Here is a 72,089-nt window from a genome sequence, read left to right as displayed (position 1 = left end):
AGTATTTTTACTACTACTGGTATGTTGAATAAAAGTAGCAAAAGCTGGCATCCTTGTCTTATTCTTGACCTTGGACAAAATGCTTTTAGTGTTTCACTACTGAATATGTTAGTATTGGAGTTTTATTATATGACCTCCTTGTATTGATATAATTTCCTACTTTTCCTAGTTTGTTGAGTGCTTTTATTATGTAAGGATGTTAAATTTTGTTAATACTTCAGAATTTATTTATGGTTATGTAATTATTACATTTTCTTCTGTTGCTGTGGTCTATAACATTTCTGGATTTTTACATTTAAACCATCTCTGTATGCTAGGGATAAACCCCAAGTGGTTAGGTTGGGTGATCTTTCAATGAACTGTTAGATTTGGTTTCTAGTATTTTTTGAGTATTTTTGTATCTGTATTTAAAATTATAGTCCTGGACATCTGTGGACGCTGTAGCCAGGTCCCCGGTTGTGGGGAACACGCTGATCCAGCCCGTTCCAGGCAGGCACATCTGTGGATGCTGTAGCCGGCGATCCAGCCGATCCAGCCCTTTCCAGGGAGTGACCCACTGGACCCCCTCCCCCCCAATCTGGCCTCTTGGCTGTACTGCCACGTGGTTCCACACTACAAAGACACAGAAGACACCGGACCACCAAACAATTGTCCTGGATAAGTTTGAGCGATCATCACCTCCCATCGAAACTGGGACTGTCTTCAGGGGAAGGGCAGCTGGAACCTGCAGTACAACCCTGCAGAGTTCAACCCTACAGGAGGACAGGGAGCTCAACTCAGGACTTGTAGCCAGAACTCTGCCTAAATGTCACTGGTCTGTGACTGGCTTGCCAAGACTCATTGACTTATATCTGCACACCGCTACCCACATTGTCTATTGTGAGAGCTGAGACATACCCTGAAGGAGGCCCTTCATTTTCATTTTTATTTTTTTATTTCCAAAATTAGTATTATTGGTTTGTTTTATGTTTTCGGTTTTTTTGTTTGTTGTTTTGTTTGTTTTTCTTTTTCTCTTCAATTATTTTTCCTAGTCTTTTGCAAATTTTTGTTTTTCTCTCCTTTCTTCTTCTTTCTTTTCTCTTTCCTTTCTCTCTCTCTTACACTCACTCTCTTGCTGTCTCACATTGTCCATCTACCTTCTTGTTCCTGTTCTGGCCCTCGTTTGGAGTTCTTCTTCATTTTTCTATTACTCTCTTTTCCTTCTTGCCTGTGTCCTCTGGCCTCACTGCTAACCTTCCCCTGCCTTTCTACCTATCTATCCCTCCCTCCCCAACTCCTTCTAACTCCCCATTCCAAAGGGTAAAGTTGTTATATTGAAGAGTTTATTCACTATAAATATATGTTGGGTTGGTTCTTGATCTTGATTTAATTCACACAGTCAAAAGTGATAGATTAATAGCTACCACAAAATGTCATTTTCTAAGATGTACTTGATGCAATGGTGTTGCTGATTGTATAACTTGGGCTAAGGTGTTGTTATTGATCTAGTCAGTGATCCTTCCTGGTATGATGAAAATGAGATAGCCTTAGAGTCATTAGAGACTCAAAACTTAAAGACCAGCTATATGTGGAAGGCACCTCTCAGAAGTAGTCATTCCATAAGGGTTCTAATTACAAGCAACAAAGAGACTTACAATAAGCAATTTTGAAGTATCAACCTAGGAGTTAAACTAAGGAGAGTAACATAAACAAAAATGAGAAGACATTTAAGCAAGGCACAAACTCAGACATCCACCCCACCAAGGGTAAACCCTGGGGGAAACGAGGTGGAAAACGCCGATAACCAACCACCTGGACACCCTGAACTGATAGCACAGGAAGTAACAAAACAGATGAATGAGGGTCTAGAAGTTTTCAAAGCAGAAATAATCTCCCAGATATCTACAGAGAGGGTGAGCAGAGAGAAAGACATGATTAGAGGCTCCAGAACAGAAAGAGAGAAAAAAATAGATGAGCTCAGAAACATGCTGGAAGCCAGGAATGCCCAGCATGAGAAAGAAATGGAAACCATGATCACCCAACACAAGAAAGAAATGGAATCCATGAAACAGATTCAAACAGATATTCAGGAGATTAAAAACTCCATTGAAAGTATCCACAGCAGATTAAGGGAACCTGAAGATAGAATATCAGATATAGAAGACAGGATCATAGTTACAGACCATGAAAACAGAGATTTCTTGAAAATAGTAAGGGACCACGAGAAAGCAACCCAGCAGTTGTTAGATGATGCAAAGAAGAAAAACATAAGATTGATAGGAGTCCATGAAAAAACAGGAGAAAGCACAATTGACATAAAAAAACTGTTCACAGAAATAATAGTGGAAAACTTCCTAGACAGAGGTAGAGAATTGGACATACAGGTAAGTGAGGCATGTAGAACTCCAACTAGCCATGATCAAAAAAAATCTACATTCAGACATATAATAGTCAAGATCCCAGAAACTCAACAGAAGAACAAAATCCTACAGCCATTTAGAGAAAAGAAACAAATCACCTACAAAGGAAAGCCGATCAGAATCATGGCAGACTTCTCAACACAAATCCTCAAGTCAAGGAAAGCCTAGAGTGAAGTATTTCAAGCCCTAGAAGAAAATAACTTCCAACCTAGACTGTTCTATCCTGCAAAATTATCTTTCAAAATTGATGGGGAAATTAGATAATTTCATGACAAAGAACACCTGAGAAATTTCATGAACACCAAACCAGCAATCCAAACAATTTTATGCAATATCCTAGAAAAAGACAATAAAGATCACAACTCCATGAGGGCCAACAGAGAGAAGACACCATGCAAGGTAAGGCACTAAAGGGAAAGGGGGAAAAATAAGAAAAGAGCCAACAACAATAATACATCATGGCAAGAATGAATCAATATCTCTCAATTATAACTATCAATGTTAATGGCCTCAATTCACCAATCGAAAGAAACAGACTGACAGAATGGATTAAGAAGCAAAACCCAGCAATGTACTATATACAAGAAACACACCTAACTCAAAAGGAAATTCATAGACTGAAAGTAAAAGGATGGAAAACAGTTCTCTACACCACAGGAACCCAGAAGAAAGCAGGGGTAGCAATCTTATTTGCAGACAAAGTAGATTTCAAACCAAAACTAATTAAGAGAGACAAAGATGGTCACTACATCCTTGTGAAGGGAAAAATCCAAGAGGAAGAGATGACAATCCTAAATATTTATGTACCAAATACGAATGCCCCCACCTGTACAAAACAAATATTAATGGACAAGAAAAACCAAATAAGCACTAACACAATTGTAGTGGGGGACCACAACACCGCTCTATCACAAATAGACAGATCATCCAGGAAAAAAATTAACAATGAAATTCTAGAACTGAACAAAGCTGTTGAACAAGTGGACTTAAAATATGTTTACAGAGTGTTCCACCCCACAAAATCAGAATACACATTCTTTTCAGCTGCACATGGCTCATTCTCCAAAATAGACCACATGCTAGCTCATAGGACATGTCTAAATAAGTCTAAAAGAATTGGAGTTACCCCCTGTATATTATCAGACCATAGTGAAATAAAATTAGAGAACAACATAAGAAACCTCAAAACCCCCTCAAATGCATGGAAACTGAATAACACCCTCCTGAACAACCAATGGGTCACAGCAGAAATTAAAGAAGAAATTAAAGACTTTTTACAGGTAAATGAAAATGCCAGTACAATATACAGGAATCTATGGGACAAAATGAAAGCAGTTCTATGTGGGAAATTCATAGCAGTGAATGCCCATATTAGGAAAACAGAGAAAACTCAGATAAATAACCTAATGCACAACATCAAGCTGCTAGAAAAAGAAGAGCATAACAAATCCAAAGCCCGCACAAGAGAGGAAATTATAAAGATCAGAGCAGAAATCAATGCAATGGAGACTAAGAGAACCATACAATAAAAAAAAAAATCAATGAATCAAAGAGTTGGTTTTTTTAAAGAATAAATAAAATCAATAAACCTTTAGCCAACCTTATCAGAAAAAAGGAAAGAAAAGCCTCAAATATATGCAATTAAGAATAAAAAAGGTGAAGTCACAACAGATCCAACAGAAATCCAGAGGATCATCAATACCTACTTTGTGAACCTGTACTCCAATAAAATGGAAAACACAGAAGAAATGGACAGATTCCTAGATACATATGAATTGCCAAAGTTAAATGAAGAAGATATGGAAATTCTGAACACCCCAATTACAATGAGTGAAATTGAAAATGTAATAAAAAATTTACCAACAAAGAAAAGCCCAGGTCCTGATGGCTTCACTGCTGAATTTTACAAGACATTTAAAGAAGAGCTATCACCATTACTCTTTAAAATCATCAGTGAAATTGAAAGGGAAGCAATGCTTCCAAATTCATGCCTGGAAGCAAGTGTGACTTTGATTCCAAAACCAGGGAAAGCCCCAACCCCAAAAGAGAACTACAGGCCAATCTCCCTAATGAACATAGTTGCAAAAATCCTCAACAAGATACTGGCAAACAGAATACATGGAGTCATCAAGAAGATCAAACACCCTGACCAAGTGAGATTTATCCCAGGGATGCAAGGATGGTTCAACATATGTAAATCAATAAAGGTAATACATTATATTAACAGAGTCAAGGACAAAAACCATGTGATTATCTCAATAGATGCAGAAAAGGCATTAGACAAAATCCAACACCCATTCATGATAAAAACCCTACAGAAAATTGGAATAGAAAGGCTTTATCTCAACATGATTAAGCCTATCTATGAAAAACCAACAGCCAACATCATACTAAATGGTCAAAAACTGAAACCTTTCACACTAAAATCAGGAACAAGACAAGGATGCCCACTATCACCACTCCTGTTCAATACAGTTCTGGAAACATTAGCTACAGCAATTAGAAAAGAGAAAGAAATAAAAGGAATAAAGATAGGAAAGGAAGAAGTTAAACTGTCATTATTTGCTGCTGATATGATACTTTACATAGAAGACCCAAAAAACTCTACCAAAAGACTTTTACACTTAATTGACAGATTCAGTAGAGTGGCTGGATACAAGGTCAACACTCAAAAAACAATAACCTTCTTATACACAAGTAGCAGACTCATTGAGAGTGAAATTAGGGAAACAATTCCTTTTACAATAGCATCCAAAAAAATGAAAGATCTAGGAATCAATCTAACAAAGGAAGCAAAAGACCTCTACAGTGAAAACTACAGCACTCTGAAAAAAGAGATTGAAGAGGATACAAGCAAATGGAAAGACATCCCTTGTTCCTGGGTAGAAAGAACCAATATAGTGAAAATGCCCATACTTCCAAAATTACTATATAGATTCAATGCATTGCTGATTGAAATTCCAACAATATGCTTCATAGAACTAGAGAAAAAAATCAAAAAATTCATTTGGAACCCTAAGAGACCTAGAATAGGAAAAGTAATTCTAAACAACAGAGACATGGCTGGGGGTATCACAATATCCAACATGAAACTATACTACAAAGCTACTGTGATAAAAACAGCATGGTACTGGCAAAAGAACAGACCTGTGTATCAGTGGATAGATTAGAAGATGCAGAAACAACTCCAGACATACTTAGCCACCTCATCTTTGACAAAGGAGCCAACCACCCTCATTGGAGGAAAGATAGGCTATTTAATAAATGGTGTTGGAAAAAAGGGATTTCAACCTGTCAGATATTAAAACTTGACCTATACCTATCATCATGCACTAAACTAAGATCGAAGTTTATTAAAAATCTAAATATTAAAACAGAAATACTAAACTTGCTGGAAGATAAGTTAGGTAGAACTCTTGAAGACCTTGGCATAGAAAAAAACTTTTTGAACAAAACCTCAGTAGCACGGGAACTAGCACAAAGAATCAGCAACTGGAATCTCATCTTATTAAAAAGCTTCTGGAGTACAAAGGAAACCACCAACAGAGCTAACAGACAACCTACAATGTGGGAGAAAAGTTTTAGCATCTGTACCTCAGACAAAGGACTACCATCTAGAATATATAAATAAATGAAAAACATCAGAACCCCCAAATTCAAAGACACAGTTCGAAAATGGGCATCTGAAATGAACAGACATTTCTCAGAACAAGAAGTAAAAGTAGGAAATAAATATACGAAAAAATGTTCATCATCACTGGTCATTCGAGAGATGCAAACGAAAAGAACACTAAGATTTCACCTCACCCCAGAAAGAATGGCTGCTATCAAGAAATCAACCAATTACAAATGCTGGCAGGGGTGTGGAGAGAAAGGAACCCTTCTCCATTGTTGGTGGGAGTGCAAACTGGTGCAACCACTGTGGAAGTCAGTATGGAGATACCTCAAAGAACTAGGACTAGAGATCCCATTTGACCCAGGTATTCCCCTGCTGGGTATCTTCCCAAAATAATTAAAAACATCATACCACAGCGATATATGGGCACCCATGTTCATAGCGGCACAGTTTGTAATAACTAGAGCTTGGAAGCAGCCTAAGTGCCCATCAACTGGAAACTGGGCAAAGAAGATGTGGTGTTTTCATAAAATGGAGTACTTCTCAGCTATAAAGAACGAGAAACTAGAGTCATTTATAGCTAAATGGATGCATATTGAGGCCATACTCTTAAGTGAAATAAATAGGACACACATGTGTAAATACCGAAAAGTTTCTCTAGTGTGAGAAACTGATGGTGTAAATAGGGCTAAAATGATTAAAATGAATAATTGATAATTTGAAATAGGAAAAAAGGTCCAAAGACATAGGGGTAAAGGGAGCCTAAGGGGAAAGCAAAGAAGGGAAAGGAAAAACTATGAGAAAAAAAAAAATGGAAATGATGTTTATGTAAATAGGGAAGGGTGGAGGGGTGAAGGACGCACAGGTAATGGGGAAAAATAAGAACCAAGATACATCATGTACGGGTACAAACACCCAATGATAAATGTAAACGAATTGTATACTTAAAATGTACCAATAAAAGAACTTAAGAGAAAAAAAATTATAGTCCTGTAATGTTCAATTTTTGTTTTGTGTTTTTACAGTTTTAATATTTGGGTAATGCAGCATTGCTCTTATAAATTTGTTTTGAAATGTTTCTTTCTCTTTAATTTATTTAAAGTGTTTGAGAAGGATTGGTGTTAATTCTTTAAATGCATAATATAGTTCATGAGGAGATTTACCTCATTTTTTGAGGTGGGAGTGTGTTTAAGTACTGCTTCATTGTCTTTACTAGTTACAAGTATGCTCAAATTTTCTATTTTTTCATGATTAAGTCTTAGTATATTTTTTATTTCTAGAAGCTTCAATTTCTTTTAGGTTATCCAATTTGTTAGCATGACACTAATGTCTTATAGATTTTAGTTTCTGTGGTATCAGTCATAATGTCTGTAGTTTTATTTTTTACTTATTTAATTCCATCTTTTTTTCTTAATTCACTTGGCTGATAGTTTGTCAATTTTGTTGATTTTTTTTAAAAAAACAACTCTTTAGTATTATTAATTATTAAAGTTTGTTTTTATATTTATGTTTGCCTAATCTTTTTGGTTAATATTGGGATTAGCTTGTTATTTTAAAAGTTTTTTGAAGTAGAAAATTAAGTGGTTTATTTGACATTTTTCTTATGTGTTTAGGCATAAAAGAAGACATTTATTACTAACTAAATTTCCTTTTAGTACTGATTTTCCTGCATCCTTTAATTTTTTTAATTAAGTTTATTGGTACATTTTAGGTATATATTATGATCACATTCATCATTGGAAATTTGTATCTGTACATGATATATCTTGTTTCTTCATTTTTCCCATTCACATCTTTTAATTTTTTGTATATTATATTCCTGTTTTCACTTGTCACAATATATTTTCTAATTTCCACTTTGATATGTCTTTTGACCCAATAACTTGTTCAGTATATTATTTAATTTCCCCAAATTTTCCTTCTATTTTTAATCTCTCATTTCACCTCATTTTTGTTGAAAGTTATTTTTATTTGATTTTAGTCTTCTGAAAAATTTCAAGACTTTTTTTTTTCAGTTCTTTTATTAGTACATTTTAGGTATACAATACATTCACATTTATCATTGGGTGTTGGTACCTGTACATGAGATATCTTGGTTCTTATTTTTTCCCCATTACTTGTGTGGCCTTCACCCACTCCGCCCTTCCCTATTTACATAGATTTCATTTCCATTTTTTTTCTTTTCTCATAGTTTTTCCTTTCCCTCTTTTCCTTTCCCCTTCTCCTCTCTTGGACAAATATGTAACGTCTTAGAAAATGTTCTGTGGGTGCTTGAGAACAGTGTGTATTCTGTTACTGTTGAGTGAATTGCTCTCTCTATATGTTATGTCCACTTGATCTATAATACCATATAAATCCCCTGTTTCCTTATTGATCTTTGTCTGGATATATAATCTATTATCAAAAATGTGTAGTGAAATACCCTAATGTTAATGTTTCTGTTCATTTCTCCCTTCAGTCTGTTAATATTTGTTTTTTGTACATTATTTTTCTAACTTTTACTGTTTGACTTCTAAGTATATACATACATGTGTGCATACATGCATACATACACACATATATGTGTATGCATGTATATAATAATAGATAATCACATGTATATATGCATGAGCATTATATTTTCTGATGCATTGAATCTTTCATCATTATGTCTTTCTTTGTCTCATTTGATTGATTTTGACTTAAAAATCAATTTTGTCTCATTCAAGTGTGGCCATATGTGTTCTCTTTTGGCTATCATTTATATGAGATATCTTTTTCTATCTCTTTTAGACTACATATATTCTTAAATCTAAAGTTAGTCTCTTGTACACAGCACATAGTTGAATTTTAAAATGTTTTTACCCAGTCACCCTATGTCTTTGATTCTAAAGTTAAACTAATTTATATTTAAAGTAATTATTGATTGGGAACTACTTACTATTACTATTTTTAATTTTTTGTCTCTGTTGTAGCATTTTTTACTCTCTTTTCCTCTCTTTCTATTTTCTCTTGGTTTTGTTGATTTTTAGGATGATGGATATGATTTGATTACTTTCACATTTTCTTTAGTGTATCTTCTACAGTTATTTTCTTTGTGATTACCATGTGACATATAAAACATCTTATAGTCATAACAATATATTTTAAGCTGAGAACAGCTTTATCTCAATTGCATACAAAAACTACAATTTTACTTTTCTCCTCTACATGCTAGGTTATTGTTGTCACAAACTATACCTTTTTACATTGTGCTTCCATAATATTTTGTAAAAATTATAATTATTTCTTAAAAATTGTCTTTCAACTTGTATGCCAGTATTGAAAGTGATTTATATACCACCATTGCAGTATTATTGTATTAGATATTTGTCTATATTTACCTTTACCAGTATTATGATTAAGAATTAAAATGTCTCTCAAAAGGGTTATGTGTTCAGAGGAGGGCCTGTTGGAAGGTAACTGGATCATGAGGGTGCTATACTCATCAGTGGACTAATCCACTGATAGCTGAATGTGCTGTTAGCAGGTGGAGCCCAATTAGAGGAGGTGGCTTTATTAGGAGGTTGCCCTTGGAGCCTGTCTCTGCTGTGGCTACTAACTCCTCTTTCTGCTTCCTGGATGCCACAGCTTGAGCAGCATTCTCCTGCTATGTCCTGCCATTTTGCTGTTTTTCTGCCAATTATGGACTGAATCCTCTGAACCCATGAGCCCAAATAAACCTGTCCACCATCACTTGTGGGTGTCAGGTATTTTGTCCCAGCAAAGAGAAAGCTGGTCATTGTAACCACTGAGCTTTATACTTTCATATGAGTTTTGTGTCACTTCTTAGTTTCCTTTTGTTTTAACTTGAAAGATTCTGATCAGCTTGTCTCCTAAGGTCTAGGGTAAAATTTAGCTCAGTCTTTATTTTCAGAGAAAATCTTTATTTCTTCTACAGTTTTGAAGGATAGATTTGCAGGATGTAGCATGATCAATTGGCAGCTTTTTCTTTCAGCTCTTTGAACACATCATTCACTTCCTTTCGACCCACAAGATAGTCATGTAAAGTCTCCTTGTATGTGATGAGTTATTTTACTCTTACGGTTTGCAAAATTAGCCCTTTGCCTTTGAAAACTTAATTATAATTTGTCTCTGTGAGGAACTTTTTGAGAGTTATTCTCATTTGGTGCTCATTAAACTATATGAATCTAGATGTCCATTTCCTACTCCAAATCTGAGAAGTTTTCAGCTATTGTTTTTTGAATAAAGTTTTTCCTTCCTTCTCTCCCTCCTCTTCTCTGGTAATCTCACAATGAATATACTGGTCCACTTAATAATCTCTACTGGCCCTCTCCCAGTATTTATTGTCTGACTTCTTGTGTAAACAGATCTTTACCAATGAGCCAAGGTATATATTCTAGGGACTTCCGATAGTTTTAGGGAGGATGTGATTCTCTCAGCCCGTGTTTGTAATTTCTCAATTAGACTTGCTATTTTCTTTTTCATGCGTTGATAATCTCTTGCTCCCTCTGGCGTCTGTCTGTGGCACTGAAAGTTCTTTGGTTCTAAAACAGCAAGGAGTTCCACTTTCCCTGTCTGAGCAGCCATCAGATATCGAGAGGTTGTCAGCTCCGGGTCAGATAGCTATCAGTTCTTTTAGTAACACTTCACAATGCCGTGCTCTCACTTCACTTTTCCCTGTCCCTTGGGAGAGTCTTTGTACTGTGCACCTTCTGATCTTGCTGAGCCATAACAGCCACTGCACAGCTGCCCTGCTCTCCTTTTTTCAGCATCCCCCAGAACAATCCAAACTGGTTCTGTCAGTGCTTTGTGTGATTTGAAGTATAATCATGTGCTCATGGAACACTCTGAAGATCTGGAGTGCTGGATGATCTACTCCTTTCTCTGCCTCTGGAGATACAGGCCTCAGGTCTAGCACTTTCTCTCAGGAAGACTGAGTCATGATGGTGGCAGCAGCCCACTCACAACTTTTCTTTGTTCTTAGAAGTCCACAGGCTGGTGTCAGTTAAATGGAATTGCCCTTCTTACCCTTTTCATTGGGTAATTCTTGGGTTTATGCTCTTCTTGGATACTGCAAATTCTCTGAATTCTATTAAAGGTGATTTTGTCCATAAATTATTCTTGAATTAGAGTTTCTGTGGAGAAACAGGACTAAGATTTCTTAGTCTATTATCTTACTGATGTCATTCTTCAGGAATGATGTTTTGTTATGTGACCACTGTACAATTATCAATTCAATAACTTGAACACTGACATAGTACTGTCTTCTAATATACAATCAAAATTCAAGTTTGACTTTAGACTAACACTTTATTCTGTCAGAATATTTCAGCCTTTCTTATGTTTTATGACATTTTGGAGAATATATTGCCCTACTATTTATTTTACTATAATTCTAGTTTTCTCATACCAGGGCTTAGTCACCTTTGACACAATTTCTAGTTCTACATCTCCTCAGAGTTCTTCAGTAGGATTGATTGAGCTGTCTGCCTTATAAACTGCCTCCTGGTCACTGCTTTTCCATGGGATTACTTCATACAGCACTCTTTATTATCTCCACTAAAGGCCACAGCACTGGTTTGGGCAGATAGGCCATAGTGACCTCCCCATAGAATGCCTTTCTGGAAATTATTCCTGCTTGCTTGAAGCCTAAAAATTATAACTCTTCAAGTTAATAACTGATTAGATAACACTCTATAACCATTAATGTGTTGGGCTGGGAATCTCAGTCTCTCTCTCTCCCTCTCTGCCTATGCAGTCATGCATTTCCTGACCTTTGCATTAGTACATGAGTACTCGTGAGTATGCCATATATCCTGCCAAACCTGTAAGTACTAAAATGTTTATACCTGTGTCTTTCCTAGTCATTAATGGGGTGTTCTCCATTTTTAAAGACCTTAACCTGGACCATGTAAATACACTTCCCATCCTCAAACTTCCTTCATCACTCCAATCCTAGGCAATCACTGATCTACATTCTGCTTCTATAGATTTATTTATAGTGAATAAATAGAATCATGCAATATAAGGTCATTTATGACTGGCTCCTTTCATTTAGCATATTGTTTTCAAGGTTTGTCAATGTTGTAGCATATATTAGTTCTACATTTTTCTTATTGCTCATTAACATTCTTTTGTATGGATACTATTTATGCATTCATCAACTGATGGCATTAAGGTTATTTCCATTTTCTGGACACTGTGAATAATGCTGCTATAAATATCTATGTGCAAGTTATTATGTGGGGATGCTTACATTTCTCTTAGATATATATCTAGGACAGGAAATGTTGGATTATATTGTAGATCTCTTTAACTATTTGAGGATTTTACAGAATGTTTTTAAAGATGCCATTCCATTTTATTATCCCACCAATAGTTTCTCCATAACTTCATCAATACTTGTTATTGTCTGCCATTTTGATTACAGCCATGCTAGTGAAGTGAAATGGTCTCTCCATAGAGTTTTGTTTTTTCTTTTCTTTTCTTTTCCTCCCTTCCTTCCTTCTTCATTTCTGGTACTAAGGATTGAACCCAGGGGTTTTTGCATGCTAATCAAGCTCTTTGCCACTGAGCTATACTCCCAGGTCTTAATTTGCCTTTCCTTGACAGATGATAATGTGGAGCATATTTTCATGGGGTTTTTAGCCATACATATACCTCTTTGGAGAATATCTACTCAATCCTTTCCCAATTTTAAAATTGAATTATTTGTCCTTTATTATTGTATTCTAATAGTTCTTTATAGAATCTAGACACCAATCTTTTATCATATATAAAACTTATATATATTTTGGCCTTTTCTATGGTTTGTCTTTTCACTTCATTAATTGTGTTGATATAATAAAAATTATTTAAAAAATATTCTAATTTCAACTTATTTTTTCTTTTGTTACTTGTGTTTTGGGTGTCATATCTAAGAGAGTGTTCATTCATACAAAATCATTAAAAAAATGCTCTGTGCCAACACAGTTTTCAAAAAGAAATAGAATTTCTTTCTAGAATTTTACATAAGACAGAATTTTATTCATACTTCAATATTCTTATAACTGGATCCTAGTGAAAGTACATATATGAATATTTTCACACATATAATTATTTTAAAAATAACTTTCTTTGATCCATTTTGAGTTAATGTTTGTATTTGGTATGAGGTAAAGGACAAAGTGAGGAAATCCTGTTGTCCCAACCACCATAAGAAAGTAGCTATTAAAGATATGTCTTTTGTATGAAGCATTATATTAGGCATTATAAGATAAGAAGGCCACTGTCTTCTTTTTTTTTTTGCTTAAATTCTTTTATTGGTACGTTTTAGGCATACAGTACATTTACATTTATCATTGGGTGTTTGTACCTGTACATGATATATCTTGGTTCTTATTTTTTCCCCACTACCTGTGCATCTTTCACCCCTCCATCCTTCCCTATTTACATAGACTTAGTTTCCATTATTTTTTTTCTCATAATTTTTCCTTTCCATTCTTTCCTTTCCTCATCTCCTCCCACCACCCCTACCCCTTTGGACCTTTTACTATTTCAAAGTATCAATTATTAGTTATTAATCCATATTTACACTCTCAGTTTCTCACAGTAGAGAAACCATTCAGTATTTACACATTTGTCTTATTTCGCTTAAGAGTATGGCCTCAATATGCATGCATTTAGCTATAAATGACTCTAGTTTCTCATTCTTTATGGCTGAGTAGTACTCCATTTTATTAAAAACCCACATCTTCTTTATCCAGTTTCCAGTTGATGGGCAATTGGGCTGTTTCCAAGCTTTAGCTATTACAAACTGTGCCGCAATAAACATGGGTGCACATATATCTCTGTGGTATGATTCTTTTAATTCTTCTGGGAAAATACCCAACAGGGAAATAGCTGGGTCAAATGGGACCTCCAGCCCTAGTTCTTTGAGGTATCTCCACACTGATTTCCATAGTGGCTGCACCAGTCTGCAATCCCACCAACAATGGAGAAGGGTTCCTTTCTCCCCACAACCCACCAGCATTTGTTATTGGTTGATTTCTTGATAGCAGCCATTCTTTCTGGGGTGAGGTGGAATATCAGTGTGGTTTTCATCTGCATCTCTCGAATGACCAGTGATGTTGAACATTTTTTCATATGTATATTTGCTGCTTTTACTTCTTTGTCTAAGAAATGTCTGTTCATTTCAGATGCTCATTTGTGAATTGGGTCTTTCAATTTGGGGGGTCTGATTTTTTTCAGTTCTTTATATATACTAGATAGTAGCCCTTTGAGTTACAGCTGCTAAAAATTTTTTCCCACATTGTAGGTTGTCTGTTAGCTCTGTTGGTGGTTTCTCTTGCAGTGCAGAAGGTTTTTAATATGACAAAATCCCAGTTGTTGATTCTTTGTGCTAGTTCCTGTGCTACTGAGGTTTTGTTCATAAAGTCTTTTCCTATGCCAATATCTTCAAGAGTTCTACCTAACTTCAACAAGTTTAGTGTTTCTGTCTTAATATTTAGATCTTTAATCCACTTAGATCTTAGTTTAGTGCATGGTGATAGATATGGGTCTAGTTTTAATATCTGACAGGTTGAAATCCCTTTTTTCCAACACCATTTATTAAATAGGCTATCTTTCCTCCAATGAGGGTGGTTGGCTCTTTGTCAAAGATGAGGTGGCTGAGTATGTCTGGAGTTGTTTCTGCATCTTCTAATCTATTCCACTGATACTCAGGTCTGTTTCTTTGCCAGTACCATGCAGTTTTTATCACAGAAGCTTTGTTGTATAGCTTCAAGTTGGGTATTGTGATACCCCCAGCCATGTCCCTGTTGTTTAGAATTACTTTTCCTATTCTAGGTCTCTTCTGGTTTGAAATGAATTTTTGCATTGTTTTCTCTAGCTCTGTGAAGTATATTGTTGGAATTTCAATCGGCATTGCATTCAATCTATATAGTAGTTTTGGAAGTGTGGCCATTTTCACTATATTGATTCTTCCTACCCAGGAATAAGGGATGTCTTTCCATTTTCTTATATCCTCCTCAATCTCCTTTTTCAGGGTGCTGTAGTTTTCAGTGTAGAGGTCTTTTGCTTCCTTTGTTAGATTGATTCCTAGATATTTCATTTTTTGGGATGCTATTGTAAAAGGAATTATTTCCCAAATTTCTCTCTCAATGAGTCTGCTATTTGTGTATAAGAAGGCTACTGTTTTTTGAGTGTTGACCTTGTATCCAGCCACTCTACTGAATCTGTCAATTAAGTGTAGAAGTCTTTTGGTAGAGTTTTTTGGGTCTTCTATGTAAAGTATCATATCATCAGCAAATAATGACAGTTTAACTTCTTCCTTTCCTATCTTTATTCCTTTTATTTCTTTCTCTTTTCTAATTGCTGTAGCTAATGTTTCCAGAACTATATTGAACAGGAGTGGTGATAGTGGGCATCCTTGTCTTTTTCCTGATTTTAGTGTGAAAGGTTTCAGTTTTTGACCATTTAGTATGATGTTGGCTGTTGGTTTTTCATAGATAGGCTTAATCAGGTTGAGATAAAGATCTTCTATTCCAATTTTCTGTAGGGTTTTTATCATGAACGGGTGTTGGATTTTGTCAAATGCCTTTTCTATATCTTTTGAAATGATCATATGTTTTTTGTCCTTGACTCTGTTAATATAGTGTATTACATTTATTGATTTAAGTATGTTGAACCATCCTTGCATCCTTGGGATAAATCCGACTTGGTCAGGGTGTATGATATTCTTGATGACCCTCTGTATTCTGTTTGCCAGTATCTTTTTGAGGATTCTTTCATCTATGTTCATTAGGGAGATTGGCCTGTAGTTCTCTTTTGGGGTTGGGGCTTTCCCTGGTTTTGGAATCCAAAGTCACACTTGCTTCCAGGCATGAATTTGGAAGCCTTGCTTCCCTTTCAATTTCCTTGATGAGTTTAAAGAGTAATGGCATAAGTTCTTCTTTAACTGTCTTGTAGAATTCAGCAGTGAAGCCATCAGGACCTGGGCTTTGCTTTGTTGGTAATTTTTTTATTACATTTTCAATTTCACTCATTGTAATTGGGGCATTTAGAATTTCTATATCTTCTTCATTTAACTTTGGCAATTCATATGTATCTAGGAATCTGTCCATTTTTTCCATGTTTACCATTTTATTAGAGTACAGGTTCTCGAAGTAGGTATTGATGATCCTCTGGATTTCTGCTGGTTCTGTTGTGACTTCCCCTTTTTCATTCTTAATTGTGTGGATTTGAGCCTTTTCTTTCCTTTTTTTGATAAGTTTGGCTAAAGGTTTATTGATTTTATCTATTTTTTCAAAAAACCAACTCTTTGATTCATTAATTTTTTGTATTGTTCTCTTAGTCTCCATTGCATTGATTTCTGCTCTGATGTTTATAATTTCTTCTCTTGTGCGGGCTTTGGGTTTGTTATTCTTTTCTTTTTCTAGGAGTTTGAGGTTCTGCATTAGGTTATTTATCTGAGTTTTCTCTGTTTTCCTAATAGGGGCATTCACTGCTATGAATTTCCCACATAGAACTGCTTTCATTGTGTCCCATAGATTCCTAAATGTTGTACTGGCATCATCATTTACTTGTAGAAACTGTCTAATTTCTTCTTTAATTTCCTCCGTGAGCCATTGCTTGTTCAGGAGGGTGTTATTTAATTTCCAGGTGTTTGTGGGAGTTTTGCAGTTTCTCATGTTATTGATCTCCAATTTTATTGCACTATGGTCTGATAATATGCAGGGGATAATTTCAGTTCTTTTACATTGACTTAGACATGTCCTGTGAGCTAGCATGTGGTCTATTTTGGGGAATTACCCATGTGCAGCTGAAAAGAACATGTATTCTGATTTTGTGGGGTGGAATACTCTGTAAATATCTATTAAATCCATTTGTTCAATAGCTTGGTTCAGTTCTAGAATTTCATGGTTAATTTTTTGTCTAGATGATCTGTCTATTTGTGATAGTGGGGTATTGAGGTCCCCCACTACAACTGTATTAGTGCTTATTTGGTTTTTCATGTCCATTAATATTTGTTTTGTATAGTTGGGGGCATTCGTATTTGGTGCATATATATTTAGGATTGTCATCTCTTCCTCTTGGATTATTCCCTTCACAAGGATGTAATGACCATCTTTGTCTCCCTTAATTAGTTTTGGTTTGAAATCTACTTTGTCTGCAAATAAGATTGCTACCCCTGCTTTTTTCTGGGTTCCTGTCGAGTGGAGAGTCATTTTCCATCCTTTTACTTTCAGTCTATGAATTTCCTTTTGAGTTAGGTGTGTTTCTTGTATACAACACATTATTGGATTTTGCTTCTTAATCCATTCTCTCAGTCTACTTCTTTTGATTGGTGAATTGAGGCCATTAACATTGATAGTTATAATTGAGAGATACTGACTCATCCTTGTCATGATGTTTTACTGTTGTTGGCTCTTATTTCTTTTTCCCCCTTTCCTTTTAGTTTCTTACCTTGTCTGGTGGCTTCCCTCTGTTGAGCCTCATGGAGTTGTGACCTTCATTGCCTTTTTCTAGGATATTGCTTAGAATTGTTTGGATTGCTGGTTTGGTGTTCATGAAATTTCTCAGGTGTTCTTTGTCATGGAAGTATCTAATTTCCTCATCAATTTTGAAAGATAATTTTGCAGGATAGAACAGTCTAGGTTAAGTTATTTTCTTTTAGGGCTTGAAATACTTCATGCCAGGCTCTCCTTGATTTGAGGGTTTGTGTTGAGAAGTCTGCCATGATTCTGATGGGCTTTCTTTATAGGTGATTTGTTTCTTTTCTCTAACTGCCTGTAGGATTCTGTTCTTCTTTTGGGTTTCTGGGATCTTGACTATTATATGTCTAGGTGATTTTTTTTTTTATCATGGCTGGGTGGAGTTCTATATGCCTCGCTTTTCTGTATGCCCAATTCTCCGTCTCTGTCTGGAAGTTTTCTACTATTACTTTTGTGAACATTTTTTTTATGTCAATTTTATTTTCTCCTGTTTTTTCATGGACTCCTATCAGTCTTATGTTTTTCTTCTTTGCATCATCTAGCAGCTGTTGAATTGATTTCTCATGGTCCCTTACTATTTTTAAGAAATCTCTGTTTTTGTGGTCCTTAACTGCAATCCTGTCTTCTATATCTGATATTCTATCTTCAGGTTCTCTTAATCTGCTCTGCATGCTTTCAATGGAGTTTTTAATCTCCTGAATATCTGTTTGAATCTGTTTCATGGATTCCATTTCTTTCTTATGTTGGGCAATCATGGTTTCCATTTCTTTCTTATGCTGGGCATTCCTGGCTTCCAGCATGTTTCTGAGCTCATCTATTTTTTTTTATCAGTTTCTGTTCTAGAGCCTCTAATCATGTCTTTCACTCTGCTCCCCATCTCTGTAGTTATCTGGGAGATTATTTCTGCTTTGAATTTTTCTAGAGCCTCATTCATCTGTTTTGTAACTTCCTGTGCTATCAGTTCACGGTGTCCAGGTGGTTGATTATCAGACTTTTGCACCTCATTTCCCCCAGAAATTGCCTTTTGTGGGGTGATAGTCTGGGTTTGGGACTTGCTTAAATGCCTTCTCATTTTTGTTTTTGGTACTGTCCTTGGTTTAGTTCCTGGGTTGATATTATGAAGTTGTTTATTTTAAGTATCTTTGTTGGTCTATTTAAAATCCTTATGGATTGATTGCTTCTCAGAGGTGTCTTCCAGATATAGCTGATCTTTAGGTTTTGAGTCTCTAATGACTCTGAGGCTATCTCATTTTCATTATACCAGGAAGGACAACTGTTTAGATCAATCACAACACCTTAGCCTAAGTCATACAATCAGCAACACCATAGCACCAAGTACCTCTTAAAGAATGACAATTTGTGGTAGTTATTAATCTATCACCTTTAAAAAATAAAGGGCCTCCTTCAAGGTGTGTCTCTGCTGTCACAATAGACAATGTGGGCAGCAGTGTGCAGTTATAAGTCAATGAGTCTCAGTAAGCTAGTCCCAGACCCATGAGATTCAGGAAGATTTGTGGTTGGAAGTCCCAAGTTGAGCTCCCTGTCCTCCTGCAGGGTTGCACTCTGCAAGTTTCTACTGCAGGTTTCAGCTGCTTTTCCCCTGAAGAAAGTCCAGTTTCCAATGGGAGCTGATGGTCCTTCCAACTTACCAATCACGGTGGTCTGGTGTGCCTTTATTGCAGAGATTCTCTTCACTTTTCTAGTGGGCTTGTTTTCATCAGGGAGCCTGAGACAGGCCCTCTCTCTGTTGTTCACTTCTAGAGGTCAGGACAATGGCTTTTGTCCCCCTGTGCCTCTCCAGTGTGTAACCAAGTACTTACACAGCCAAAATGCCAGAGGCCAGGGCCCGGGGGTTATTGTTGGAGGTGCCCGTGTGGCTAAACTGTCAGCTAGTGGGCCTACCCAGGTGTGGGGGGGTCCTCCTCACTCTGTCCTGGTGGCTAGTGGTAAGCTGGTGGAGCAAGCTGGAGCAAGCAGGTCCCGGTCATCCTGCAACCGCTTGGCCCCACTCCCACTGTCTTCTTTCTGATTATTGTTTTTGAATTCTTATTTACTGGAACATTTATCTTTAATGTTTATTTATTTGTTCATGGCCACTGTTATTGTGTAGAACAGGTTTATGACCATGCACAGAATATTTTAAATATGCCACTTACGTATTCATCCATGGTTGACTTATTTTCAATGATGCACTTTATTTTGAAAAGGCTTGTTTAAGTGTGTATGAATTCAGAAAAAAATAGATTGGGTACCTAGTATTTTCCAGACATTCAATTAGATGCCAGAGATACAAACAAACATAAAACTTACTCTTTCTGTCACTGAGCTCTCACTCTGGTAGGAAAAAGTAAGACTTTATAAAGAAATTTCAACCCACTACCTAAATCATTATCACAGTTCACAGGAGATCATCCTAGCCCTGCTATCCCAAGAGATGTATTGAAATCATTACTTGGCTTTGGATTTTTTTTCTCTTAACAGACCTTTTATTTTAATAAAGAATATTACTATTTTTTTGTTTTGTTTTCTGCAAGATCCTATGCCATATCCTGCTTGCCACCACTTACTTTTCTATGTAATTGCACACAAATGTAAGTAAATATGTTTTGGGCTTTTGATAAAAAACAATTTTATATTTGTCCATAGTTCCTGGTCATGGAGAGCTACTCTCTTTCCTTGCTACTTTTGTTAATTAGGAAAAACTTATTCTCCTGCTCAATTCAGGATCCTTTACTGTCTTCTGTGACCTCTAAAGGTTTACTCACAAAGGTTTTGTGAAATGAACTTTCCTTGTTAACTTAAAATTAGTCTGGAAAATGTTTTAACCTTACATATAAAACTCCTTACATAATAGTCTTCTTTTCCATCTTAGTAAATGTAATCACTAAGAGTAGACAAAGTAAGGCATAGTGATAAATACCCAAATCAAGAGCTATAATTAAGAAGTTACATTATACAAAATGAGAAAATATCAACTTAAAAAAATAATGTGCTCCTATAATTTAATGGAATACAAAAATAAGCAGAATAAATATCTTTAATGTTTAAAGTATAGCATATATTGTGGGTTTTACACATTTTGATAAATGAGTAAAAATCATGAGTTTAAAAATCTCCTTATTGCCAGGCATGGTGACACACACTTGTAATACCAGCACCTGGGAGGCTGAGGCAAGAAGATCACCATGAGTTCAAGGCCAGGTTGGGCTCTGTAGTGAGTTCAACACCAGCCTGAACTACACTTTGAGACCCTGTCTGAAAAACAAATCTCTTTATTGTAACATAAATATATTTTGAGCAGAAAAGATCCTCTGTGAACTGCCCACCCCTCGGGGAAGGAGCAGTTGTAATGGAAGGGATGTTCCCCTTGGTCAGGGTCTGTCCTGCACAGGAGACATGCAGGGTATGGGGGGCGTCCACTGTGCAGTCTTCCCTGGGCTTCTGGTTCCCTCAGTGAGGGAGTGATCCCCTGTACTGCTCTCTCCCTCCCTTGGTGTGAACTTTTAACCTCATTCCTTTTTATTCTGCCAGAGTGAGGATGACGACTTAGATATGCACTCTGACTTCGATGATGCCAGTATCAATAGACATGGTGGAAACTCATAGATGTCTTTCCTAACTTCTTAAATTTTAGTCATTTCTTGGCTATGTGAACTTGGGGTTTGATTATATTCTGATTTATTGGCCTAACCTGTTGTTTTGACCCCTTATGGAGCAAATTTCTTTGGGTGTTTTAAACAATAAAAATTTACTTTTTCATAATTCAGTAGTCTGTTCTATTTGTTCTGGGGCTTTCAGATGGCTGCCTTCTTGCTGTTTGCTCACCTTGAACTGTTATTCCTTTGTCTATTTTGTGTCTCTTAACCTCCTCTTCTTATAAGGACACTAGTCACATTTGATTAGGGCTGTCCTTAGTGACCCCATCTTAATCTCATTTGTCCTGTCTCCAAATAGTGATATTTTGATGTCTTGAGTGATAGAAAGCCAACATCCAGATTTTGAGGGGACATAATTATGCCTTAAACTTAATCTGTATTTATTAGATATTAATCTATAAGAAGAAAGATATTCTTTTCCCCATTTGTATCTATACATTTCTATTTTCTATATAGACACATGTATATCATCTCAGAATAGACTTGTAGATTCTTTATAATTCTGTGGTGGTTTATAATCCATTCATTGCAATATTAATTTTCAGTCTCAAAATTGTTACATATTTGGTGCATGAGAATACTTTCAAGCTGATTCTTGTGTCACTTTAACATGACCACTTAATTTATTACACCTTTCCTTATTTTCTGGAACAAAAATACAGTCTAGCTCATTTCATACTTCTGTCTGTCCTAGCCTTAGAATCAGCTACTTCTACTTCCTCAAGGAATCCTAGTTCATTTAGTAAGTAGTAGCACTTTATAAAGAAAACCCTGGCATACTCATGTATTCTTAAGAGCTATATGTAAGTATTGTCAAAACATACAAAATAAGAGTGATGCAAATATAATTAAATATTAATTGGAGAGATATGTTATAAGGTTAAATTTCTGAAACATGGGATTCATTTGAAAAAGTGATCAAATTTGTTTCTTGTGATGAAAATATACTAAGAAACAGATTCAGATGGAATTGCTCCATGTTCTTGGGGAACATAGTGGTTTCAAATGCAACCTGAAGATTTACAGAGGAACCCAAAATATTAACTCCATTTTTCTAATATATAAAACTGAATAGTACATTCTAATTGATTCCTCTTTCAGGTTTCTGAATTGTCATATAGATTTCTAATCTACTTTCTTGGAAAATCAAGTTATAAATGACCTTTAAAGTAATATGCAACAATCGGGACTAAAATGAGAGAATAAATTCAAATACTGCTAGACGAATAGGGAATATTGCTGACATAAGTTGTTAATAATGAAAAAAACTGACCAGCAAAGAAACCACTGATGTAGGATATGTCTGAAAGCATATTGATTCTTGAGTACATTAATCCCTTATAGAGAAGAATTAATGTCAAAGAGTGAGTCATGGGCCGAAATATAAGATACTTTCAAATGCATTTTCAGTGCTTACAGTGCGCTTATCTGTGTCAACCCCTGGTTGTTAAACAATTCAGATCCTTTCTATAACCTGATCCTGTGATGCATCAAGAAAAAAGTACTTTTTTAAAACAACTTCATTCCACTTCACCATTTCAAAGCAGAAAAGTACCATGTAGTACTCTGGGAAGAAGTAATTTATCATTTCGTATAAGGCCTACCTTTAAAAGAGAAAGTTGTATGTATGCTAAGATGATAAAAGCTCTCATTTATTGTACCAGGCACCATCCACTTACATTGTTGGGTTGGATTTGCACAGCCATCATATTAGACAGCTATTATTATTTCTGATTTGTAGCTGTAGAAAATTAATTCTAGAGGTGCTAAATAATTTTATGATTGCCACATTTCTTTTAAATTATAGAAAATGGGATTCAAGCTAAGTGGTGCTTTACTGCATTTCACTATTCCACACCACTATCCCTCATCATAGCTAGGATTTCTTTCTGAGGCTATAAAGAGTGATCAAAACAAAACATACTTACTGTTCTCAAATTTTTATTTGGTTGCTCACCATCTTGACCTGATTTTAAAGTATTAGCTATAAAGTATTATCAATGACTTCTGCATCCAGGAAAATGGAACAAATGCACATTTAGATATTTTTCCCACAAAGATCAGCTAAACACCCTCAACACTGTATAAAACATAAACAAGAAGATTCTGAAAACAGAAAAGAAATGTACAATCTGACTAGAGTCTTGAACTTGAGCAACAACATCGTAGTAGAATTCCATGGGTGTTCTTTTCCCCTCATATATTCTAGTTTGAGTGTCAAAGAAGTTATCCACAGGACTGGTGGAATAGGGAACTCAAGAAAGATCCACTGCAGGCTGGGATAGGGCACCTATCAAGATGGGTAATAGTAAATGCTCTAGTCCAGCTAACCACTATAGAAAATACTTCAGTTTTGCCACTACCCACAGTAGTAAAGGGCAAGTGGTGAACCTAGATTTATACCTTTTCCTGGCTGTGATGAAATGCCCCAAACTTTCCACAGGGTATAGGCAGAGAAATCCAAGTGGAGAGCTGGACTTTGACCCCATTAAGGATATAATGAGGCCAAATATGGCATTTTGTCAGTGGAGACCAAGTGAGTAATCTGGACTTTAACTTCAACCTGTGGTAACGAGGCATCCTCCATATTTCTTGCTGGGGTGATATCAGAGAAAGCTTAACAGAGAATCAGAATTTTCAATAATGGTACCAACCTACCACAATGTTAGTGGAGGCCATACAAGAAGCAGTGATGAGACAATCCTTCCCCTCCAACACAGGCAAGTATTAATAGAAGAACAATGGGGAATCTGAACTCCAAAACCCATTCGACAATAAGGAGGACCCTTTTGCTGAGTGTCAAGTATGGCCAGTTAAGGGATCATGGCTTCCATCCAGCCAGGCAGTAATGAAGCAATATACCTTCTTCCACAGAAGCATTGTCTGAAGAAGCATGGTGTGTATAAAATTCCAATGAGATCTAGAGTTTCATACCCCAAAATTTATAGGGTTCAGTGGAAAATCCTCAACTTGAATGAGAAATGAGAATCACTAGATGCCTAAACTGAAGTGACACAGATTATTCTAATTATCTGCAGAAATACAAAGCAATGATTATAATGAGTCAGTAAGCAATTACAAACAAGTTTGAAACAAAAGAAAAATAGAAACTCTTGGCAAAGTAGTACAAGATATAAAAAAAAGAAACAGTGGCAATTTTAGAACTCAAAAACATAATAACTAAAATAAAATCATTTATAAGATCAATTCAACACTAGAAAAGAGAGAACAGAGAAGACAGCCAGTAAGCTCAAAGATAGGACAGTTAGTATGAGTGATAGGAAAATAGATTGAAGAAAATTGAAGAGAGCGTAAGTAAGCTGTGGGGGTATCAGAAGAAATCTAGAGGACAATCTTACTCTCTTCACCAGAGCTGTGCCCTTTTTAGCTCCTTAGTCTGAGACCCCTTCCCTATTTTCCTTTCTAACTCTGTCTAACAAATGTCTGTCAAAAGAAGAGATCTAATTTCCTTGTCACTGGAGTCATAGATGGATAAGAAAGATGAAGGATTAAAATGTACACCAATGAATGAATACTTCCCAAATTTAGCAAATGACACAAACGTACAAATTCAAGAAGCTGTTTGAACCCCAAGCAAAATAAAAACAAACAAATGTATACCAGAATCACTTACTTCATAGTCAAACATCTGAAAACTAAAGAAAAAAAAAAAAGGCTTGGAAAGCAGAAAAAGAAAGATGAAATTTTACCTAAGGAGGAAAATGGATTTCTCTTTAGAAATCAGGAGGGTCAAGAAGAAAGTGGCACAATATTTTTTAGTACTGAAATAAAAAGACCAAGAAGAAAAAGTTGAAAAAGCAAAAATATGGGTGAATATAATATACTTTCATTTACTTCTTGAATTTCTACTTTATCTTTGATGGTTGATGGAAATTCTGTAATGTTATCTCATAAGGCTTTCTACAAATAGGAAATATTTAAAATATTTATATAGCAAAAACATAAAGGTATTGGAAATTAAAGAAAATTAAACATTTTGTATTTCATTTGAAATCACGAATTACTAATACTGTTACAGTATTAGGCCATGATAAGAATGATATATAAATACCTAGAGCAACTACTAAATGTATATAGGAAGAAATTACTTTAAAATTGCATAGAGAAATGAGAATATAATACTAAAAGGTATTTCAGTAGCTTACATAAAAAAAAGAAAAGAAAACAAAGAAAAAAACAGGGAAGAAACAGAAAAGGAAACAAAGGGGCAGACATAAGCCCTAGGAAATCAACAATTACATTAATAGTGACTGATCTACACACACCAATGAGAGGCCAGAGATTGGCAAGGAGTGGATTAAAAACCAAACAAACAAAATATGATTCAGTTATATGCTGTCAAGAAGCTTGCTTCAAGTATATGTTGAAAATCCCTATGAATTCCTTTTTCTGAAAATACACAAATTACTCTTGTATAATCTATAGTAAAAAAAGGAAAATCAAAGAAGTATGGTAAACAATCTTACTGTTGCAAAGTATAATAAAGTAGCCTGTATGAATAAATGACGAATTAATCAATATATTAAAATAGTGATGCTAATTGACTAAAAAGAAAACAAAAAGGAAAAGGCCATGAAAATTACCTTAATTCTGGTAAGGAAAAAAATTAAGAAGTGCAATGAAGGGGGTGGAGTTTCTTTCTCATGAAATATTTATATCTCCTGTAGAAAAGAAACCCAGCAGAAAGAACAATTAAAGCTATGCTAACCTTTGAACAAAGGGACACTAAGAATTTTTACAAAGAAATTGTTATCTCTTCAAACAATCCTTCATTCAACCCTGAAAGAAACAAGTTTTCATTTTATGAACTCATTTAGTTTCTCAAACTAAAGACTTTAAGCCAAGAAAATAGTGTGAGCATTCAAAACCCACTATATTTGGTAGAATCAATGAGTAGGGATGGCTGCAGTAAGGAAAATGACTTTTAAATATGTTCAGGCTACTCAAGAACAAATTGCTACAAATATTTGCAAATTCAGAGTATTTGAAATAGCTCCTCAGAGAAATCTTGCTATTGGGAAATTCCATTCACATTAGCCAGAAAGATAGGTGTAATCTCAATCTAACAATTTCTCAGCATTTAGATGTTCTGATACTGATAAAAAGGTAATTTTATCAACTTATAAGCCTTATATATAATATTATATATAACTTATATAATAGTATTTACTATTTTAATGATGTTTAAAATACATGAAATCTTTCTATTTCACTGTCAAATGGGGAAAGCAGTGAGATTCTATGAAAAATAAGGTAGATATTCAATGACCTTGATCCATTAGAAGCAGAGGTTTAAAGAATTTAATATAAAATGCCTTGGATCTCAACCTTCATGGAATTAAAAACAAAAGTATATCAAATGATTACAGTACTTTTTACCTAAGATCTTTAAAAAAACTTGAAGCACTTTGCCAAAAAAGTACAATTTAATAATACAAATTCACATTCAATCTATGTTATTCAAGTAAGGTTATTACTTCTTTAAATAGAAATAACAAAGAAATAAGTACCTTTTAACAATGTGTTGCCTGCTGCTCTTTTTCCATGTTGTAAAATATAAATTTAAGTTAAAAAAGAAATGAGTACTTTTAGTATGTGTTGTGGAAGTATTTTATTTCCCATTGCTGTGGGATTTCTCCTTGTTTTTAAGAAATTTTTCATCTTGTACAAACTGTATCTTCTTAATGTCATATTTTCTTTTCACTATATATTTCTTTATTAGTTTATAGCTTTAATATTGTCTTACCTTAGATTTTTATTTTAGCTTTTCTTTTTTCTTATTTTTTTCCTGTAAGTGTTCTAATATAGTTTTTAATATTAGATCTTCATTTATCTATAAGTATAAAATAATGGATCTCACTACATTCAAGGCTAAATAAACAACTGAGGGAAAAAAGACCGGCCTATGACCAGTCTGAGATGCTAAAAAATAGTACAATATCTCATTTAATTATTTTTGATGGCTCAAGCTTACTAAAGTTTTAGGGTTGAGTTTGTGAAAGTGCCAATCACATATTGACTTGTGTATTTGTTCTGCTGAAACTTAGCAGAGACCGTCTAATAGCCTGAATTTGGGGTTTCAATAAATGTATTTCCACTTTCATGTTTTTAGAGGTGACGGACTTCTAAAATGTCACTGCAGCTTTGTGCTATTGTTGCCAGAACAAGTGTTTCTCAGAACAGAATAAGTTTTGGAACTTTTAAAAAATTTGCCAACTCTCACACATCTGATTGAAAATGTGCGTGTGCGTGTGTGCGTGTGTGTGTGTGTGTGTATTTTTTGGATGTAAGGTCCATTATGGAATTGGCTGATAATAGCTTTAAATTTATTTTAATAATAAATATTCTTTTCTCCCCCTCTTTCCCTCGCTTTCTCCTCTTTCTCCTTATTCTTTCTCTTGTCTCTCCTCTCTCTATCTCTTTCTCTCTCCCTCCTCCCTTGCAATTTAACTGTTGAAGAAGTCAGGTTGTTTGTCATACAAAATCTGTCTGTATGACTTTATCCAACTATGTTGTTTAACATGTCCTGCTTTCTGGTATCTTTCCTGTAAATTGGTAGACAGTGCTGAAAAAATTCAGGTTCGAGTTTTTAGCATGGCCAAAAACACTTCATTTGTAATATTGTGGATTTTATTCAGATGCCAACAATATATATTTGTTTCAAATTTTGTATTGCTCATAGCTGTTGGGGATTATGAATGTACACTTTTTATTAAGAACTACATGTAATGGAGCTATTTTAATTCTACAATTCCTTTTTAAGTGGAATATTTCTGTAAAAAGGAACTTCTGTTTACAACCATTTGGTTACCGATGAGTATAGTTTTTATGGAAAAGGAAGGTTAGAATGCTTACCTATCTCTCGTATATACTAAAAAATTAGCTTAACTGATTGAAACACCAGATGCTTCTTTTTAAACTGAGAAGGAAATAATGAATGTGATTTTCCTTTTTCTCCTAATAGAAATTTAAAAATATTAATATTTGAACCAATGTTTTAACAGCAGACCTTCAAAGTGAAATCAAGTGAACTTTTGCAATTTCTAAATGAGAAAACTCACTTTCATTCTTAGTTGTACTATTATTTTTGATGATTCTGTTCTATGAACGCAAACCAGCTGTCCCTCTGGGACCAGGCAGCACCATGTGTCTTCCACTCCGAGGGCAACAAGAGAGCCAGTATTTCTTTTTCTAAGACCGTTCATGTTCTAGTTTTAACAATTTATTTACAAATAATTTGTTTAGGTCAAAAATAGTTTATTAATAATCTCAAGACTTTTGGTTTATATAGCAATGTTGTTTAAGTAAGTAATAGTGCTTTACTCAGGACCTGTTATAAATCTAACGATGTTGGTGCTATATGAATATAATGGGTCTTTTTAATCACTGTAATTTTGCAACATGTCGGTCCAGGTAGTGTTAACAAAATTAGATCAACCTCAAGTCTTTTTATGTAGATGTTTTAGAGAAGCAATAATTAAATATTAAGAAATAAAAATCAACTGCTAAAGGAGTTTTGCAGTGATCACATAATGAAGATTTTTCATTTTTCTATCTCCATAGAGTATGTAATCTCAAGTATAGTTGTGTTTTCTATTTTATGAACTATGGACATTAAATTTCAATACAAGTCTAATTGTATTCAGAACCTCAGTAGTTTGAAAATGTTGTATAGTTATTTGTCATTTTTATTTACATAAATTGGAGCTAATGGACATGTCAAATAGGCATATAGTATACAAAGTCTTATAAAGGTTCTTTAACTTTTATAATAAATTATTATGCTAACAGCTATAACATCATAAAAACTTTTAATATTTAGAGCTATAGGGTTCTATTTGGATATAAAAATAGTTATTTATATTCGTATGGGTGTGTGACTGTATAGAGATACATAAAAATCACTGTAAAAATCAGAAAGCTTAATACCCACTATACCCTTTAACAGCAGGTCAGAAGAACTTTTAGCTCAGTCTCTGAGGATTTCTTTCTATTACAAATATGAAAGTGGCATGTTAAAAAAGGTCTAAAATTTAATAATAATAAAAAAGCTACCCAAGACTGCATTCTGCTTGATGGCTCCAGAGAGTAGAAAGAGATTATGTTAAAGCATAAATGGAGCTTTAACATTTTTAAATCCAGAAGGTCTAATCTAATCTAATCCTTTTCAATCCAATTTTTTAAAATGCAGCCTAGACATCAGATTAAAGCAAGTGCTTTGCTTTCTAGGCCATTTTAAACAGACTCAGCATCTGTGCTTCTGACCCTTTATGCAGCAGTTTAAAAAAACAGCGATTTAGGAGAAGCAAAAATAGAATCAATCACATATAAGAGTGTGTGTATATATGTACATATATATATATACATGTGTATATATGGTTTTGTTGTCTGATTAAAGAATTATTAGTATTTAATTTTAAATACACATAAGTGGCCAATGAGATTAGAAGACAGTTTATAAAGATAATATTATTTTGCAGTGTGGGTTAGTAGCTTCTGCTTCACTCCTATTACTGGTGCCAGTTGTTGCCTCAATACCTCTCAGGTCTCCTTTCCACCAGAGCACCGGAAGCCTGCACATAGTTTAGAGCTGGCTCTACCTCCAGCTATTTCCAGTTTTCTTGAATTATCCTTTATGTGAAAGCTACTGCTGGGTTAATTACCCTTAATTCTCTTTCTTGCAATCCCCCAGCCAACACAGGCCCAGAGACCTCCAAGGCTCACGCATCAGGCCTCTTTCTACCCTGCAGCCTGGTCTTTAAAAACCCAGCATATTGCTCTCTCCATGCATCTTTCTATGTTCATTACTGAAAAATAATAAAATCCTTGGCACGTAGCAATTCTTAGATTTGTCCTAAAAATCTTTACCCTCAATTTGGAATTCAGATACATCTACATGAATAAATAAAATTCTACCACTCTCTATCATCTTTTCTTGTGTTGTGATTTATTGGTAAACTAAATTTAGCTCCGTTGCTTTTGGTGGCTTAGCATCAAGATAATTTACTTAAAGTTTGTATTTTATAATTGTTACCTCATCTTGCAGCTGATTATGAAACTGCAATTTCTAAAAGAAGTATTTAATCAAACTTGGATTTTTACAAGGAATTATGGCAATATTCTTGCTAAAGATTATAAAAACATTCTGAAAATTATTGCGCAACCTGTTAGACCTATTCACTGTTTGCTGAATTAGTACCAATCCCCTATTTTAAAGTTTCAGCCTAGACCTATGAAATGTGCTTTGCAATTAGGGGCTTCCACAGTGTTTTGTTCTGTCTGCTAAGGTTGACTTCACAGAGTATTGTGTTCAGCTAAACATAAGTTGGTCTTCTCTAAAACACTGCTGTGTGGAGTGTGGGAGTGTGATCTATATTCTGACAGCATGTCCTCACCCAAGATTGTAGCAGCAAAGCAGTCTCACATTTCCCTTTGGATCTTCTAAGTAAGGAACCAACATTCTCACAAGACCCGAGGCAAGTCATGTGGAAGTTCAAGTTTAAGAAGCAGTGTTCTAAGACAGCAAAAAAATACACTTATACATTTGTATCACACATGATCTCAGTATCCAAGCCACACAGCTTCTGTAGTCACAACCTAGTTCCAATTTCTGGGCAAATATTTGTTGATCTCATATATATATATATATATATATATATATATATATAGCTTAATTATATAAATATATGCATATACTGATACATACATATATAAAATGGAATAGAACTATATATAATTTATATTTTAATATATGCATATATCATATCAATACATGATTATAATTATATGTACAGAATATGTATATAGTTTAAATGTAAATTTAAACATAATGTATAGGAAATAATTCAGAAAAATGTTCAGTATAATCAAAGACATCAATCTATATAAAATATAATAAAAAAAAGAACTCTTCACATTTTCAACTGATTTCCTACTTTACTTGTTTCTCTGTATCTATGGAGCCTGGGGTCTACCTCTGAGTCTGTCTGTACATCATAAGGGAAGTGAGTGATCAGTGTGACAAAACATTTAGGTTAATAAAGGAATTGCAAACAGGGGGTTTATTTGTCAGAATAACATCTTGATTCTTCTCAGACAGGTGATTATCTCTTGAACAGATGTAATCTTAAACTTTCAATATGTTTGCTACACTGTTTGGAATTTAGATTCCAAAATTTGTCATTTCTGTAGGAAAGACATTTTGACATTTCCTTTTTTAAAAATTTATTCTCAATACACTCTCAGAACTTCCTCTTACATCAATATAAGTAAATAAACTACACTTCTACCTCCACCTAAATAAGCTACAAACTTTATGTCCAAATCACAATCCTCCAAATCACTTTTCTGTTGTTCCCATTTCCAAAAAGGCACCATCATGTTCCAGCCCCCAGGCCCCATCCACATACTTGAAAGTCAATTTCTCTTCTTTACTCTTGCTTTTCCCTGACCCAAACATAAAATGTTATCTATGTCTGTTATTCCTTGACTGTTTGCTGCTGACCAAGCTATTGTACAAGAGTACCTCTCCTCTTACCACTCTATTGCTTAGCATTTTACCTGGCTTTTCATAGATAGTGAACTAAAATTTAATTGCCTAATCATAGATTACAGGACTCTCTTTGAACTGCCCTGGCTCTCCATCCTCATCCTATCTGTCCTTTTCTATTCAAGAGTTTCCTCATTCTAATTTACCATACATTCCCCAAACACACTGTGCTATTTTTCTCCTTTGGGTCTTGGTCACATTGACCCCTATAGAAATACAATAGCAGAGAAGCGTTGGGAAGAAACCTTCCACCAGACCTGGGCTCCTCTCCTGGCACTACTACTGACTAGTTGCATGGCTCAGGTCCCTTTATTAATTTTCATTTATAAAGTGACAATAATTAATGTTTCTAAGATAGTTGTGTAAAAATGTATGAGAAATGTATATGAATTGTTTTGCCCAGTATACATTCAATGTAACTTTGTATTATTGTTATTACTACAGTCTAAAATTAAGATTTAGTGTTATATTTTGGGGGAAGTTTTCTTTCCTTTCAATCTAAATTATAATTCTCATAGTTTTGAGACAGAAATTTATTATAATGTCATTTGAATTGCAATAAATTTTAATTGCCAATTCTCTTCTCTGTCTCCCTTTACACTAACTATTTGAGAAGACTGTGCTACTCATTTTTCAAAGCCAAAGCTCCGTATGGCACTCAATAAATGTTATTTATTCAGTATTGTCAATTATGTGCTCGTTTTGGCAGCACATATAGCATTGTTAATTATGTGTGTGAGCTATATATTCCAATCCCAAAATATCGTAAGTCTTCAAACATGTTATACCTGATTGGGTTGAGAACTGAATGAATTCTAAACATAAAATTAATAATTTAAATTTAGGTTAAATTAACATTCACCTGAAATAATTATTATTTAAATTTTATGATGTTGGATACTACATTGACTCATAGGGCATTGTTTACTTGAAAGTTTTACATTTTTCTATCTTTCATAAATTGACATTAATTTAAAAATGTTTGGCACAGTAAAATGCATAGTAAGTGACCAGCTAATTATGTGTGGCATACTATTGTTTAAGGTATATGAAACCAACAGTTATACATGTTGACTTTGTCTTACAATGTTGCCAAATTAATAGCTTGAAGAATTTTAACCATGGTTTGTAATTCAGTGCTGATACAGGACAGAGACTAAATTGTTGGAAGCTTGTTAGTTACCAAGTAGATTTTACATCTCTGAAATAGGTAATGAAGACCATGATTCATCTTTTAATTTACTGAATCGCTTTTTTGTGCTATTGTAGTCAAATATAAGAATCAATCGTGTATATGAAAATACTTCAAAATTATTAAAAATGTTTAATTTCTTCCAAAATATTTTCATTTATTTCCTAAAATAAAAATAAAAATCATGGGGAAAATTTGCTATTATCTAAATGAATTGGAAGGGAGAGATATAAGAACTTTTTCTTTTAATCACAGTACCTAATGGGAAAACATTATGTAAAATTTATTATTTAAAAAGGAAGAGAGAGAGAGAGAGAGATCCTAGAAAAGCAGAAAATTATATTTTCTGGCTCAATCTCATATGTCAAAATAAGCAAGCAAAACAAAGGAATCCTTTCTTAAAACACCTGTTAGATTACATGAAAATCTTAGGAGTATGTAAAGTTTACATTGATTAAGTGTTCAATGAAAAAGTTGATAAGATATTTGAGAAATGATATGAAAAATGTCAGTCATTGAAGACTAGGAATAACATGTGCTCATTAATTTTAATACATTTCCCTAAAATATAGGTGCCCAGAATAAGAAAATCAAAGTAATGTGAAAAACACAAATATTGTGACCCTTGGAGAACATCTTTGCATACTTCTACCCAAAGCACCTACTTCCCCACTGGCAGTTTAACAGCACTCCAAACTGCCATCTATTAATTAACTCAGCTATCAAGTTTTCCCTCTGACTCCATTTGCCACCTGTACTGCCTGCTGCCAGGCAAATGACAGTAAAATGTAAACCTAAACTCTTGAAGGAGATTTTAAAATGTTGCTTGTCCAGTGAGAATGTAATCCTGGATAGGAGCAGTCTGAGATAACTGCTAAGCTGACTTTGGGATATCCAAACACAGATGCTGAAAACTTTGGGTTCCCTTCACTCTAGAGTTTACGGTTTTTGCCATATCAAAACAAATAAGGACTTGTCTAACATGCAGTGCCAAAGAGCATTTTTTTTGTATTAAATTCTTTTATTGGTACATTGTAGGTATACAACACAATTACATTTCTCATTGGGAATTGTACCTTTATATAATGGATCTTGGTTCTTATTTTTTCCCCATTCCTAGCCCTCCCTTCACCCCCTCCACCCTTACCTATTTACAAAGACTTTATTTCCATTTCTCATCATTTTTTCCTTTCCCTTCTTTCCTTTCCCCTGTGCCTCCCACTACCCCTACCCCTTTGGACCTTTTCTTCCTATTTTACATTATTGATTATTCATTCTAATCATTGGTACATTTTAGGTATACAATATAATGACATTCATCATTGGAAATTTGCACCTTTACATAGTCTCTCTTGGTTCTTGTTTTTCACCTGTGCCCAGCCCTCCCTTCAACCCCTCCAGTCCTCCCTATTTACAAAGATTTTGTTCCTATTTTTCCATTTTCCCATATTAATCCCATTCCCTTCTATCCTTTCCCTTAGCCCTCCCACTTCCTTCCCCTTTGCCCCTTTTCTTCCTGTTTCACATTACCTATTATACATTTAGTCCTTATTTACACTTTCAGTTTCTCACACCAGAGAAACTATTCGGTATTTACACATCTGTGTCCTATTGATTTCACTTAAGAGTATTGCCTCAATGTGCATCCACTTACCTATAAATGTCTCTAATTTCTCATGTTTTATGGCTGAGTAGTACTCCATTTTATAAAAAAACCACATTTTCTTTATCCAGTCTCCAGTTGATGGGCATTTGGGCTGTTTCCAAGTTTTAGTTATCACAAACTGTGATGCTATGAACATGGGTGCACATATATCACTGTGGTATGATTCTTTGAATTCTTTGGGGAAGATCCCCAGCAGTGGAATAGTGGGGTCAAATGGGATTTCCATCCTAGTTCTTTGAGGTATCTCCATACTGATTTCCACAGTGCTTGCACCAGTCTACACTTCCACCAGCAGTGGAGCAGGTTTCCTCTTTCCCCACAGCCCGGCCAGCATTTGTTATTGGTTGATTTCATGATAGCAGCCATTCTTTCTGGAGTGAAGTGGAATCTCAGCGTTGTTTTCATTTGCATCTCTCGAATGACCAGTGATGTTGAACATTTTTTCATGTATTTATTTGCTATTTCTACTTCTTTGTGTGAGAAATGTCTGTTCATTTCAGATGCCCATTTTTGGATTGGGTCTTTAAATTTGGGAGATCTGATCTTTTGAAGTTCTTTATAGATTCTAGATAGTAGACCTTTGTCTGAGGAAGAGCAGGTGAAGATTTTTTCCCACGTTGTGGATTGTCTCTTCACACTACTGGTGGTTTCTCTTGCTGTGCAGAAGCTTTTCAATAAGAAGAGATCCCATTTGTTGATTGTTTGTGCTAGTTCACAGGCAACTGAGGTTTTGTTCATAAAATCTTTTCCTACACTGATGTCTTCAAGGGTTCTACCTAACCTCTGTTCCAACTGGTTCAGAGTTTCTATTTTAATATTTAGATCTTTAATCCATTTTGATTTTAGTTTAGTGCATGGTGAGAGATACAGGTCTAGTTTTAATCTTTGGCAAGTTGAAGCCCAATTTTTCCAGCACCATTTATGAAAGAGGCTCTATTTCCTCCAGTGAGGGTGGTTGGCTCCTTTGTTGAAGATAAGATGGCTGAGTGTGTCTGCCGTTGTTTCTACATCTTCTAATCTGTTCCACTGGTCTTCAAGCCTGTTTCTTTGCCAGTACCATGCTGTTTTTATCAGAGTAGCTTTGTAGTAGAGTTGCAGGTTGGGGATTGTGATACCCCCTGCTATGTCTCTCTTACCTAGAATTGCTTTTGCTATTCTGGGTCTCTTCTTATTCCAAATGAATTTTTGGATTGTTTTCTCGAGGTCTATGAAGTATGCTGCTGGGATCTCAATTGGGATTGCATTCAATCTATATAGCAGTTTTGGAAGTATGGCCATTTTCACTCTATTAATCCTTCCTACCCAGGAGCAGGGGATGTCTGTCCATTTTCTGATATCATCTTCAATCTCTCTTTTCAGAGTGCCATAGTTTTCAGAGAAGAGGTCTTTGATTTCTTTTGTTAGGATGATTCCTACGTATTTCAGTTTTATGGATGCTATTGTGAAAGGAATTGTTTGCGCTATTTCTCTCTCAGTGAGTCTGTCGTTCGTGTAGAGGGAAGCTATTGATTTTTTTGTGTTGACCTTGTAACCAGCTACTTGACTGAATTTGGTTATTAAGTCTAGAAGACTTTTGGTGGAGTTCTTGGGGTCTTCTATATAGAGTATCATGTCATCTGCAAATAATAACAATTTGACTTCTTCATTACCTATCTTTATTCCTTTTATTTCTTTCTCTTGTCTAATTGCCATGGCTAATGTTTCCAGAACTATATTGAATAGGAGTGGTGATAGTGGACATCCTTGTCTTGTTCCTGATTTGAGTGTGAAGGATTTCAGTTTGTGACCATTTAGTATGATATTGGCTGTTGGTTTTTCATAGATGGCTTCTATCAGTTTGAGGTAGAGCCCATCTATTCCAATTTTTTGTAGGGTTTTTATCATAAATGCATGTTGGATTTTGTCAAATGCTTTTTCTGCATCTATAGAGATAATCATATGGTTTTTATCCTTGAGTCTATTGATATAGTGTATTACATTAATTGATTTTCGTATATTGAACCATTCCTGCATCCCTGGGATGAATCCCACTTGATCAGGGTGTATGATCTTCTTGATGATCTTCTGCATTCTGTTTGCCAGTACCTTATTAAGGATTTTTGCATCTATGTTCATTAGTGAGATTGACCTATAGTTCTCTTTTTCAATTGGGTCTTTCTCTGCTTTGGGGATCAAGGTGATGCTTGCTTCCAGGAATGAATTTGAGAGTATTGCTTCCCTTTCAATTTCATTGAAGAATTTAAACAGTAGTGGCAGCAGTTCCTCTCTAAATGTCTTGTAGAATTCAGCAGTGAAGCCATCAGGGCCTGGGCTTTTCTTAGTTGATAAGTTTTGAATTACATTTTCAATTTCATTGGTTGATATTGGGTTGTTCAGAATGTTTAGGTCTTCTTCGTTGAACTTTGGTAATTCATATGTATCTAGGAATCTGTCCATTTCTTCTGTGTTGTCCACCTTTTTGGGGTATAGGTTCTGGAAGTAGATATTGATGATCCTCTGGATTTCTGCTGGGTCTGTTGTAGTTTCACCCTTTTCATTCCTAATTGCATGGATTTGGGCCTTTTCTTTCCTTTTTCTGACAAGGTTGACTAAAGGTTTATCAATTTTGTTGATTCTTTCAAAGAACCAACTCTTGGCTTCATTGATTTTTTGTATCATTCTCTTAGTCTCCGTTGCATTGATTTCTCCTCGGATCTTTATAATTTCTTCCCTTGTATGAGCCTTGGGGTTGTCTTGCTCTTCTTTTTCTAGAAGCTTGAGGTTCAGCATCAGGTTGTTTAATTGGGCTCGTTCTGTTTTCCTAATATGCGTATTCACTGCTATGAATTTCCCTAGTAAGACTGCTTTCATTGTGTCCCATAGATTCCGATATGTTGTATTGTCATTGTCATTTAATTGAAGGAACTGTCTGATTTCTTCTTTAATTTCCTCTGTGACCCATTGGTTATTCAGAAGTGTGTTGTTCAATTTATGAAATTTTTTGAGTTTTTTTTGCTATGGATCTCCAATTTCATTGCACTATGGTCTGATAATATACAGGGGATAACTTCAATTCCTTTGCACTTACTTAAACATGTTCTATGTGTGAGTATGTGGTCTATTTTGGAGAATGATCCATGTGCAGCTGAGAAGAATGTGTATTCCGATTTTGTGGGGTGGAAGACTCTGTAAACATCTGTTAAGTTCATTTGTTCAAGAGTTCGATTGAGTTCTAGTATTTCATTACTTATTTTTAGTCTAGTTGATCTATCTATTTGTGACAGTGGGGTGTTGAGGTCCCCCACTACAATTGTATTAGTGCATATATGGCTTTTCATGTCCGTTAGTATTTGTTTTATATAGTTGGGTGCACTAGTGTTTGGTGCATAGATATTTATTATTGTCATCTCTTCCTGTTGGATTCTTCCCTTTACAAGGATGGAGTGTCCTTCTTCATCTCTCTTAATCAGTGTTGGTTTGAAATCTACTTGATCTGCAAGAGGATAGCTACTCCTGCTTTTTGTCGGGTTCCTGTCACATGCAGTATTGTTTTCCATCCTTTAACTTTCAGTCTATGAGTTTCCTTGTGAATTAAGTGTGTTTCTTGTATGCAGCATATTGTTGGAGTTTGCTTCTTGACCCATTCTGCCAGTCTATTTCTTTGGATTGGTGAATTGAGACCATTAACAATGATGGTTATAACTGAAACATATTGACTTGTCATTGCTATGACTTTTTCTTTTTGTTGGGTTCTCCCCCTTTCCATTTAATTTCTTGTCATGCCAGATGGGTTCATTCTGCTTTGCTTCCTGGGGCTGTGATCCTCAATGTCTGTTCCTAGGCTATTGTGTAAAATTCTTTGGAGTGCTGGTTTGGTATTCACAAAGTTCCTAAGGTGCTCTTTGTCATGAAAGTATCTTATTTCTCCATCCTTTTTGAAAGATAGTTTTGCAGGGTACATCAATCTGGGTTGGAGGCTGTTTTCTTTTAGGGCTTGGAATATGTCACTCCAAGCTCTTCTTGCCTTGATGGTTTGTGTTGAGAAGTCTGCTGTCATTCTGATGGACTTTCCTTTGTATGTGATTTGTTTCTTTTCTCTGATTGCTTGGAGAACTTTGTTCTTCTGTTGTGTTTCTGGAATCTTAACAATTATATGCCTATGTGTAGATTGTTTTTGATCAAGGCTATTTGGAGTCCTATATGCCTCACTTATCTGTATGTCAAGTTCTTTTCCCCTGCTTGGGAAGTTTTCTGCCATTATTTCTGTGAAGAGATTTTTTATGTCATCTGCACTCTCTCCTGTTTCTTCATTGAGCCCAATCAGTCTTATGTTATTCTTTTTTGCATCATCTAGCAGCTGCTGGAGTGATTTCACATGTTCCCTTAGAATTTTGAAGCAATTTTTCTCTTCCTGGTCACTAATTGCAATCTCATCTTCTATATCTGAAATTCTGTCCTCACTTTGGCTCATTCTGCTGTGTAGACTTTCAATGGAGCTTTTCATGTCCTGGAAATCTCTTTGCATCTGTTTTATGGATTTCATTTGTTTCTTATGTTGGGATTCCATCATGTTCCTCAGCTTCTCTCTAGATTTATTAATCATGTCTTGCACTAAGGGCACAATTTCTCCTCTTATCTGAGAAATTATTTCTGATTTCATTTTTTCCAGATCCCCTTTTGTTGCCAGTTCAATGGGTCCAGGTGGTTGAGTATCAGAGTGTTCCATCTCATTTCCCTTAGGGGTTGCTGTAGGTGATCTGGAAGTCTGGTTTTGAGACTTATTTATGTTTTTTCTCATTTCGACTGGGGCGGGGGGCTGTTAGCGCCTGCACGGATTACCTCCTCTGAGCTGGGTGAGGTGGGACAGGAGCCGGGAGCAGTGGTAGGGATGGTGACCCAAAAGCCCTTTCCTGTGGGCTGGGAGCAGCCGGAGGGATGGTGGCCAGGAAACCCCTTCCTCTGGGCCAGGAGCAGTGGGACAGAAGGTGGCCCAAAAGCCCTTTCCTCTTGTATGGGAGAAGTGGGAGCGATGGTGACCAGGAAGCCCCTTCCTCTGGACCAGGAGCAGTGGGACTCAGTACCTTGGTCTGGTGGTCTGGTGTCCTCTGCGCCTTGGTAATGTGGAATCTGGTGTCTACCTGTCTGCAGTGCGGTGATTCGGTGTCTTCTGTGTGACTCAGGACCTTGGTAGGGGGTGCACATACCTGCCTGTCTGCAGCGGGCTGATGCGGCGTCTTCCGCCTGACTCCAAGAGCATATTTTTTTAAGGTGTAATTTTGATAGGATTCCTGCAGGAAAATATACCAAAACATTCTATGATTCTTGTACTGTGTTTTACTGGAATGGTATGAAATAAATGAATAATTATTAAACATGCAAGAAAAAAAGACAGTTTTAGTTTGCATTGTGCAAGAAATTCTCTTAAAAAAAACTCCAGGTACATTTATATCCTTTTTTTCTCCTGAAAGCAGACCTCAGCAAATAATTGTTCTTGAAGTGGAAAAAATTCAGAGTGTATTTATTTCATTGGTTGTTTGTTAACAGTGTTTACTTTTCACAGTGCAGAAGAAGATTTAGTCAAGCTAAATCTTTGCTTTGTTAAACTGAAAGTTTTAGACTTAGAAGAGAGGGCTTGAGAAATCCAAGAGCAAGTAGAGATCACTGCTCCATCAGTTGCTAGGATCTTAATTTTCCTTCCTAAGTAGTCAAGCAACCAACCACACCTGCATGCCGTTGGCAGTGGAGAGGTGTTGACTCAGAAATTAAGTGGAAAAGGTGGCTAGAATTAGAAGCCTTGGAAATTTGAAAGTCTCATGAGAAACAGTGTAATTTGTTTTTCATTTTAATGGTTTCTCTATTGGTTTTGGAACCATTTTGTCAACATCATGGGCTGAGGATGTATACAGAAGTAGCTCAAGATGGCAACTCATGAGGGCAAGATAACAGAAGGGTTGTTACTTTCACTAATTTAGTGGAAGTTCTGCCATGGGACAGGTTGTGTAGGGAATATATGTGGAGCTGTTTCCAATGTGGAGAAGAATATTGAAGAACTGTGGCAAGGACCAAGTTTTACTTAAGGTAGAATAAAGGTTGTACTCATTTTACCTGGGAGAGAGAAATAGTAAAAGTGAAAAGTAAACTAAATTTTAAAATACATTCATTATACTCTGTGTAAGACACAGGCAGGAGGAACTCATTTGTTTATTGAATTAAGTCGTGACAAAAAAATATCTAAACTAGAGCTCACAAAGAGAAATAATAGTGGAAAATGGATGCACCTTGAGACCATAATGTTAAAGCACACTAGGTTAAATATCACATAGACATAGTTACTTTTAGACAAGTAACTAAAAAGATAAGTCAATCAAGTTGCAAGATAAAAGATAGATAATAGAAATACGGAGACTGATCTTTAACAAAAGGAAAGGAGATAGAAAGATAGAGCAGGGAGCAAGTAGAGGTGAAGGAGATGAAAAAGAATAGGTGTTGTGTATATGTACCAACTGACAATGAATATGTACTGTAAACATGTACTGATAAAGATGGAAAAACATGTATTTAGTACTTCCTGTATATGAACATTCTGCTAAACATTTTGGATCCAAAAGTTCATTTTATCATCTCAATAACCCCTAAGGTAGATACTCTTATTCCCATTTTAGAGATGAACAAAGAGTTTCACAGAAGCTTGTGAAACAGGATGATGACACAAGCCATTTGTTATGATAGTATTAGAGCTTAAAAACAACTGGAACAAGGCAATTTTAACACATTGTATTGTGCTGCTACTCCAAAACATGCTTCCTTTCTTCTCTTAGCAGAAATTACTACTTTTTAAACCTTTACCTGGTTTATTATACTCATAAATGGGGAAAGATTACATGATTACTCCTTAAAGGGAAATGTTACTAAGTCATCAAAAAGAGTATGTTCCTACTAGATTAAACAAGGTGAGAAAAAGACTTCAGATCAGCCCTGAATTCATAACACAGGTTCCAAAATTCTGACTTATGCGTACACTTATGAGAACTATCACCTAACTTTTCTAATCTAGCTTTCTCATCTTCAACTGTGAGTGATAGTAGGATCTTGGTGGAGTTAATTATGTTCATGTATGTAAACACTTGGCATAGGATTTTTTAGGCAGTAATTATAAAGGCTCCCCCACGTAAGTCATGAATGCACTGCTTCAATATGTTGGTTACCAGAGCTCTGCAAAATGACTAAGAGTTTGAGAAAATTATCATTGGTCAGTGATTTCAAACAGTGAAGAAAAACTTGAGATTTAATGAACTGGTGAAGTTTGGGACATAATTTTAAAAACAAAGGTTGCTAGCTTCTAGACATGAGCCATTTTTCATGTGATTGAGAGTTTTCTGTCCTGGGTTTCACGTGGGCGCGGACACAGACGAGCTCACCTAAAACAGCGAGAGAAGATGCTAACAATAAGCTCTTTCCTGATACAAAGGGTCTTGGGTTGGGCTCTTTAGAGAAAAGAAGGGTAGCAGATAGGCAAAGAGGAAAAACATACAAAAATGTGGCCTCTGGTAAAAATCTAGCCTCTTCTCAATGTGAAATTGCATGTCAGAATTGACTTGTCTTCACGAAATAGGTTGGAATTTGGGACTTTTTGAAACCCCGTATTTACCAGTCTTGGGTAGTAGAGACAATGAGAGGTTTAATCTTCCAGGCATCATTGAATGAGAGGATTCCTATCAGCAATTCTGGCAATTTTTTGGAGACTTTAAGGTGCAAGTACTCGCAATAGCCATGGGATGAGTGAAGACACAGAGAAAAATCTGTGGAATGCAACAACAGCACTCAGAAGAGAAAGCTACTACAAATTACTCAAACAAAACAAAACAGAACAAAACACAGTAGTAGTAAATAAGTTCGGGAATAAGCAGTGCGTGAGCATAGAGACTGACAGGAGCGTGATGATAGGAATATGTAATTACAACGTCATGTTAGGAGTCCCTGAAATTGACTTGAGTCATCTTACCGGATGGGTTGCAGCTTGGACATTGCTTATATGTGGGTGTGTGGAGACAGGGAGGGCTGTGGTAGATGGTAAAGTTCAGCTCAGTCTGAAAGAAAACAAGATCTGTATGTCTGTCTGTAGTGATTTGTGTTTGAAATTACTTGAATTTTTCCGAGGAAAAAATGCCTTTCTTCAGAACCAAGGTATTTGATTGGTGCGTATATTTACAATGTTAAAATTATAAGGTGAAGGCAAGGAGAGAGAATTAGAAAGAGGATGCTCAAAGGCTCTTACGGGCTGACCACCTAATCATTGGGTAGACAGCAAAGATAAAATAAAATATTTGCCTTTTGCAATTTCTTTTATGTCTCAAGTACTGCGACTTTTATTAATGCTATCCTTTGGTTTTTATATTTTTCTGTAATTTCCGTCTTGTTGGCTTTTCCCTTGGTATGTTCAAGGACATGTGGAAATATAGGTCCTGTTTGAAGGTATATTTAGAGACCTAGGGTTATCTGATTAATGCCAAGACTTGGAAGACTTAACAGAGGAGTAGCATCTGGATTTGGACATTGAGAACAAATAGAGCTGGAGATTTTAACATATATTTTTGCCTCTTTAATTTCACTGACTTTTTCTTTTTCTGATTCAGATGCTAATGTGAAAGAACTAACAGGGCACTGCAAAATACTACCCACAGCATTTTCTTGGACCCTGGTAAATTTATACAATATGAAAATAAGATCATTTCAATTATTGTAGGCACTTCCTCCTCTCGGCTAATAGACCTATCATCTCTGCTGTCTAAAATGTGCTTTCTGAAACAGAAACTTGATCATGTACTGTCTAAAGCATTTCCGTGGCTACTGATTCCCCGGGTTCCTGTCTGACCTGGTCTCTCTCCGGCCAGGTTGAGCTCACTCGCTGTTAGCTGCTGTTAACCAGCACATACCTGCTGCTTGCTTTTCCAACTCTGTGTTTTGTCTTGGTTAATATTGTTCTCAAATTTTTGTGGATAACTTGCACTCAATTTCACCTCTCTTGGGAAGCTGTTTTTTAAAAATTCCCCTCACAAGTCTTAGTGAGAAGTTTTAACTGCCTGAACTTGCCTGATCTCTCATATATCATATTGCCTAATAACTGCTTCCTTAACTGTCTAACTCCACAATATTTGCAACTATATCTTAGTAATACTTTGGTTCCAATATTTTAACATATGCTAGGCCCTGAGTACGTGTTTGAATGAATGACTGTATCATTTCTCTTGTAGTCAAGAGAAAGTCTTGTAAAAATTGAACACATTACTCAGGATGTATGGTGGACAAGTTATGTCACATGATTTCATGCTGTGTGCGACAACATTTATTTGTAGAAACTGTAGTACAAGTGCATATTTACTTAACTTTATTTCACTTTGCTAATTAGCTTTAAAAATAAATTTATCAGATGTATTTAGCATAATTCTGGTGATGCATACTCAGTTAAGTCATATTTATCTTCAAAGAAAGTTGATGTTTCTTGACATTTTTAAAAATTCATTTTAACTGATACATAAAAACATAAAAATTGTACATATTAATGGGATATCGTGTAATATTTATGTATCATTATGTAATACTCAAATCAAGTTAAGAATATTTGTGTTCTCAAACATCATTTGTTTATCCTCTCTTCTACCTTTGTGAAATCTACACTTATTGTTTCTATGGTCACCCTACTGCACAATAGCATACCAGAATTTCTCACTCTTAGCTACCTCTAACCTAATACTCATTGATTAACTTTTCCCTTCTTTCTCTCCCAATTATCCTCCCTAGTGTCTGGTAACTATCTCTGTATTTTCAATTTCTATCAGATCAACATTTTTAGATTCCACAATAAGTGAGATCATGTGATACTTGTCTTGCTGTGCCTAGCATATTTTACTTTTCTTGAAATATTTTTGATAACCCAGTTGGTTCACTTTTCTCATGGTATAAATGATGTCTAAATTACAATAGAAAAATTAACTTGACCCCCTTATTTTTTCTTGAACTTGTCTATTGTTTCCACAATGTAGCAAGCATACCACAAAATATCAAAAACAATAGCATGCAGTGTAGTCATAGGAAGAGATATGGTGATTTTGAGAGGAGTAATTGAGTGCAGTTAGTCATGAAATTATTTGAAATTTTTCTTTTATACCTCATCATTCTAAAGAAAGAATTAACGGTAGAGAAAGTGGCTTAATCATAGAGCAAGGTAAATTAAAGCAGAAGAAAATAAATAGAAAAGTAAAAAGCAAGGTGGAGTTTAAGCTGAGATTATGATGTAAGGAGCCCCATCGGAGCTCAAATTGCTATTAGACTTTTGCTTATACCAAGTATACATTTGTTTTGAATAGAGCCATATGAAAGAAAAAAGCTTAAACTAGGTTCTCAATAATTAATGTATCTCCTAAGAACCCCGTAATGGAGGAGCCAGCAGAGCACAGTCAGCTCTTCCCTGATTGTGTATTATGGACCTTACAAAGTTCTTTCTTACTAAATGGAGAGTCCTGCTTAGTTAAGGAAAAATAAAACTTGTTGAAATGCAGTCTTCTGAGCCACTTTGGAAAGACAATATTACAGGAAGACCAGATTAGTGAGGAAAGAATGCAAGGTTTTAATGACAGTGCTTTTTACTGTGTGAATTCCATATACTCTGAGGTCAACCGCAATTCCACTTTTAGACTCTGCTTGGCTACCACCCTTAGAACCACTATAGCTGTTTGCATAAAGTCCCAAACTGGTTTGTCTCTTCAAACTCTTCCCTTTCCCTTTGTTTACCTTTGATAATGTGTGGCAAATGTGGCATAACAAAAGTACACACAGTCTGTAAAATCCACTTCGTTTTTGCCCTGCAAATTTATGCCCAAGATGATTTAGACTTGGCACCCTTTTACTGCAACCATAACAGGGAGGGATTTCTTTTCTAGGTATTAACAATTATCTGAAAAATTTCATGCTCCCAGAAACCAAAATTTGTTGCTAATATCATCAGGTTCTTAATTACCTTACAGGAAGTGAAGACATACTATAAATTGCTAAAATTAATCATAGTCCCTACACCTGGGGAAAAGTGTAGTTGAAACACTTGAACCATAAAACCAGATGGTACACTATGTTTATACAAGGTGTTTGCCCAGAAACTGAACCAGATATGTAAACACTAAATCAATATTTGAGGGTTAGGTACCAGCTGCTTTTCAGGATGCCATTAAGTTACTGGTGCTCATCAGCGGTCTCAAATAAGAGGCATCTTTCAGCCTGGCCACTGTACCTACATTCCTCAGTTTCACAGCAGCCATGTCCACATTTCAGCCATTTCCATAGGACTCAACAAACCTAACACAGATTGTCACCATACTGCCTTGATTTTTTTCTCAAGAGTTTTATTCATTTAGTGCTAGCAATAACTATCTAATGGACTGATTGTTTATTTGCTTGGGATCCCTTCTTCAACGCTCAATGACCAGGGACTAACTTCAACTTGCATGTGCTTTTGTTTTAATTTGCCATTTTACTGTTGCCAAGGTCCTCAGTGATTTACACTTGCCATACATCAATAAACTTTTTGTTTTAATAACTGGAGAGATTACATGCTCCCCTATGACACATGGCAGAGGGGCCTTAAAATTAACAAGAGCTGTTAAGTATTTTATTAAATTATTTGTTTAGGAACCTCTGAAATCAACAGGCTGAATTTATTCTGACAAGAAAGCAATTAAAAAGATTGTTTCTATGATTTCTACTTCATCAAGCTAAACATTTCAGCAAAAGCTGATGTGGTTTCCAAGCTTTCATGTTTACTTCCATTAAACCTGAATGCAGTTCCACCCAGATCTCTTGTGTATTTCCTGTCCTATTAAATGGAAATGCTGTGGATAAAACAGGAAGTTAATCTTTGTAGAAAAGTCTTGTTCGAAATAAGGAGAGAGACTTGGTAATTATAAATACCTTTCTCACACTATATTCTATGAAAATAAAATTTGAAGTTAGAATTACTGGTCTATTTTGACTTTTGATAAATTGTTAGTTATATCAGCAAGTTAGCTAACTGCTCATAACACATTCCTGCATCTCAAATTGGTCAAAAACTGACAATGGGAACGGATTAAAATATTTTTTCAAAAATTAATATGAATTATCGTGACAGGCAGAAAATTATTATTACTAATATTTATATTGTAATTTAAATACGTTAAATATATAGTGCTACAAATATATTAACACCTTAATCTGAGCTATATATTCTTGATGTATGTTTGGAAAGCTATGCTTATGATGTTAGTTCATTCTAAAACAACCTACAAATACAGTGAGGTACCTGTACTAACTTTGTGCATCTTCAAATTTAAGGAAGTTTTGATAAAAATACCATTTTTTTAGGAGATGATTTGAGAAGAAAGTTGGGGTGATGATTGATAGCGTAATTATAAACTTACATGAATAATTAAATAGATAAAACTTTCAAATAAATTTGCCAAATAAAAGTTTATTATGAGAACACACTATGAAACCTAAACTATATAAAACAGTTTAGAATTGGTGTTTGAATTAGCAGATGTTATCAGAACAGAGTTGCCTATAACTAGAATATATGATCATGAAGTAAGTGGTTAACCAGAGCAGAAAATTAGTTATTTAATAAATGATGCTGAAGCAGCCAGCTGTATAAAAAAAACAGAACAATAACCTTTGGATTCCTACCCTCTGGGATATGAATTATTGGTGAATTTTAAAAGCCTAGGTAAAATTGGTACAAACACAAAAATGAGAAAAAAATTTACAAGATTGTTGCTTAAATCAGTAAATAAAAATACCTTTTAAGAATATTTAATATAAATAAAGGAAGAGTTTGTTGACCATATGTTCATAAAAATTAATGTGATAAATATTTTAAGCCTATTTTGTTTTTTTGGTATTGGGGATCGAACTTGAGACCTTGTGCTTGCGAGGCAGGCACTGGAACCACTGTGCTAAAACCTCAGCCCTTTAAGCCTATTTTAAAACAACAAATTTGGAACCATTTCCAATTAATAAGAACAACTTAAATAGGGGTAGCTTATGAATAACTCAAGATACCAGTAATAAAAATAGTAGTATCCCAAGAAAAACTGGGGAAAAACTGGAGAAAAATGAGTGACTAACAGGTAAGATACAAAAAATTTACAAATCCACTAGATTATTAGAATATATCTTTTAAATGGACATCACATAAGATATTCTTCCTCTCAAGTTAGCACATAATTTTAAATTTAATTTTAAGTTTGTTTTTGAAGTTAATGCATTCTTATAATTTAAAATTCAAAGGTGAAGGCATTGCACACTCTATTTCCTGCTCACACTTCAATTCCACAAGAGAGCCAGTATTTGTAATTTCTTATAGAGATTTTTATTTATGTTCTTTTTCATTAATATTAATGAGGTCTTGTTGAAATGTTTGTGTAGAAAAAACTGTGACAGTGAAATTTGGTAATAGTCATTCCAGAAAGCAAGTTGGTTATGCAAGTTTTAATATTTTCAATTCTTCATTTTAGGACTCTCTCAAAGAAATAATCAGAAATTAACTATCAGTTAAGATTATCAATCTTACTCACTAATAAATAGACCACCATTTTTGAAATGCATTTCCTATACTGCAGTAGAAGTACTCCATTATCTTTTCATTTCTGTGAGTTGGACTGTGAGTGTTCTTATTCTTTGAAATGATAGAAAAGAATGATGGATGAAAGAAAGAGGAGAAAGAGGAGAAAGTATATGGAGGAAAAAAAGGGGTTCAAAGATTTATAGTGACTTATCTTTGCTTCCCAGTTTGTTCATTCATTAATTTATTTTGATACAAAACATTCAGCTCCTTTTCTGAACTAGCAATATTCTAATAATTGGGGATATATTATTGGGGGAGTCCCCTCTCATGTGGCTCAGAAGATAATCCTTACAGAATCTTGTGATGACAGTTTGCTTTCCTAATTTCACAGGAATGTTATTATTCTTTGAGATCTTTTACCCAATATGGTTTAATTTCTTACCCTCTTTTCTCTTTCTTTCTCTCTCTCTTTCTTTCTTTCTTTCTTTCTTTCTTTCTTTCTTTCTTTCTTTCTTTCTTTCTTTCTTTCTTTCTTTCTTTCTTTCTTTCTCTACTAGTTTCCAATAGGGATTGCTAAGTCACTAACTTGGGCTCAAATTTGGTGTCTTCCTGCCTCAGCCTCCCAAGATTATGGAAGTGTGTTACCATGCCCAGCTCAATACAAATTTTAAATCACTCTATGCAGTCACCATAACAGAAATAAAACTAAAAAACTCCACACATACAAATGAAACTATTCTGGAATTCTAAATAGAATTACATTATATTTATTATTAATTATGAATCAACTGACATTTTTATAATGTCACCTGCACATGTAAGATTTAGGAATTCCTCTAAATGTCTTCAGGTCAAGTTTTAAATCCTAAATTATTTTATAACTTTTTCCATAATGCAGAGATATTCCTGAGCAATACAGGAACACAAAAATAAAGTGGAAAAGAAAAAAACAGATACATTATAACCTAAGAATTTTAATGAATTAGATAAGGGGCATCATAGAGAGTAATGAGTTAATAGTCATCAATTAACTCCCATATTTTGATAAGAAAATAACTCACATGAAAAAGGAAAAAATAATTCATAAAATATCAAAAGACCAATAAAAATATCGTGCACAGCCTCACTACCATTGCATAGTAACACAAGATAACACTATTTATACAACATGTTACAAAAATGTAACTAGTGATAATTTCACTTCAAGACCAGGATACAGGCAAATTAATGTTTTGTATGCTGATGGAGTCTCAATGGCTATGACTTCAGTGCAATGATCTATCAATTATCTATTAATGTTAAATATACAAAATGTTCATTAACTCAACTTTTGAAATTTATCTGAAGGAAATAGAATCAATTGATAAAAATATTACATCATAGTGAAACAACAGACTAAGATTATAGTGTTTTTAACAGAAACAAAGCTTCATCTGTTGACATGAAATGTATTTATAATGTTCTTTAAAAAGACAGAGGCAAGCTGAAGAGTAATTTATTGGGTGATTTACTTTTTCAAAAAACAAATACATAAAAATAAATAAAGGAAGCACTCCTACTCCTGCTAGTCTAAATTTGTGTGTTTGAATATGTGATGGATGTAGATAAAGTTTTAAAATTGTAGGGCCGGGGATTTAGCTCAGTAGTTCTGGCTCCTGCCTTGCAAGCGCAAGGTCCTGAGTTTGATCCCTGGTACCCCCCAAAATAAATAAATAAATAAAACTATATATATTCAGTTATTTCTCAGGGAATTAAATATGGTTAGTGCTAGGAAAAGAGATTATTGTCTTTTCAGTGATATTTTATCAATTACTATTACTTTACATAATTAATTTTACTTTTAAATATAGCTTGTGAAACAATAGTTTTATAGTGTAAAAAGAAAACAAAGCAGTTTGCATTAATTTATGTTTCATATTGCAACTATTCAACATATAATTATTTGACAAATTGGGTGGTATTTGAAAAAATTTTAAATGTAATAAAGTGCAAAGTTACTAGATTTATTATAAAATTGTTCCAACACTATATCTTTACTAGAGTGCTATTTTGTATTGTTCACTTTATGTAATGAAGGAATTTCATACTATATCACAGACTTGAGGATACATTTACACTTGCAACTTTAATCCCTTTTTCTTCTAACATAGTCATAAATATCCTTTTTCTCTTTCATAGCAAAAATTGAATTAATTCATTATAAATTTTGGATAACATAGATTTAAAATGATATGACTTTCTCTCAGTGTGTTTATATACTTGTACAATTTCTATGCACTAATTTTCTGGAGCATACAAGTAATATTCCAAAAAGGAAGGTAGAATGAGGCAGGTAATTAAATTAAATTTGAGTAAAGTAAACCCCTTTCTAAATGTTGAGTATAGATTGCTCTTTAGGAAAATATGTGCTTTCGGTCAGTTATGTTAGACTTACAGTAACTCTTAGAAAATTGCTAAAAATTCTAGAGAGCCATCCATTTATTAGTCCTCATTTGATTACTGAGGAAACCAAGATTTTTGTTTGTTTCTTTGTTTTGCTTCATGTTTGTTTAAAGGTGATCAATTATTCCATATATTCAATAATCAATATTCATAGGGCAACTGATTAGATATGTGGTTTGGAAATAATTTCATCTCAAGATCTTTTTATGTGCTTTAAAAATATTAAAGACCCAAATGAGCTTTTTATTGGGTTAAATAAATTGATTTTTAAAATTTATTTATTTATTGATTGATTTTTAGCTTCAGGCTAACTTTATTAAAAGCAAAACCAATAATAACTGGGAACGTTTGAAATAAAATTTTCTATGAAATTTTAAGCTTTAAACAACAAAACTAACATGATAGCAAATATGGGCTTGAAGTAATAGAGAAGCATTGTGGCTTTTTCAAAAACAAAGCTAAGTTTTTAAATTTTGACATGCATAAACTATGTATAATATTATTTCCAATTTTTTTTTCAACTTTGGATGAATGTAGCTTGTGGAAGTCACAATTTTTCTAAATCAATTTTTTTTAAAGTGAGTGAAAATATATGTGAATTTTACCTCAGAAATATTATGGACCAAAAAATACAGCTTCCTGTTGTATAGATGCACGCAATGGAAAGGGAGTGAGCCTCAACCAAGGTATTTTCATTATTAAAGTTATTGTACAGGCCATAGGATGGCCCACATCTTTACTCTCAGGTCTCTGGAAGGATGAGACAAGGGTACCACAAATTAAATCCTGCCTGGGCAATTTAACTCTTCGTGAGACTCTGTCTCAGAATTAAAAATAAAATAAAGGACTGAAAATGTAGCTTAGAGAGAAGGCCCAGGGCTCAATCCCCAGGCTGGAAAAATATAATAAAAGTATTGTACAAAAATACATTGGTATTTAATGTGTCATTTTAAAGTTCTTAATTATACTTTAAAGTTTTAATGACTGAAGATCAATGTTGTAATCACCACTTTATCATACTGTAATATTTTGGGATTCTGAATAATCCTGTAGTAACAACTTGCTTTATGGTAAAGTCTCTTTAGTGATGTTTTTCAAACTCTTCTCCTTGTCCTTACTGTTAAATACTTGGCTATCACATTATACTTCTAGCAATGATCAACATACTTTCTATGATATGTTCATTATGATAAAATAAAAATAAAATTGCTGGGCCTGGGATTTAGCTCAGTGGCACCGCTCCTGTCTCGCAAACACAAGGTCCTGAATTCGATCCCCAGTACCACAAAAAAATAAAATAAAATTGTTCATTATGATAAAATTAAAACTTTTGTAAAATTAATGAACAATGAAAAAAAAAGTGGTTGAAATAGCTGTAGGAGCTGTCTAGCCCTTAACATTAATAAATACATTTTAATACATATACGCTCTGTGTCATTTATTTTGAGGCCTCAAGACTACGTGTGCTTTTGTATTTCCTACTTTTTGTGGATAGCTGATGTTAACTAACATACAGTTATTTGACACATTATTAAAATTTAGACAAATATTTCAACTGACAAATAAGACAAATAATAGAATATTGAAAAGTCAAATATTTACATGATTTATATATATTGAAGAAATTAAAATGAACTCTTTAAAGTTACAAAATAGCTTATTACTTGACATAACCTTGTTTTTATGAAAAATAACATCTCTTACAAAGAAAAATTGAATTTTATTATTTACAAATATCTTGAATATATAACAATGGAGGACTACTAGATGTTTGTATATACATAAATTTTTTTAGAAAATCTCCATTGTACACTTGTGAGGGAATAAGAGTGAAAGCTGAAAGAAATAATTTTAATACCATGGATATCATAAAAAAGATCCCAAGAACCAGACCATACTTGAAGATGCTTACCTAGAATACTTAGTAACAGTGTGGGAGAAAAGAGAAAGACTGCATACTAACCGACTAGGCTATGTAAAGTAGATGACAGAATAATGAAATGTAGTCCACTGTAATATGATAATTCTAAAAGAAAAACTAATTGAACTGTCTTCATCTGGGTTAGAAAGAAATAGATAGAAATAATTAGCATTGCTGGAAAACCCCTATCAGAATCAATGCTATGAATAATTCTAAGCATTCCATCATCGTTTTTTATTTTCAGAATTCTTGAAGGGAAAATCCAGTCAACAAGGTTACACAATTGCTCTTCCCTGACTTCCTGTAAGTGAGGAAAGAGAGGTTTTGACCTCTTTACTTTTCAGTTAGAAGCAGAACTTTGCCTAAAATAAAAAAAAAAAAAAGGAAGGGGATCGAATGCTGGAAGAGCAAAATTCAGACAAGTGTGAACTACTACACCAAGTATGAATTTCCCTTTTATACCCCTATTGTTCCCACACTAAAGATAACAAGTTATTATCTACTAATAATAGTCTATATGGTGATCTTAGAACTAATTCACACATAGAAGATTGTCAGGTATACAAAGGTTGTTGGTAACTGTAGGACAGTGGGCATTTTATTGGAGAAAGACAAAAACTTAAGATTTGAACAATGAACACATTATTTCACATTATGCAAATAACATTTTATAAAGGGGTACCTTGTAAATCCCTTGATATTGAACTAAATTTGAATATATCATTAAACACCATTATAGGCAAATTAAAGTTAATTGTTGTTATGAGCCTGACCTCCAAGTCAACCTTCATAGGAAAGAACACCACTTCCTACTTTAAACCTTTGTCAAATGTTTTATACTCTATAATAAGTCATCTTCTAATGTAAATGCTCCTGAGCAAAATGTTCTTTGCTTAGAAACTGCTATTCATATCTGAAAGTTTAGAAACTTTCAGCAGATTCTTAGAGTGGCATATTTGTTGGAAGGTGGGAAGCTCCGACTTTGTAAACTCTTTTTTAATGGTTAGTCTTTGATGAGAAGCTATGCTTAATCGAAAGGAAGGTCACAGCCCCTTGCACTTGCACTAGAAAGGTCTTTCTAACACCAGCAATTTCGAGAAGAACCAAAGAAGTAATTAAGCTGCCAATAATTATAGAAGTCTCTTGTGGAATAAATTGCCCTTGCCCTCTATTTATTTTGGTCAAGAAACATCTTACAGCATTTTATTTTTATCTATAGCTGGTACTACAAGTTAATGCTTTATTTCATGATAAAATAAAGTCGGGACAGAAAAATGATATTATGAAAAGAAAACAATGGCTAGTTTCTGTATTATATATCTAATTTTAAAATGTAGGTCTACTGTACAATTAAAAAAACCCCTAGAGATATCGGGGTTAGGTTTTCATCTGACCTCTATATCATTGGGAATCTATTTCAGACCATGCTCAATGGATGCAGGACAATGGTGCTCATTAACATACTTATCTTCTTGTGTAACTATAATTTTAAATTTCTGCATTTGTGCCTTGTAGAGCTATTGGAAGCGCATAGAAAATCAGATTTTAAAATTTTTATTAAATAGGATGCTATTTAAAATAAATGTTTAGAATAGTAATATTGAGTCAAAAGTAAGATGAAAAGGAACTGGCAGGTAAGTATGATGATAATGAGATTAGGGCTTTTTAGCAAGGGGTCATTTATAGTTTCAAATACCTTATTTGATATAATAATTAATTTTATTTTATTCAAAAATTTCAGTTATTTGTTAAGAGAAATAAGTTGCTTTTCTTTTATTTTTTCAGTGTAGGCATGGGTTAAAAATGGATGAAATCCTTCAACTTAGAAAATTACAATTTTGTTTCCAAAATGATTCCCTGGACATCAAAAGCCTCTGTAATAGTGGTTTATTATAATTAAAGTTATGTGTAGGCTCCAAAATTCTTAGGTGTATGGTCAAATGTTAATAATTATTGCAGCTTGGTGATGGGTACAGGGTAATTTGTGCACTTCTCCCTTCTTGATATTATTTGAAATTTTTCATAAGAACAAGATTAAAAGTGATAAGACTAAAAGTCACCTAATAGCTTGAAATAGTCATCGATGAAAAAACTATATCTGAAGATTGAAAATATTTTTATGTGATGGTATAAACTTACATGTTATTTAAGCTTTTAAAAAATATTTAAAAAATAATAGCAAAAGTTCTGAAACTAGTTTTGTGATTAAGGGTGAGAAATATACCATTAATACCTAATACACCAACAAACTCAATAGAGGGACACAAATATGGGTAAGAATAATAGCCATGGAACAGGAAAGAGCAGATTTGGAGGCAAGGGAAAAATACAAGAAAATGTAAGCACACAAGTACAGGACAGAACAGAAAGAAAAAGAAGATTGGGCATTGACTTTGTTAGGAGACACTCCCAAAGGAAATTAATAGATTTTAACCACCAATAAACAGAGAAGTTAAGGGTTCTGAGACCTAGAACTGCTTATTCTTCAAGTGATCAAAATTCTCCCTCGCTAAACTTATGTCCAGTCACTGATAATTCTTCCTTCTTTTTCACGTTCATCTCCAATATTATTTGTTTTCTTAAAAAATTATTTTATTGGTACATTTCAGGTACATAATACATTTACATTTCTCACTGGGAACTTGTACCTTTACAAGATGCATCTTGTTTCTTATTTTTTCTTCATTCCTAGCCCTTCCTTTACCCTCTTCACCCTTCCTTATTTACAAAGACTTTATTTCCATTTTTGCCATTTCTCATAATTTTTCCTTTCCTTTCTTTTCCCTTGCCCCTCCCACTTACCCTACCCCTTTAGACCTTTTCTTCCTATTTTGCATTATCAATTGTTCATTCTAATAATTGGTACATTTTAGGTGTACAATATAATGACATTCATCATTGGAAATTTGCGCCTTTACATAATCTCTCTTGGTTCTTATTCACCCCCCCCCCGCCCTCTGTTAAACCTCTCCATCCCTTCTTATTTACAAAGTCTTTGTTTCTATTTTTTCATTTTCTCATATTAATTCCATTCCGTTCTTTCCTTTCCCCTACCCCTTCCACTTCCCCTTCCCATTTGCCCCTTTTCTTCCTATTTCACATTATCTATTACATCTTTTAGTCCTTATTTACACTTTCAGTTTCTCACACTAGAGAAACTATTCGGTATTTATACATGTGTGCCCTATTTATTTCACTTAAGAGTATCACGTCAATGTGCATCCATTTGGCTATAAATGTCTCTAATTTCTCATTTTTTTATGGCTGAGTAGTACTCCATTTTAGAAAAATCCCACATTTTCTTGATCCAGTCTCCAGTTGATGGGCATTTGGGCTGTTTCCAAGTTTTAGCTATTACAAGTTATGCTGCTATGAACATGGGTGCACATATATCACTGTGGTATGATTCTTTTAATTCTTTGGGAAAGATACCCAGCAGGGGAATAGCTGGGTCAAATGGGACTTCCAGTCCTAGTTCTTTGAGGTATCTCCATATTGATTTCCACAGTGGTTGGAAGAGTCCACACTTCCACCCGCAGTGGAACAGTGTTCCTCTTTCCCAACAGCCCCGCCAGCATTCGTTGTTGGTTGATTTCATGATAGCAGCCATTCTTTCTGGAGTGAGGTAGAATTTCAGTGTTGTTTTCATTTGCATCTCTCCAATGACCAGTGATGTTTAACAGTTTTTCATACGTTTATTTGTCATGTCTACTTCTTTGTGTGAGAAATGTCTGTTCATTTCAGAGGCCCATTTTCGGATTGGATCTTTAAATTTGGGAGGTCTGGTTTTTTTAAGTTCTTTATAGATTTGAGATAGTAGGCCTTTGTCTGAGGAACAGAAGGTGAAGACGTTTTCCCACATTGTGGGTTGTCTCTTCACACTGCTGGTGGTTTCTCTTGCTGTGCAAAAGCTTTTTAATAAGAAGAGATCTCACTTGTTGATTGTTTGTGCTAGTCCACGGGCAACTGAGGTTTTGTTCATAAAATCTTTTCCTATACCAATGTCTTCAAGAGTTCTACCTGACATCTGTTCCAGCCGGTTCAGCATTTCTATTTTAATATTTAGATCTTTAATCCAATCAGTCTTATGGTATTCTTCTTTGCATTGTCTAGTAGCTGCTGGATTGATTTCTCATGTTCCTTTACAATTTTAAAGCAATTTTTCTTTTTCTGGTCACTAATTGCAATCGTTTCTTCTACATCTGAAATTCTATCCTTACATTGGTTCATTCTGCTGTGCAGATTTTCGATGGAGTTTTTAATCTCCTGGAAATCTGTTTGCATCTGTTTTATGGATTCCATTTGTTTTCTATGTTGGGATTCCATCATGTTTCTCAGATCCTCTATTTTTTTATCTGTGTCCTCTCTAGATTTATTAATCATGTCTTGCACCATGAGCACAAACTTTGCTGTTATCTGAGTAATTATTTCTGATTTCATTTTCCCCAGATCCTCTTTTGTTGCCAGTTCAGAGAGTCCAGGTGGTTGAGTATCAGATTGTTCCATCTCGTTTCCCTTTGGGGTTGTTGTAGGTGATCCAGAAGTCTGTTTTTGAGGCTTGGTTATGTGTCTTCTCATTTCCATGGGGTGGGGGTGGGGTGCTTCTGGCACCTGCGTGGCTCACCTTCTCTGCCCTAGGAGCTTGGGATGGCGGGCCATTTTCACTATATTGATCCTTCCTACCCAGGAGCAGGGGATGTCTGTCCATTTTCTGATATCATCTTCAATCTCTCTTTTCAGAGTGCTATAGTTTTCAGAGAAGAGGTCTTTGATTTCTTTCATTAGGTTGATTCCTAGTTATTTTAGTTTTTTGAATGATATTTTAAAAGGAATTTTTTGCTTCATTTCTCTCTCAGTGACTCTGTTCTTCATGTAGTGGAAAGCTATTGATTTTTGTGTGTTGAAATTGCATCTAACTACTTGACTGAATTTGGTTATTAAGTCTAGAAGACTTTTGGTGGAGTTTTGGGGTCTTCTATATAGAGTATCATGTCATCTGCAAATAATGACAATTTGACTTCTTCATTTCCTATCTTTATTCCTTTTATTTCTCTTGTCTAATTGCTGTAGTTAATGTTTCCAGAACTATATTGAACAAGAGTGGTGGTAGTGGACATCCTTGTTCGTATCTTCAATAGTTTCATTGAGTTCTAGTATTTCATTGCTTTTTTTTGTTTAGTTGATCTATCTATTTGTGACAGTGGGGTATTGAGGTCCCCCACTACAGTTGTATTAGTGCTTATATGGTTTGTCATGTCCATTAGTATTTGTTTTATATATTTGGGTGCACTCATGTTTGGTGCATAGATATTTGTGTTTATCATCTCTTCCTCTTTGATTGTTCCCTTTACAAGGATATAGTGTCCTTCTTTGTCTCTCTTAATCATTGTGGGTTTGAAATCCACTTGGTCTGCAATGAGGATAGCTACTCCTGCTTTTTTTTCGGGTTCCTTTTGCATGGAGTATTGTTTTCCACCCTTTAACTTTCAGTCTATGAGTTTCTTTTTGAATTAAGTGTGTTTCTTGTAAGCAACGTATTGTTGGATCTTGCTTCTTGACCCATTCTGCCAGTCTATTTCTTTTGATTGGTGAATTGAGACCATTAACATTGATGGTTATAACTGATATGTATTGAGTTATCATTGTCATGACTTTTTCTTTTTGTTTGATCCTCCCCCTTTGCTTTTAATTTCTTGTCGTGCCTGGTGGATTCATTCTGCTAGGCTTCCTGGGGTTGTGATCCTCATTGTCTTTTCCTAGGATTTTGTCTAAAATTTTTTGGAGTGGTGGTTTTGTATTCATGAAGTTCCTAAGGTGCTCTTTGTCATGAAAGTATTTTATTTCACCATCAATTTTGAAAGATAATTTTGCAGCATACATCAACCTGGGTTGGAGGTTGTTTTCCTTTAGGGCTTGAAACACATCACTCCAAGCTTTTCTTGCTTTGAGCATTTGCACTGAGAAGTCTGCTGTGATTCTGATGGGCTTTCCTTTGTATGTGATTTGTTTCTTTTCTCTAACTACTTGTAGAATTTTGTTCTTCTGTTGGGTTTCTGGAATCTTAACAATTATATGCCTATGTGTAGATTTTTTTTGATCAGGGCCAGTTGGACTCCTACATACCTTACTTATCTGTATGTCAAATTCTTTTCCCCTGCTTGGGAAGTTTTCTGCCATTATTTCTGTGAAGAGGTTTTTTATGTTATCTGCACTCTCTCCTCTTTCTTCATTGACTCCAATCAGTCTTATGTTATTTTACTTCACCTCATCTAGCAGCTGCTGGATTGATTTCTCATGGTCCCTTAAAATTTTAAGGAATTTTTTCTTTTCCTGGTCACTAATTGCAATCTACTATATCTGAAATTTTGTCTTCACATTGGTTCATTCTGCTGCATAGACTTTCAATGGAGTTTTTAATCTCCTGGAAATCTGTTTGCATCTGTTTTATGGATTCAATTTGTTTCCTATAATGGCATTTCATCGTGTTCCTCAGCTCCTCCATTTTTTTTATGTGTATCCTCTCTAGATTTATTAATCATGTCTTGCACTATGGGCACAATCTTTGCTGTTATGTGAGAAAATATTTCTGATTTCATTTTTTCCAGATCCTCTTTCATTGCTAGTTCAGGGAGTTCAGGTCATTGAGTATCAGAGGGTTCCATCTCGTTTCCCTTTGGGGTTGCTGTAGGTGATCTGGAAGTCTGGTTCTGTGGCTTGTTTACCTGTCTTCTCATTTTGACTCGGGGGGGGGAGGATGGTTGGGGGTGTGTGTTCCTGGTGCCAGTGAGACTCACCTCCTCTGTGCTGTGAGCCACAGCACACCTACCCAGAAGCCTCATCCTGCCCAGGAGCTATGGCATGCCTACCCAAAAGCTTCCTTTACACTTGGAGCTGCAGCATGCCTACCCAGAAGCCTCCTTCTGCATGGGAGCCAGGACACACCAATCTGGAGGTCTCCTCTGGTCTCAGAGCCATGGTACACCTACTCAAGAGCTTTCTCTACACTGGGAGCCACAGCAGGCCTACCTGGAAGCTTTCTCCTGTTTGGGAGCCATGCTGCGCTGATCTCCAGATTCTTTAATAGCTTATACACAGCCCTGTGTGAACAGCAGACATCTGATCAAGCAATGCTTCTCTTGTACACACTGCTCCGTCAGAAGAGTAATGTCAGAACATACATGCTGGCTTGCACAGACATGAACAATCTTGTTCTACCAATTCTTGAGATTCTGTACCATGTTGAAAAAAGAAATTCACACCATGTATAAATGGCCCTTACAATACTACTGATCCTTTCAGAAGATGATGGCTTCAATAGGTCCATTCATTAAGTGATATTAAAAAATATTACTTGGTATTCAGAATGAGTTTTAACTGAAATTTCACTGGGGAATCTCCTGATTCTAGTTGTAATAGGAACCATTCAATACAACATAACAAAGACAAGAAACAAGTACCTTCACACAAATTGTCTATCAGCTTTAGCAAATATGTTGGCACAGTTTTGTTCTCTCCATCAGTATGCTGCCCAGGGGATTATCAGATTGCTTTCTTTGTTATCTATAAAACATAACAAAGTTCAAGAACAAGCCATGCAGTCCTTGAAAGGTTCACTGAGTTTCACTGATGTTCTTCCACCAGATTATGCACAGGACCTCAATGTCATTGAAGAAGTGATTTGAATGTTGTTAGAAATTATCAATTCCTGCCTGAGAAATTCTCTTCACCACAACCCAAACTTGGTGTATGTACTGCTTTACAAACAAGATCTCTTTGAACAGTTTTGAACTCATCCTTCATTTGAGGATACAATGCAAAATATTGATCTGGTGATCACCTTCTTTAGCTCAAATTTGCTACAAGCTGGAACTAAGCTGTCAGTGGAATGTCAGTGGAATGTTGGTGGAAATCATTAAGCAAGGGGTTGTTCCACTGCTCAAAGAAGACTAAAGAAATTTCCAGAATTGAAATTCAAATATGTGGAAGAGGAACAGCCCAAGGAGTTCTTCATCCCATACATCTGGTCTCTGGTCTACAACTCAGAAGTAGGCCTATACTGGAACCCATAGGACATCCAGCTGTTCATGATGGATTCTGACTGAGGCAGGGTACACTCCTGCCACCCCCCCAGCCAAACAACACTGCTAGTTACTTTATTCAGGGGAACAGAAGCAGACAGATAACCTGGTGTCTTCTGTCAGAGGATCACATGAGTGTGTTCCTCTCACACACTTTGATTTGGAGAATTGGTACCACATGGCCATAGGTCACTCAGCTTAGACTGTAGTGCAGGGAGGGGGAGGTGCACAACAATAATAAATGTTAAAATCTACTATTCAAAAGAAAAAGAAAATGGGCTATCTATACACAATGGAATATTTCTCTTCTATAAAGGATAAATTTGAGACATTTGTAAAAAAAAATGGATACATCTGGAAAACAATGTTAAATGATATAAATTAAACACACAAGTTTAAAAACCATATGGTTTCTCTCACTTAAGTACTGAAAAGTACAAATAATGAGTAAAATAAAAAATGAGAAAAGGAATCAAGGTGTAGAACTTTTGGAAATGAGAAGGGCTGGAAGAGATTGAGGATGAGGGGAGAAGAGAAGGGGATGTAAAAACATTTAAGATGAATCATGTGTATGTACCAAATACCCTCAATGGATGTAAACATTATATGTCAGAAACTTTAATTAAAAAATAATAATTATAATACTGAAAATGGTGAACTAAAATCTAGAGATGAAAGATGGAAGTTGGTGGGGAAAGGAAAAGGAATAAAAAAAATCAAGATATGTTAAGTGCATGTATCTACTTTATAAGATGAATGTAAACTTCATTCACTGCAAATACATACTAATAAAATAAAATTGAAAACAGCATAAGATAGAAATATTTCTTGTGTATAAGTACATAACATAGCATGTTGATTATCAACTGCTGTATGATTTAGTTCATTAGAGATTAGTGATAATGACAAACTAAAATTTTAAAACTGAAAAAATTTGGAATAAAGGTATCTGTTAAGAAATTTAATCAAAAATACTAAAACAAACCACTGACTAGCATCTCAGTTGTATACAGGTCTTATTTTTTATCTGATCTTTTGTGAGAGCCCAGATTCTGCAATGATCTGCCAAAACCCTACCTAAAACATGGAGTTCTATCCTTAACTTCGAGCAACTTGAAGAAACATTTTCAAATATTTAAGGTTCTGTAACTTGGCTACACCAATTACAGTTTTCCTACTCTTTCCATAAAAATAAGCAAACATATATAAGCAAGGGCCTCCTTGTTTCAGTAACTTTCTCTTCAAATTTAGTTTTCTCTAAAACAGAATTGCCAAATGATCTTTGGAAAATAATATTGGACTTCCCACTGCTCTCAGCCCAGAGGAAGGGGCTTCTGACCTGCCTTACCCCACTCCAGGCCCAGAGGAAGGGGCTTCTGGGCAGCTGTCCCACCTCTCCCAACTCAGATGAGGTGAGCTGCATGGGCACCAACATCACCCCAAATCCTGGGTCACAATGGGAAGGAACATTAACAAGTCTCAAAACCAGACTTCCAGATCACTTACAGCAACCCCAAAGGGAAATGAGATGGAATACTCTGATACACAACCACCTAGACTCCCCGAAATGGCAACAAAAGAGGATCTGGAAAAAATTAAATCTGAAATAATTTCTCAGACAACAACAAAAATTGTGCTCGTAGTGCAAGACATGATTAATAAATCTAGAGAGGAGCTGAGGAACATGATGGAATCCGAACATGGGAAACAAATGGAATCCTTAAAACAGATGCAAATAGATTTCCAAGAGATCAAAAACTCATTGAAATTCTACACAGCAGAATGAGCCAGTGTGAGGACAGAATTTCAGATATAGAAGATAAGATTGCAACTAGTGACCAGGAAAAGAAAAATTGCTTCAAAATTATAAGGGACCACTAAAAATCAATCCAGAAGCAGCTAGATGATGCAAAGAAGAATAACATAAGACTGATTGGAGTCAACGAAGAAACAGGAGAGAGTGCAGATGACATTAAAAAACTGTTCACAGAAGTAATGGCAGAAAACTTCCCAAGCAGGGGAAAAGAGCTTGACATACAGATAAGTGAGGCATATAGGACTCCAAATAGCCTTGATCAAAAAAAAAAAAATCTACACATAGTCATAATTGTTAAGATTCCAGAAACTCAACAGAAAACAAAGTTCTACAAGCAGTTAGAGAAAAGGAACAAATCACATACAAAGGAAAGCCCATCAGAATCACAGCAGACTTCTCAATGCAAAACATCAAGGCAAGAAGAGCTTGGAGTGACGTATTCCAAGCCCTAAAGGAAAACAGCCTCCAACTAAGATTATGTATCTTGCCAAACTATCTTTCAAAATTGATGGAGAAAAAAGATACTTTCATGACAAAGAGCACCTTAGGATCTTCATGAATACCAAACCAGCACTTCAAAAATTCTAGACCAATATCCTAGGAACAGACAATAAGGATCACAACCCCAGGAAGCACAGCAGAATGAACCTATTGGGTGTGACAAGAAATCAAATGTGAAGGGGGAGAATCCAACAAAAAGAAAAAGTCATGACAATGATAAGTCTATACATATCAGTTACAACCATCAGTGTTAATGGTCTCAATTCACCAATGAAAAGAAATACACAGGCAGAATGAGTCAAGAAGCAAAATCCAACCATATGGTGCATACAGGAAACACACTTAATTCAAAAGAAAACTCATAGACTGAAAGTTATAGGGTGGAAAACAATACTCCATGTGATGGGAACCTCAAAAAAAGCAGGAGTAGCTATCCTCTTTTCAGATCAAGTAGATTTCAAACCAACACTGATTAAGAGAGATGAAGAAGGACACTACATCCTTGTAAAGGGAACGATGCAAGAGGAAGAGATGACAATCATAAATATCTATGCACCAAACACAAGTGCACCCAATTGTATAAAACTAATACTAACGGATATGAAAATTCATATATGCACTAATACAATTGTAGTGGGGACCTCAGTACCCCACTGTCACAAATAGATAGATTAACTAGACAAAATATAACTAATTAAATACTAGAACACAATCAAACTCTTGAACAAATGAACCAAACAGATGTTTACAGAGTCTTCCACCCCACAAAATCAGAATACACATTCTTTTTGGCTGCACACGGGTCATTCTCCACAATAGACCACATACTCGCCTGTAGAACATATTTAGGTAAGTGCAAAGGAATTGAAGTTATCCCTTGTATATTATCAGACCATAGTGTGATGAAATTGGAGATCCATAGCAAAAGAAAGTGCAAAAACTTCATAAACACATGGAAATTGAACAACACACTTCTTAATAACCAAAGGGTACAGAGGAAATTAAAGAAGAAATCTGACAGTTTCTTCAAATAAATGACAATGACAATACAACATATTGGAATCTACGTGACACAATGAAAGCAGTCTTACCAGGGAAATTCATAGCAGTGAATAATCATATTTGGAAAACAGAGTGTGCCCAATTATAAAATCTGATGCTGAATCTCAAGTTTCTAGAACAAGAAGAGCAGAACAAACCCAAGGCTCATACAAGGGAGGAAATTATAAAGATCAGGGCAGAAATTAATGCAATGGAGACTAAGAAAACAATATCAAAAATCAATGAAGCCAAAAGTTGGTTCTTTGAAAGAATCAACAAAATTGACAAACCCTTAGCCAACTTTATCAGGAAAAGGAAAGAAAATGCCCAAATCAATGCAATTAGGAATGAAAAGGGTGAAATTACAACAGAAATCCAGAGAATCATCAATACCTACTTCCAGAAATTGTATGCCAATAAGATGGAAAACACAGAAGAAATGGACAGATTCCTAGACACATATGAATTACCAAAGTTGAATGAAAAAGACCTAAAAATTCTAAAGAACCCAGTATCAATCAATGAAATTGAAAACATACTTAAAACTTACCAACCCATAAAAGCCAGGGTCCTGATGGCTTCACTGCCGAATTCTATGACATTTAGAGAGGAACTGCTGTCACTACTATTTAAAATCTTCAATGAAAATAAGGGAAGGAATACTTCTGAATTCATTATTGGAAGCAAGCATCACCTTGATCCCCAAAGCAGAGAAAGACTCAACCGAAAAAGAAAAGTATAGGCCTATCTCACTAATGAAAACAGATGCAAAAATCCTCAATAAGATACTGGGAAACAGAATGCAGAAGATCATCAAGAAGATCATACACCCTGATCAAGTGGGATTCATCCCAGGGATGCAGGGATGGTTCAACATATGCAAATCTATCAGTGTAATACACTATATCAGTAGAGCCAGTGACAAAACCCATATGATCATCTCAATAGATGCAGAAAAAGTATTTGACAAAATCCAACATGCATTTATGATAAAAACCCTACAAAAAATTGGAATACATGGTCTCTACCTCAAACTGATAAAAGCCATCTATGAAAAACCAACAGCCAATGTCATACTAAATGGTCAAAACTGAAATCCTTCACACTTAAATCAGGAATGAGACAAGGATATCCACTATCACAACTCCTGTTCAATATAGTTTTGGAGACATTAGCCACAGCAATTAGACAAGAGAAAGAAATAAAAGGAATACAGATAGGAAACAAAGAAGTCAAATTGTCATTATTTGCAGATGACATGATACTGTATATAGAAGACCTCAAAAGCTCCACCAAAGTCTTCTAGACTTAATGACCAAATTGAGTAAAGTAGCTGGATGCAAAGTCAACACACGAAAATCAATAGCTTTCTTCTACATGAACAACAGAGTCACTGAGAGGGAAATAGGCAAACAATTCCTTTCATAATAGCATCTAAAAAACTGAAATACCTAGGATTCAACCTAAGAAAATAAATCAAAGACCTCTTCTCTGAAAACTATAGCACTCTGAAAAAAGATACTGAAGGGGATATCAGAAAATAGAAGGGCATCCCTTGCTCCTGGGTACGAAAGATCAACATAGTGAAAATGGCTATACTTCCAAAATTGCTATATAGATTCAATGCAATCCTAATTGAGATCCCAGCAGCATACTTCATAGACCTTGAGAAAACAATCCAAAAATTCATTTGGAACAAAAAGAGACCCAGAATAGCAAAAGCAATTCTAGGTAATAGAGACATGGTAGGGGGTATTACAATTCCCCAATTTGAAACTATACTACAAAGCTACTGTGATAAAAACAGCATGGTACTGGCAAAGAAACAGACCTGAAGACCAGTGGAACAGATTAGAAGATGCAGAAACAACTCCAGACACACTCAGCCACCGCATCTTTGACAAAGGAGCCAAATACCCTCACTGAAGGAAAGACAGCCTCTTTAATAAATGGTGCTGGAAAAATTGGGCTTCAACTTGCCAAAGATTAAAACTAGACCTATACCTCTCACCATGCACTAAACTAAAATCAAAGTGGATTAAAGATCTAAATATTAAAATAGAAATGCAGAACCGGCTGGAACACATGTCAGGTAGAACTCTTGAAGACATTGGTATAGGAAAAGATTTTATGAACAAAACCTCAGTTGCCCGTGGACTAGCACAAACAATCAACAAGTGAGATCTCTTCTTATTAAAAAGCTTTTGCACAGCAAGAGAAACCACCAGCAGTGTGAAGAGACAACCCACAATGTGGGAAAACGTCTTCACCTTCTGTTCCTCAGACAAAGGCCTACTATCTCAAATCTATAAAGAACTTAAAAAAACCAGACCTCCCAAATTTAAAGATCCAATCCGAAAATGGGCCTCTGAAATGAACAGACATTTCTCACACAAAGAAGTAGACATGACAAATAAACGTATGAAAAACTGTTAAACATCACTGGTCATTGGAGAGATGCAAATGAAAACAACACTGAAATTCTACCTCACTCCAGAAAGAATGGCTGCTATCATGAAATCAACCAACAACAAATGCTGGCGGGGCTGTTGGGAAAGAGGAACACTGTTGCACTGCTGGTGGAAGTGTGGACTCTTCCACCCACTGTGGAAATCAATATGGAGATACCTCAAAGAACTAGGACTGGAAGTCCCATTTGACCCAGCTATTCCCCTGCTGGGTATCTTTCCCAAAGAATTAAAAGAATCATACCACAGTGATATATGTGCACCCATGTTCATAGCAGCATAACTTGTAATAGCTAAAACTTGGAAACAGCCCAAATGCCCATCAACTGGAGACTGGATCAAGAAAATGTGGGATTTTTCTAAAATGGAGTACTACTCAGCCATAAAAAAATGAGAAATTAGAGACATTTATAGCCAAATGGATGCACATTGACGTGATACTCTTAAGTGAAATAAATAGGGCACACATGTATAAATACCGAATAGTTTCTCTAGTGTGAGAAACTGAAAGTGTAAATAAGGACTAAAAGATGTAATAGATAATGTGAAATAGGAAGAAAAGGGGCAAATGGGAAGGGGAAGTGGAAGGGGTAGGGGAAAGGAAAGAACGGAATGGAATTAATATGAGAAAATGAAAAAATAGAAACAAAGACTTTGTAAATAGGGAGGGATGGAGGAGTGGAAGGGAGGTCAGGGGAAGGGGGAAAAATAATAACGAAGAGATTATGTAAAGGTGCATATCTCCAATGATGAATGTCATTATATTGTACACCTAAAATGTACCAATAAAAGGTTATACAAAAAAAAATAAAGAATCTGGAAGGCATGTGGAATTGATGAGGGTAATGAACTGCAATCTTGCATGTTCTTAAAGGACGTAATGGCCTGTTTAGGAATATGGTGCCTCTGGAGCATCTGTCAGGTTAGTCAACACCAGCAGAAGCAGGAGACTGGTTGGCAAGAAGAGAAGGAACTCTGGAGAAGCAGCTGCTTTGCTGTCTACACTCCCGAGTGTGAAGACAGTCCCGTAGCTACTCCTGATGCCAGACCATGGAGCAGTCCTCCTCCATCTGACTGCTGAGGGAAAACAAGGATCCTGGAGGTGGTAGCTTTTCTTGTCTGTTAAAGTTATACAATAAGGTTTTCATGAGTTTGCTGGTGTGTGGAAGACATGAACTGCACATCAAATACTTGTGACTGATGTTTCATGGAAGAGTTGGCAGGAAAGGAAAACAGTCATTGTTGATACAGCCTCCACTGATATTTCACAGGTGATAGAGGCAATCTCTAGTACCACAAATAAGAGACTAAGGTTTTCTAGACTTCAAACTTAGATGGTGATGTCATCCACAAGAGTGGAATATCAGTGATTAACTGCATCAAACAGCAGAGCAATTCTTCCAAAAGATCTTCTGAGTCTGAACTATAACTGCCAGGAGATTTCTCTGCATAAGTAGAATGAAGTTGTAACTCCTCCTCTGACATCTCACAGATGAATAAATATTTTCAGTAAAGAGCTAGTAATAAACAGAGCGTTATGTGTCTGCCAAATGAAGATGTGGTGCTGACATTCTGCTGAAAGTTTGAGTTCTTTGGTTCTAGAAAGGAAGACCTTAATTAATGCAGCAAGATTTCCTGTTTGAGGATTGTTTTCAACTAAAGACTTGCAGACTGAAATGGTTGCCTCTTCCAAGAATTTCAACTCAGTGCTGTTAGTTGGTGCTGGGAAAGAAAATGACAGAAGCTGATTCCAGAATGGGTCATTCTCAGAGACAGATTTTGTTCCTGATGACTTTTTAAAATACTCATTTATAGGAAGATCACTGATCCTGCTGCTATTTGACCCCATCTTCTAAGGCAGTAGATAACTTGTCTTTACACCTGCATTCCCACAGGGGAACCTGTCTCAGCCTGCGGGGAACTCTGTGTCCAGCCCCACGCAGGACAGGTGGGCTGCGGGCAGAGGGCGTCAGGGGAGCGCGGTGGAGTCGCAGGCCTGGGTGGCGCACAGCTGCTCAGACCTCCATGTTTCCAGGTCTCCGGAGGCTCTGGCTCCCAAGAGAACTTAGCTATTATGAATTGTGCTACTAGAAACATTCATATATATGTATGGCTGTAATATGAAGTATTTAGCTCTGTTGGGAAGATAGCTAGAAGGGGAATAGCTGGTTCGAATGAAATTTCTATTTTTTGTTCTTTGCGAAATCGCCATACTGACTTCCATAATGGTTGTACTAGTTTACATTTCAATCAATTATTTAGAAGAATTCTCTTACTCCCAATTCCTTGCCGGCATTTGTTATTACTAGATTTTTTTAAAGATAGCCATTCTTTCTTGAGTAAGATGTCTTCTCAATGTAGTTTTAATTTGCATTTATTTTATCACTTGCTCATTTTTTTATTCAGTCTTTAATGTTGGGTGGTGTAATTATTTTGAGTTCTTTATATATTCTAAATATTAGTCCTCTGAGGAATTTCTGGCAATTTTTTCCCTATTCTGTAGGTTGTCTCTTCATTCTGTTGATGGTTTTAATTTGCTGAGCAGAAGCTTTTTAATTTGATATAATTCCATTTGTTTATTCTTGTTATTTTTGTGCAATAGGAGTTTTGTTCAGAAAGTCCTTGCCTACAGCTATGATTTCAAAAGTTTTACCTATTTTTTCTACCAGTAGGTCAATTGTTTCCATTTTAATATTTAGATCCTTGATCCATTTTGATTTTATTTTAGTACATGTAAAAAAATATGGGTCCAGCTTCAATCTTATACATCTAGATAGCCAGTTTTCCCAGCACCATTTGGTAAAGAGTTCATATTTCTTTCAACGTGTGTTTTTGGCAAAAGATCAAATAGCTGAATATGTTTGTCAGAGATCAAATAGCCGAATATGTTTGGAAATGTTTCTGTTTCCTGTATTCTGTTCTGCTGATACACAAGTCTGCTTTTGTACCAATACCAACACCAATACTATTTTTATTAATGTAGTTTTTTAGTATAGCTTGTAGTCTGGTGTTTTGATACTTCCTGCTTTGCTCTTGTTGCCCAGGATTGGTTTTGTGACTCTGGGTTTCTTATGGTTCCATATGAATTTTAGGGCTGTTTTCTGAAGTTCTGTGAGGAATGCTATTTGTATTTTGATTGAAGTTGCATTACATCTATATATCAGTTTTGGAAGTATGGCCATTTTGACAATATTGGTTCTGCCTTTTCAGGGGCAGGGGACGTCTTTTCATTTTTTGATCTTCTCTTCAATCTTTTTTTTTTTCAGAGTACTATCTCTTTCATTGTACAGGTCTTTCACTCCTTTGGTTAGATTAATTCCTAGGTATTTAATTTTTCTCGATACTATTGTGAATGCCATTGTTTTCCTTAGAAATTGAATAGAGGAATTGAAATTCAAATACATGGAAGAGGAGCAACTCAAGGAGTTTTTCATCCCAATTAAATAGAGGATTACCATAGAATTTTGTCTTCCCTGTTTCAACTGGGAATGATGTGCCCAGCATATTTCAGAGGGTGACCACATGTATTGTATCACTAAATAGAGACATAACAGTGAAACTCCCAACATCATTTAGGCACTGTATGTTTTTCAGTTCACTGATTTTGATGTTGATAGAGACAGACTTCCCTTGAAAGTGCAATGATCTGCATGCCTTTTGATCACTGTCTTGATACCGACTAATATTATTTCATATGAAACATGCAAGATCCAGTTTCTTCATTCCTTTTTGGGATAATTTCATATGTGGAGATGATTTAACAAGGGTCCTTGTTAATGAACTACAATTGCTTATGACTACACAGTCTGCCTGATGGAGGATTAGAGGTGTATATAAATGTATCCACAAAGGGAAGGTTTTGTTTTCTGTAGCATTTCAAACAACTTTACTAGGTACTTAGGTGACACATCTGTCACTTCAAATGTATTAGTATTGAAATTGTAGCACTTCACAATTGAAGTGTATTACACACTCGAGATACACTAAAGTACTGTATTTGAATTGAATCATACAATCATAGATATTAGAGCGAGAAAAGACCTATTAGGTTGTCATGTCCATCCACTGCCACTTGGCATTGTTATTTACAACATACAGTTGCATCTAAAGTTAAATGTCTCAAACAATTGTATGTTTAAAATTGTGCCAAGAATATTTTCTTTTATTTTATTGTCTAAAGGATTTTTTCATTGAAACAATTTTTTCTTATATTCAGCTGAAATTTATTTTTTGCTCAATTTCACTCCAATGTTATCATAACCCCATCCTCATCCCTTAACTTTTCTTCTCTTTTACCTCTTCTTATAGTCTCTTATTTTAAAGACTAAACCATTTAAAGAGTACACTTTAAACTTCAAAAGTGTGATTTCCTTTCTGTCCTACTTATGTGATTTTTTTTTTTTAAGGTCGACTTTCTAAAACCTAGACACTGAGAGGAGGATGCATATAAAAGTTTTTTCCCCCACCAAGGCATGCTGGGAAGTGATTAAGAACAAAGAAAACAAAAAGAAGAAAGCTGATAAAGAGTGCTGGTGATACTAATACTACAAATATTGATGATTTCCATAGAATATGTGCCTCTGAGAGACAATGAAGTCAAGATATTGTACATAAAACTCTTGTTGGTCATTGGTTGCAAGGTGTTTCCGGGTTGTTAATATTCTGGCACCTCTGACCTGTCCTCCATTGTGAGAATGGGTCATGGCCCACACAGCAGGCCTTCAGAGTCCCAAAGAGCTGAGTTTTTATGCATTCTAATTGTAAGGCCTGGGAGATCTCAGTGGGTGGAGTCTATTGAAAATTATATCTGGTCTTCAGTTGAAATCCACATATACTTTTATTTTGCTTGCTTATAACATATTTCCAAGAAATCCTTTTCTCTCAGTCAAAGGCATGCTATTGAATAATACTGGAAGTATTTCAAGGCTCTTTTTCTTTCTATAGAAAAGCAACATTTAAATTAGAAGGACATATAATGTTAGCTTCAATTATGCTTGTTCATAAACACAGCAATTGCAAGCAGCTTTGCTTTTAACTAAAAATATAGTCACTCAGAAAAATACATTTTAAAAGGTAAAATTAAACTTTTGTAAAAAACATGTAAATATATATTTTGAGCATGTGTATTGATCTCAGTATTGTTACTAAGAACATTTTTCTATTAATCATTATACTTTGTTTTTATTTTTAAAGCTAATCACTCAAGTGATCAGATTCTGTGTTATTAAATTATTTCCAAAAGTCTTACATTTCATATGAATAAAAATGCTGATGAATATGTTCATGCAATAACTAGTATCTCAAAGCATAAGATATAACCAGCGTAATTTATTTTCATTAAGTATAGTGGTGAGATACACGGTTCAAGTTTACAACTGGTTTGATGCTATAGTATGAAATAGAACACAATTAATTATACATGCCTAATTATCTATCCACCTGCAGTACTATATTTTCCAAAAATTTAACACATTTAAAATGAAGTAATTTTAGAATGGTATATTTATTAGGATAAAATGATTGAAGACTTTCAATATTGAATAACTTCTTTCATTGCTGACAGTTAAATCTAGGAAATAGTCAATAATGTTTAAATATATGTGTATATCTTTGGTCATAAATTTGAGGAATTAATTTTATTTAAAATAATTGCATAAAATTAGAAATTTTATGGAAAATCTTAATTATATGGTTTCT

General features: G+C 35.1%; 2 pseudogenes; one reads left to right on the top strand and one right to left on the bottom strand.

Annotated features, from left to right (window-relative positions):
* The first annotated feature begins 23,425 nt into the window (after positions 1 to 23,425).
* LOC101710324 (dymeclin-like) lies at positions 23,426 to 60,590 on the top strand (annotated as a pseudogene).
* A 6,561-nt stretch (positions 60,591 to 67,151) lies between these two features.
* On the bottom strand, positions 67,152 to 68,241 carry LOC147824554 (dymeclin pseudogene; annotated as a pseudogene).
* Positions 68,242 to 72,089: the final 3,848 nt, after the last annotated feature.

Source organism: Heterocephalus glaber, unplaced genomic scaffold (assembly GCF_053883595.1).
Source record: "Heterocephalus glaber isolate CG9 unplaced genomic scaffold, H.glaber_assembly_v1.0 deba00001538, whole genome shotgun sequence".
NCBI lineage: Eukaryota > Metazoa > Chordata > Mammalia > Rodentia > Bathyergidae > Heterocephalus > Heterocephalus glaber.
Note: the sequence above shows the minus strand (reverse complement) of the source record. Positions and strands in the feature narration are given on the sequence as shown.